Source organism: Thamnophis elegans, chromosome 2 (assembly GCF_009769535.1).
Source record: "Thamnophis elegans isolate rThaEle1 chromosome 2, rThaEle1.pri, whole genome shotgun sequence".
Classification (NCBI taxonomy): Eukaryota; Metazoa; Chordata; class Lepidosauria; order Squamata; family Colubridae; genus Thamnophis; species Thamnophis elegans.
The window spans coordinates 105448219-105520307 of record NC_045542.1 but is presented as its reverse complement, the minus strand read 5'-3'; the positions used below and the strand labels follow the sequence as shown (position 1 = coordinate 105520307).

Here is a 72089-nt window from a genome sequence, read left to right as displayed (position 1 = left end):
ATTAAAAGGAGAAGAAAACAAGTTAGCAGTGACATTCTCTTCATACCTATTTCGAAATAAAACCTATTAAGTTTGATAGTATTTAGCTTCAGTTAAAGCTTTTTTAAAGGCCTTCAGAAAAAGCATATTATACAATACAATACAATAGCAGAGTTGGAAGGGAACTTGGAGGTCTTCTAGTCCAACCCCCTGCCTATGCAGGAAACCCTATACCGTTCTATACAAATGGCTATCCAACATCTTCTTAAAGACTTCAGTGTTGGGGCATTCACAACTTCTTGAGGCAACCTGTTCCACTGATTAATTGTTCTAACTGTCAGGAAGTTGCTTCTCTCCTTGATCAGTTTCCACCCATTGCTTCTTGTTCTACCCTCAGGTGCTTTGCAGAATAGCTTGACTACCTCTTCTTTGTGGCAACCCTTGAGATATTGAAACACTGCTATCATGTCTCCCCTAGTCCTTCTTTTCACTAAACTAGACATACCCAGTTTCTGCAACCGTTCTTCATATGTTTTAGTCTCCAGTCCCCTGATCATCTTTGTTGATTTTCTCTGCACTCTTTCTAGAGTCTCCACATCTTTTCTACATTGTGGTGACCAAAACTGAATGCAGTATTCCAAGTGTGGCCTTACCAAGGCATTATAAAGTGGTATTAACACTTCACGTGATCTTGATTCTATCCCTCTATTTATGCAGCCTATGTTGGCTTTTTTAGCAGCAGCTGCACACTGCTGGCTCATATTTAAATGGTTGTCCACTAGGACTCCAAGATCCCTCTCACAGCTACTACTATTGAGCAAGGTACCACCTATACTGTACCTGTACATTTTGTTTTTCTTGCCTAAATGTAGAACCTTACTCCTTTCACCATTGAATTTCATTTTGTTAAATAGTGTCCAATGTTCAAGTCTGTCAAGATTCTGCTGTATCTTAAGCCTGTTATTATTACACCTGTTATATTACACAAATGGATACATGCTATTTCTTCTAAAAATGTAATTTTTTCTTTAGCTGAAAAAGTGAGTGAAACTTCTCCCTTTTTCCATCCATACCATATAAAACAGCTGATTTTATTCTACATTATTCTCATTTAATCTAAAGTAGTAATTATCCCTTCCAATAAGATAGACATGTATAGAAAGAAGATCTGCAATATGAAATGTGGCTAGTTCCTAAAGTATATAGGTAAACATGAAAGTACATTTTCTTCACAGATCTTATTTGAGAACACCCTAGTCTAAATCTTTTTCTGTTTCTGCAAATAGCATTGCATAAAGAAAAACAGAGGGTCAGCCTATCCTGCCCTCACATCTTTTCTGTCTCCCCTTAGTCTATATATTAGAGGAAAATCTAAATCCTCAGCAACTTGAACACAGCTGTTGTCATATACCCTATACATCAGGGATGTCAAACTCGCATCATCACAGCAGTATGACATGACATACCGCGACCTTTTTCCAATGTGCTAACTGGCCATGGGTATGGCCAGCACATGATACATCTGGCCCGTGGATCATGAGTTTGACAGCCTACTATACATGATCACAAAATCATTTTTTTTAAAAGACTTACTTAGCACAACGAACCCAGTTTATGTGCTGATTCAGGGAAAATAAGAATTTTTGTCTGTGGACAGCCCATACTTTGATTGTTTTGTCATCAGAGGCTGTAACCAATGACTGGCCGTCGTTAGAAAAGTGAACGCTTCTGACGGTTGCTGTATGAGCCTTGAATGAAGTCGATTCTCCCTTGCTTAGTTTAGGGAAACAAACACACACAAAATTATGCTAACTTCTAAATCATTCAGTATTTGTACACATTTGTTTTAATGTACACATTTGCATTAACAGAAATTTGTTGAATTTAGATTTATCCAGTACAGCAAAGCAAATATGGATGGATGGGTGGATGGATGGATGGGTGGATGGATGGCTGGATGGATGGATGGATGGAAGGAGAGGGAGGGAGGGAGGAAGGAAGGAAGGAGAAGGAGGGAGGGAGAGAGAAAGTAAGTTCTTTTTCAATAAGTAGAATAAGGGATTAGTTTAATGGTTGTGCAAAATAATCAATTAATTCTTGGAGTAATAAAACAGAGACATATTAAAACTGAAGCAACAAAGAAAAGTAGAACATCATGTTAAGCATTTTCATATAAAAAGAAAAAAGACATATGTACAAGAGCAAACTGAAAACTGACAGACTCTGTATTCAAATGAGAAAAAATCACAATCAGGAACATATAATTTCATCTCAGAAAAATAAATATTTTTGGTATTTATTGTGCGTCCTATAGCCAACTTCTTTTTTATTTATTTATTTATTCCAAACACAGGTACCAAGTTGCCAGCTCAGTGTACACTGAAGTAGATTTTCATGTAATAAGTAATGTATTTATCTTCTTACCATAGAGTTACAAACAGCAAACAACACATAAAAATTTCTAGTTCAGCATACACTTGAAAAAGTGACAGCTGTAGATCTTTTTTTTAAAAATCTTAAAAATTCATCCTATCTTTCCAGGTTGCATCATGGATTAGAGGACATAAATGAATATTTTTCTATTTAAGTAAGGATGGGAATCTAGAAAAAAAAGGTAACCAGTATAATTTATTATACTTACACACTTGGAACCCATAAACGAACTGTTTTATCTCTAGAACCGGAAGCAATCAGATGGCCAGATGGTGAAAAATTAACAGACATTACTGCATCTTTGTGACCTACAAAGCGATAGGCCCTCATCTGAGGTTTCATACTCCAGATCATCAAACAAGAATCCATAGATCCACTTACTAAATGGAATTAAAAAAAATATGTTCATTATATTTTTAAATGACTAGAAATAAATCACCTATTTTACAAAGACAGTGGAAAAAATGAGTGGTCAGTTTTATCAAACTACCGTATATACTCGAGTATAGGCCGACCCGAATATAAGCCGAGGCACCTAATTTTACCACAAAAAACTGGAGAAGTTATTGACTCGAGTATAAGCCTAGGGTGGGAAATGCAGCAGCTACCGGTAAATTTCAAAAATAAAAATAGATACCAATAATGTTTTTGAATATTTATTTCAAAGAAAAACAGTAAACTAGCGGTGTATTCAATGAAATACTTCACTCATCTCATGATGCTGATGTCCCGCTGTGATGATGATGTCCCGTGCAGCCGCGGGAGCGATGTCCCGCCTCCTATGACACACGGCACAGTGATTCCTATCATTGGATCACTGTACCAGAGGAGGTGGGACATCGCTATGTGGCTGCTTGCCATAACAAGGAGGAGGTGGGACATCGTTGCAGAGCGGCAGGAGGGGGAGGAAGGGGAATCGTAAGACAGCCCTGCATTACATTAGAACGTGAGGAGGGGGGATGGTGCGGTGCGCGCTGCGCGGCAAACTGACACAGAGGGAGGGGAAACTCACAGGGGCACTGGGCCATTCACGAGTGTCACCCAGCGGCATGGCCCCGCCCCTTTTTCTCCTCCATTTCGGGCAAATTTTTCACTGACTCGAGTATAAGCCGAGGCGGCTTTTTTCAGCCCAAAAAGTGGGCTGAAAAACTAGGCTTATACTCGAGTATATACAGTATCCATTCAAGAGATTTTCCTAATGTACTTCTGGAGGTTCTTCTTAAAAGTAGACAAAGAACAGAATGAAGAATGAAAAGCCACTGTGTTATTCCAAGTGAAACTATTACTACAATTAAGACAGAGGTCTCCAAACCTTCTGGCTTTGAGGATAGGCAGGGGGATAAGATGGTTCTGCACAAGTGGCAGGCGGGCGCAGCTCCATTTGCGCAAACGGCACATGTGCGGCACCTGCTGCTTCTGCTGCCCGATTCTGAATGGGCTGCAGCCCAGTAGTGGGCCATGGCCTGGAGGTTGGGGACCCCTGAACTAGGAGGCACCTCCAATTTATCCTTTATTAAAATCAGAATAATCTGTAATATCGTTTCAGTTTTCTGAAACATGACTTTGTGCCTAAGCTTAACATATTTGCAGACTGCTCTCCTCCTTAAAGTTAAATGAAATGTGTGTGTGTGTGTGTGTGTGTGTGTTTGTGTGTGTTTAAGTAATCTGGAGACATCATAATGCTTATTTTAGAAATTAAATCTGAATAAAATGGTGCTCAGAGAGTAACTTACCTAGCTGTTTCTTATTTAGACTGAAATCCACACTAGTTATTGCATCCCGGTGGCCTTTGAAATTCCTCTCCAAAGTTGGGTCTTCCTATATAAATGTTATATTGAAACAAATGTTATTTAACAAGAATGCAAACATATTCATAGATATTCATGTATTTTATGATGGGAAATGCAGGGCGGGGGGGGGAGGGGGACAAATGCCAAGAATCAAATTCTGTATTCTGAAATAGTAAACTGTTTTGTATTCTTAATTTAATAAGTTATGTTCACTGAGTTTTAACCTAATCTGGCTCTGATGAAAATTAAATCAACTACTTCAGATTCAGGTTTAGAAAACAATTTTGATTTTGCCCCACAGCTTATGGAGCAGAGCATTAAATACTTGACAACCCTTCTTTAGGAAACGACAGAGATGCTATAATTTAGAATTTTAGAAAATACAGAGACAATGCTCTAAATATATAGTACAAAACATTGTGGTCTCTTCATGGCTCAAAAAAACCCAACCTACCATATTTAAATATTTGTTTAATGTGATTAATTAACCCAATTCAGAATTTAGCTTTCCTTCCACAGAATCAATATCAGATATTTATTGATGGATGCTGTTAAAATCATTGTCTGAATATAAGAGAGAAAAATAACAAATATCTGTTAGTTTTGAAGTTCATTTGGATTCTCCAATCATTCTAGTCTGTTGAATAAATTACAATGTTTGAGTTCAGATTCTGACGCCAAGCATAATATGGGCACAACGATAACTAGGATTGTATACTACATTAAGCAAAAACCAAAGAAGTCATATTTTGGCTTAGAATAATAGACCAGCCTAGGATTTTGTTGCTGCAAGACAAATGAAGCTCAGCTTGATATTTATTATGTCAAGATTTGAGCTAATTTTATCTCACCTTTAATAGTAATATTTTATGAAATACAGATACATGAAATCATAAACATTACATTTTCACACAATACTTCCAGGAAAGATATATTCTAATAGCAACTATTACAGTACTCTCTTATGTATAGGATTTTTTTAAAATAAAAAAATACTTGGAATCACAATATTTCGCAATCCATTTCTTATCACTGTAATAGTAAATTGAGTGATCAGAGATTACAATTAAACTGGCAAGCCAAGAAGCCCCAGTACAATGTCCAAATACTAATAATAGAGCAACAGGAAAAACATTTCTGAACTAATTTTTCCCCTAAATTTCTATTTATGCACTTCAACAGTTAAAATGAATAGTTTCTATGAAGATCTTTGTCATCATATATAAAGTAGTTATATTTCGGTTTCCAGGTAGCTTGTTCTTTAACCATTTTGAGAATGGTTCAGCATCAAAGAACAGAAACTCTTTGAAGCTTAAAGCAGTGTAAATAAGGTGTCTTAGCAATTATGATCATGATTTATTGTAAATAAATCTACAATAAAATCTACAATAAAATCTGAAGCAAATTGATAGGGATAATTTATGATTCAGGTATAGATAATTGTCCAACATTGGAAAAAACTAGATGCCCTAACAATTGACATGAGAATTAAGAAGATATCTTCAACTGCCACTTTAGAAAAAAAAATCACAATAAAAATATGGAGACATCAGAGGCAGGAATCACAATTTTATCAAATTTGGATGTATTTACAATTTACCTCAATAACAATAGACTATAATATGGCAATACTTTACATACAGGTAGTCCTTGACTACCACAGTTCATTTAGTGTCCTTTCAAAGTTACAGCACTGAAAAAAATGACTTATGACTGTTTTTCACACTTATGACCATTGTAACATCCCCATAGTCATGTGATCAAAATTCAGACACTGGCAACTGACTCATATTTATGACGCTTGCAGTGTCCCAGGGTCATATGGTCCCCTTTTGCAACTTTCTGTCAGGTAATGTCAACAGGGAATGCAGATTCACTTAACAACCATGTTACTAACTTAATAAATGCAACGATTCACTTAACAACTGTGGCTAAAAACAGCCATAAAATGGGACAAATTCACATAACAAATGTTTTACAAACAGAAATTTGTGACCATAACTTGAGGATTACCTATATATGGTAAATGTGTATGTACCCATCCTGCCGCTTTGTTTTACATTTTAGTTTTGGTTTTTGTTGGGTGTTTTTTTTTGCATTTTTGCATATCATTTTTCTTTATACATCTTGGAGTTATGTTAATTTAATTACTTGATAATGTTTATCATACTTCAATAGAAAAAGAAAAAAAATCTATGATTCAGAAAATATTTTTTCATATAATCTACATCCATTTTTTGACAACTGTCACTATTCTACCTGAGTATCCTCCAGATACTTATTCCTCCTTCCAGGGATGTAGGAGAAAAGAAGGGAAGGGCTTGTTACATTTTTAATATTGATAAAGATGCATAGAAATAGAGGAAGACAAATCTAGCAGAGGGATTTGTTAAAGACAAAATCTTCACTCCCAGCACCCACATAGTTGTTACTAATAAAAAGAAGGGTGGGGGAGCATTCTTCCAGGCATACAAGGACAGGTGGGCTCAACAAGAGGATGGGCTAGAAGACCTCCAAAGGTACTTTCCAACTCTGTTATTCTGGTATTTGGCAAGCAAGCACAGCTAAGCTACTTAAATCCTCCAGAGCCTTAGAAGATGGTAAAACAAAGGGGGGGGGAGCATTTCCGCCCAGAGCCTTTTCCTCTCTTCCTAGGCTGAGTATCCCCTAGTTTGGAGGATTTTTAGTCGTAACACTCAGCGGGATCCAGATTGATGTGGCGCAACTTCAGGATCGCCCCCTCTTTCTGCGCGGAGGCAGCAGCCCACAATTAGGGGCTGAGACGGCCAAAATTGGCTCCAAATTAGCTGCCCAAGCCCGAGTTCTGCTTCTGGCAGTCGGCGGGCCTGGCTCTCTCTGCGGATTTGCTGCCTCGGGCCGGCCCCGCTTCGATTTTTTCCACCGGCTCTCCCCCATATATCAGTGCAGCCCCGCTTTCTCCCTGCCAACGCGGTGGAGCCAACTCCGACATCGCACCCTCAGCGTTGCCCTTACCAGGCAAGGGAAGGCCATGGCGCCCCGAGAGCCGCAGCGGAACCAAGGGCCGCCCCGACTGTTGCCGCCGGAGGAATTCAGTTTGCCCGCTCCTCCGACCGCCTTAGTAACGGCGTTCCTGCCTTAAAGGGGAAGGCGGCGTGGAAACGGGGTGGGGGGGGGGGGTGGGAGGAAACTCTCCGCCGACGCAAAAGCGACCAACTCGGAAGCGGCGCTTTAATATTGGTGAGAACCAGGGGGAAATTAATTCCCTCTCGGTTTCCAGAACAGGAAGGAAGGGAGACATTTCTCGGAAATAGAAAGATATATAAAAAGATATAGAAAGAGCATCAAATATGATTAGGGGACTGGAGGCTAAAACATATGAAGAACGGTTGCAGGCACCAGAGAGGACAGGACAAGAAGCAATGGGTGGAAACTAATCAAGGAGAGAAGCAACAGCTAGGGGATTCTGGGAGTTGAGGTCCATCCACTGTAAAGTTGGCAAGTTGAGAAATGCTGGCCTAGATACATTTAGTGAAAGGAACTCCATCATCTCTTTGAGATATCTGGTTCCGCTATAGAACCGCTTTTCCTCAGTACATTTTTGTAACTTTCTGGTGGAAACCTCTTGCAGCTTATTAAGCAGAGGCTTAATAAAGTAAGCATTCCATAAGAACACAGCAACAAGGCTGCATTTCATAGTATTACATTGTCTTTTAAATATCCTCCACCTATTTTGTTTACTGCTAGTCTCCATTTGAAAGGAGTCAGTAAACTCTTCCTTAAACTGAAAGCAACCAATAAATTGACACCAACAAATGAGCTGAGTGCTTCCTGACCTCTTTGGGTTACTGCGGGCACACCCTCCGCATATAAATCTTAATTTCCTCCACTACTAGTCTTTGTTCCCTCCCTGTAGAAAAATATTGGCATAGCTGTGAGGCTACTACTGTGTTTTATGGCTAGCATAGGTGCTGGGGTTTGAAAGACTACTGAGAATGAAATAAATCAGAAAGGTTATATATTTATCTGTTCCCTGGGCTTGTAGCAGTGTGGAGTTTTGAAAGCACTAAATCTGTATTCTAAGAGTAAAAGTAGAATGCAGTTTAAGCCATCTTTCAAAATTCACCACACCTGCAACCTTGCTAAATTTGGGAGCAGATTCATCCTTTCTTGTTTTGCTGTGTGAGTTAAAGCAGGAAGACATAGGTCAAAACTTGTGTTCACATCGCTGTCAAGATTGACTATGATTCTTTTTATAATTCATATATTATCCCCATAATATAATAACATATGTTTATCAATATATTTACTGATAAATATATTAAACAATAATTACTTCCTCTCCTTGCAAATCAGGCCCAAAATATATAAACTTCTACATCTATTTGCATCCAAGTTGACCGCTTGTACATCTTTCTATTACATACTGTAAAAACATCCCCCACACCTCAATTAAAATATTATTTATTCTTAATATTAAAAAGAGGCAGGATAGAATATTTTCCCTGAAGGAAAAATGGAGACAAATCATTTAAAAGGCAGAAAGCAGCCACAGTCTTCCTGTCATAGGAAAACAGCCTCAAGCAGAATATATATAACAGGTAACCCAACAACAAAGTTAAACTTTAAAGCCTTCTATTAACAATCTATTGTAATTATCTCATAGAAATTCTACAATGGCTTTTAATCAACTCCATCATTATCTCTGATCAGTCCAGGATAAAATGTCCTCATTGGTTTAATAATAATAAACTTTTCCTTAAGATTTACTGATAAATATATTACATATTGAGAACCTCTCAAAAATTACTTTTGATTCTCCTGAATAATAAACCTCTGTTGTAAATATTTCTGCAGCACCATTGTTCAGAATGTTTCTCTGTAGGCAAAAACACAGCTGCTCTTGTCAGGTTTTGTGTGGTTAAATATAATAAATCCATTCTCCAAAGTCGATCCATCTGGCCAAGAAAGTTCAGTCCATCACTCATCAATTTAATTATCTCCGAGTTGCTTGTATTCACGCCTTTTCCTGCTTTTTCCATCAAAACTGCCATAATCAGACTAGACTCTTTTTCTTCACATCTGACAGCATCAAATCAAATTCCAGTCCCTCAGACTCCAAATTGGGAGTCCAAGATTGGCTAATGGTCATGATTCTTCATAAGCTAATGACATTTGGAAAAGGGAAGAGTAAGAAAGCAAGAAGATTTAACCCAGTGTGTCTCAATCATAGCAGTTTTAAAATATCAGCTCTGAGAATTCCCCAGCCAGTTTGTATTGTAGATGCATCCTGCATAATCTGGGAAGTAAAACAGAAGCAATAGGAGTAGCAAATATTATGCTGATTTAGATAAATATAATTGGAACATGGCAGTGATAACGGCCCCTAATTATTCATAATGAGTATGTTATATCTATAGATTTCTTCAGCAGGTGGCAGCACCTGACTGCCTGATTGGAATCAGAAGCAATGCAGTCAGACCAGGTTAGAATTTGAAGTGAAAAATAGGTTCATAAACTACACAGAGAAATTAAAAAATATCCCAGAAGGAGGCAGTGGGGAATCATTTATGCATGATTGCCCCCCCCAAAAAAAAACCATAGATGTCCCTGTGAAGGCATTGACAGTTAAGGAGATTTATCAATATATTTATAATTTATTTTTCTTGTGAATAATGCTTCTAGCCTTATTCTAAAAGGCACAATCAAAAATGATACATATCTATAAGTCGTGTATGAAATGTGAAAAAATAAGCAGGTATTACTTTATCACAAGTACCTTCAGATTAAATACAAATAACGTAAGAGGGGAACATTGCAATTAAGAAATTCTCAATATTTATTCTGTTGGTTAGGGCATTTTGACTTTTTAAATAAAAACTTTTTAAAGAAAGTTGGGAGGTGGTACATCTCCATTTTTTTAGTCATTAATATAAGAACCTTGCATACTAATGTTTTTTTTTAAACTCCTAAATGAATGGAGTTATTGATATGTGTCACTTTTGTCTATATATATATTTTATTTTATCCTCTACATACCTGGACACCTGATGAGGCAAAAACGGTTCTAATTTTTCATGAGAACTAGTTTGAGCAATGTTCGGCTTAACCAAACTTTGTAAGTACAATACTGACAAAGCAACATTCTATACGAACTGTTTTTTCCTGGTACTGTGCAAAAAGCAGTATTACATAGAAAGGATAAATTATTATCATTGTTCAATAGTTACAACATGGCAAAGTACATGAAGGTATAATTTATCAGTTCCTACGTAAGAAAAATGGAGGAAAGGGTGAAAATAAGTGAGGTAGAAGTACATTTTGAAATGAAAGCTAAAAATCATGAGCTGTTTGAGAAAGAAAATCATAAGAAAATAAAGTCAACCTGACAGATGATCTTATAGTGTTTTTTCTTCTTAAAAAAACTGAAATTTGGTTTTTGGGAATATTGCCATTTAAATAGTTCTCCACTTAACTATCGGATCCATATTTGAATAAATCAGATATGTCTAACTAGTGGTGGGTTACAGGCGATACACCCCGGTACGAGCGTACCGGAGCCTGCCCGAATCAAATTACTCCTGTCTGGGATAGAGTATTCTGTTAACTTTGAAGAGAGAAATATGATGAATACCAAAAATAATATTATTGGAACTGTAGGGGAACAGGTGCTTTCTTCCTCAAGCCTTAGGCATAGAATTTTGTGGCATTTCTTACAGCTGAGGTCTTTATACTACACTTTCACAAAGTACGTTACTTTCATTGAGTTATACAAGAGAGATATTTATTCATTCATTCATTTCTACAGCTGCCCATCTCAAGCAACCTCTGTACATGAATGTATTTTACTGCACGTGATACGTGCTGAATTCAATAAGTAAATGTATTAGGATTAGATATATTAGATTGAAAAGGAATCTGAATCTCTCTGTTACAGCAATATTTTCAAAATATAAGTAACTTTATTATTCCTTTCTGCTATTATTTTAAATTTGTTAGACTCAAGAAAATTCAGTGGTTTTTGAGTAAATTAATCCACCAAAAATTGAAGCTCAGAAGCTTGCTAGAGGTAGACCAGCAATTGGAAAAAGGTCATTAGAAATCTCTAGACTTTCTGCTTAGTAATGACATTAGTGTTTGTTTGTTTTTTTAAAGATTGCTGGAATTACACAGAATGTGAACAAAGAATGTCCTCCAATATTTCACTGTGAAGCTCCAGGGGCATTAGAATCATTGAAAGGGACAGGGACAGATTAGCTGAACCGGTAAAGCTATTACTAAGAAAACAATGATTTTGCAAAGTCTGGCCATGGTCTGTGCTATTGGTTTCAAGTGTTTTCCTTTCCTCCCTCCCTTCAACCAAGCTGGAACTTTGCACAAGGTCAGAAAAGTTCATAGCCTTCAGGGACACATGGACGCAAATAGCTTGGATGTCAAGATAAGATCACATGAACCCATTAGAGGTGGTAGAAGTTCACATGCAGCTCTTCATAACATACCATGTCACTTTTCCTGGTTTTTAGCTATAAATTGTCCATGATAATAGTTGAACAACTATAATGTGATCCAACTGCATTAAATATCCTTGCACAAACATTTATGGTTATACTTTTGATGGCAGGTTTTTTTGCAATCTGTTGTGCCCTTCGGCTCTACTTGGAAACAACTCCAGTCCCTTACTAATATTGAATAAGAGATACATTGTGTTGTTCCATGAAGTGGAGTCATCCAAAAATATTCTTGGATTTGTACAGATTAGATAGTTCTTATAATTGTTGCATAATTGTTGCATATATATATATATATATATATATATATATATATATATATATATATATATATATATATATATATATATATATATCAAAGATATGTGTGAATGTGGGCACAAAGTGAAGCTGTGCTAGCAGCTTTTATGTGCTTTTGAGATGGGAATATAATAAAGGATACATTGTTTCTTTATATAGTAGTACTTCCATTTCCAACTCATTACATAAAATGGAGAAATGTATATATCTGCTCATATTGTGATATTAAAGTTTGAGTAAGCTTAAATTAAAATTTTCTTTATTATACGTGATGCTATCTTTAAATAATCCTGTGTGAACCAGCCTGTTTTGATTGGAATTGGAGATCAGATCTAACTACAAATTCAATTTCAATTTGTAGTTAGAAATTCACAGCCAACATGTTAAATAACTTTGCCCACAGTCTGTAATGAAAAACCATCAAAACTCTTCCCTTTGCTTCAATTTTTGGCAGAACGAGACGAATATAGCAAGGTTGGTACTGTAAACTGTTTCAGTGAGGTTCAGTTTCCCAAGTTTCAGTCCAGTAAATTTGAGTGCTATGTCAGAATAAAGTTTTGAAATATTCCCTTTGCACATTTAAATTGGACAGCAGACAAGAACAGTCAACACAGCTATGAAAGAATCATCACAGCAGAAAACAATTGAATTTTCCTCATCTTCTTCGAAATGAATCCAAAAGAATCCCCTCTTCTACCTTTTCTCATTAGTTGCTTGAAAATAATTAGGTTAGATGAATTAGTTGTTCTCTAAGTGCTCCTAGAAATGTAATTATATAATAATAGCAGCCAGAATGACTAACACTGGACAAGACCACAGTATATTTCCAAACCAAGGAAATGGGGAGAAAATTAAAGGAAACATAATAGGAATAAGGATGTTAGGAATAACTATGAACTTTTTAATATAATCTTGTATGCTACAGGAACTCACTTGAAAGGCATGGCTGTAAATGTGCCTGTTTTACTAATATCTCAAACCAAGTATTTTGCAGCCACTTTGGCTGCAATCCAACAGGGAAAACTTTCCAAATCATCTATTTGACTCCACCCACAAACATATGCTGTTTAATGATTCAGCTAAAGTAAAATACTGAACAACAATCTAACAACAACAATCTAAAGTAAAATACTGAACAAAAATCTTGGATTAATTATATTAAATCTGAATTAGTTGCAAGGTGGCGCAGTGGTTAAATGCAGCACTGCAGGCTACTGCTAGATCAGCAGGTCAGCGGTTCAAATCTCACCGGCTCAGGGTTGACTCAGCCTTCCATCCTTCCGAGGTGGGTAAAATGAGGACCCAGATTGTTGGGGGCAATATGCTGACTCTGTAAACCGCTTAGAGAGGCCTGAAAGGCCTATGAAGCGGTATATAAGTCTACTGCTATTGCTATTGCTATTGCACTGCGTGTGTTTTAATATTGTAAATTTACAGATTTATTATTTAGTCTTGCTTACAAAATACATGGTATCTTATAAGATCGTGCCAGTGCAACATGTCTATATAAATAAAAGAACCTTTGAAGGTAATTTCCAAACTGAAATTAACTTAGAACAGCATAGCCATTAGCTAGGACACCTAGAAATTAATATATTTCCCCTAACTTCCCGTTAGTTTACAGGCACACCAAAAGAATCCATTAGGTTTGAAAATCAGGATATATCCATAAAAAGCCACATGCAATAAAAACATAGATTGCCTGATTGGAGCAGGAGATGAGCTAACAAACTGATCCTTTTCAATTATGGCCCCTTAGGGGTGAAATTCAGCAGGTCCTGTGGAACCGGTAGCGGAAATTTTGAGTAGTTCAGAGAACCGGCAAATACCACCTCTGCCTGGCTCCAGAGTGGGGTGGGAATGGAGATTTTGCAGTATCCTTCCCCCAGGAGTGGGGAAAGAATGGGGATTTTGCAATATCCTTCCCCTGCCAAGCCCACAGAACTGGTAGTAAAAAAAATTGAATTTCACCACTACCCCTTCGGTGTGAATCTCTTTCCATCTTCTATTTAACTGACATTCAAACTGATGCAATGTGTTGGATATACCATTTTGTTTTTGTTTTTGTTTTTACTATAGCTTTCAAGAGTGCAATATGTTTAGGACTTTTAAATGGCTTTTAGAGTTCTATTGCTGTTGAGCATTGTTTGTACTTTGTTCCACTATGGTCTGATATTACTTTATATTTCAACTTTATAGTAGTATTATAACCTATTTATTGAAAGCTGCTTATGGTGTATGTTGTGTTCTTCCGATGCAGCCAGTAGGCGGGGCCAGAGCCTCAGGCTCCTGATTGGCTTAGGCGCGCCTGCCGGCCGGCGGGAAAAATGCTAGCCACCAATTGGCCAACCGCCTGACAGCTGTCAAATATAAATAGCTGTCAGGCGGACTTCGTTTCGTCCGTGTTCTGATTCTGTTGTAACCTGTTGCTTGTTGAATAAACCGTTCTGTTTACCTCAGCGCCTCGTTTTTAAAAGTGTAGTCATGTTATAGCACATAATCATGTTTTTAATTTTTGGTGCATGTATCCTAGGCAAAGGATGACATTTTTTTAGAAAAAAATAATGAAATGTATTTAATATTTATGTATATAAATTCTAATTTAATTAAGAAAAGACTTTAACCACATATATGCATACAGACTGTGATGATTAATGCTACACTTAGACTATTGTGAAATACAGATGTTATTTTGCCACACAGCACCTATTCACAAGAGGAGAAAAACTTGCTTAATAGCTTGTTTCTAAAATATTACTTTGCCCAAAAGACAGAAAAGAACCTCTTAGAGGTAGATACCAAATAATGACACCAAAGTTCCAGAAAGATTTTTGTGCAAGAGGAAAATAAATGAAGCATATGGATTCTTTTAAACGAAATGCTTCAGGGCAGTTTGTGTGTCACTGATCACTGTCAATGCTGGACTTTAGAAAAAGCAGCATGAATTGAAACAAAGTGTAACAAACATCTTAAGCAACCTCCCTGATTGAATATTTGTATAGAGTACCAATAACTTTATTAATTTAATTATCAGGTACATAATTCAGAACACAGGATCCTAAATAAGGGAAGTGGTAAATATCGATTGTTGGAAAGATACTGCACCCTGTTCTTACAAAACAACTTTTGGATTTCCAATTACAGCACTCACAAAATGGCTGTCATGGAAACATGCCAGTAAGAAAGCAAAGGGTTAACCAGAATGCCATTTGCCACTCCCTCTAGTCCATTCTTTGCAGGCATATTTACTACTCCACCCTATTTCTGTCCTTTTTCTTAGCGGATAGTAGATATGCTGCCAAATTGAGGGACCCTTGGGACGCAAGAGCATTCTTTGAAATAAAAGTTTACACTAGAGCTTCTTGCTTTGTTTTGCAATATGCCACAGAAGCGAGGAATTAGACATTTTGAAAGTTTAGTTGCATTTGAGTCTGTGAGATCCATCATGTTCTGCCTTTTATTTTACCTTCCAAATGATGCCCTCTCACTTGTCTGTCTTTGATAACCTGCGTGTAATAACTTTGAAAATAGCATTCCAGTTTTATACTAAAAACAATGCAACATCTTGTGGTAAGCTGAAAGGACAATAATGGCAATTGCAATGTTCTCCAATCTCATATATCTTGGGTCCTCAATGGTAATCGGGGTTCTATTGGATTTGCTGTATATATTTGTATAAAAATTAAATGGGCAACTAACATGGAGCTAATTTCTAGCCCCTTTGCGTACTCCAGAAAAATAGAAAATAAAATTACTAGGAGACTGGTGCTTGATGTGTTTGGAAACATGCCATGTTGCCCTTCCCCCTCACCCCCAGTTTGGAGGATGGAGAAACTTTATCAGATTGTTTTTATTTTACACAAACAGGGCTCTTTTATTCCAGTTCCTGGATGTCATCATGTATGTATATAAGAGATAGAGATATCAAATAGAGATAGAGACAGAGACAGATCGATAAGTCTATCTGTCTAGAAGAAGACATCTAGGAACTGGGGTTAAAGAGCCTGGTTTGTGAAAATTCAAAATCTTGACCCAATTTACATTGAAGCAAATTATTCTTCCTCCCCCGCCCCCACCTGGTTCTTTTCGGAGATTGGCTGAAATAAAAAGCTGTAAGGAAGTAATTCCCTACGCACATGTGATACATCTATTTAACTAAAACTCTTGTCATGGCTGTTAACTGGACAAAAAAAAATGCTTCATAGGGCAACCATTTTTGAACCAAAGTACCTCATATGGGCTAACTTACAGAATGTGTCCAAAATCTGGAACCCATGACTCCCAAGGGAATGATTTTGGGGGGGGGGGGGATTGGGGCTGCTTCAGTGTTATTGGCTGCTGCTGTGCTGCTGGGATGCTGTTTTGGTCACATTATCTTCATATTCAATATCCTGTAACAGTTTCCTCGCCAACGTGGCAATCTCACATCCTCTCTCACCCAACAACATCCCCAGCCAGGCAGGCAGGCATAAGATTTCTAATGCTTCCTGGCAGAGTCCCACTGAAGCTGGTAGAAGCTCCTGCTCCCACTACTTTTTTGCCCATTCATGGTCATTCTGTCTGTTTAGGTAAGGAAATATCGCTGACATAATAACCCAATGGAGCATGGGTTGTCTAGTTTGTTCTACAAATAGAACTATCCATTATGATATAATAGGGATTTGATGCAATCGTGCCTTGTTTGGTGCTAAAGTTTATTATTTAAAAGACACAATGCATTATCTAATCAACTACTGCTCCAGATTTTGTGGCCATTTGAGGCTTAGTGGGTGGTAATGGGAGAATGGCCTTTTTGGTAGCCATACTCATACAGATTATCTTGTTGATTCAATCTTAAAATAGGCTTAAGAGTGTTTTCTTTCTTCTGTTTCTATACTTTCGGGGCTTGGCGATGCTTGGCCTTTGAAAGGTTTTTATATTTTTTCAGTTATTTTGTATATTTTGGGATTAGAATATTAACTACTTCAATTAATTGTACAAGGAAAGATTCAAGGGAAATATATTGCTGGCAGGTAATACATATCCTGAATGGAAAAGTGACATACATGGTTTGATAAAAAAATACAGAATCTTTGTTTATACAATACCTTCAGAAGAGCACTGATAGTAGCCATTTTCCCCTAGGACAGTGGTAGTCAACCTGGTCCCTACTGCCCACTAGTGGGCATTCCAGCTTTCATGGTGGGTGGTAGGGGTGTGCTGTAACTCTGCTTTATAAATTTTATAAAGTAAAGTTACTTCCCTACTTTATAAATCACCATTGGTGGAACCGGTGGGCGGTTAGAACATTTTACTACTAACAGAGACACAAAAGTGGGTGGTAGGTATAAAAAGGTTCACTACCCCTGCCCTAGGAGTTAGTGCTAAAATGTGTGAGCCACACTGATAGTTTTTTTAAAAAATAAAAGATATTTGATTTAATATAAAGTATTTGATTACTAAAATGTTTCATATTTCCAAATATAAAATAGCTTATAACCTACTTTATCTTGTTGGTCTTATTTTCTTCCTGCAGTAAGATTTGCATGATTATAAGAAGAAAAGTAAATTATGCCTTCATACACATTGCAAAAGTCCAGATTCAGATTCAACTTTTTTTTTTAAAAAAAAAAACCTGATATGTTCACTTTATCACAAAGAAGGAATTAAAAATTAATTTAATATATTCTAGAATCTCATTTCAAACTGCAGGGTTTAATTTTTCCATTATGTCAAATGATCAAAGTGAAATGCACTTTATCTTCATACAAGGTCCTAAAACTGACTTTCCCACGCCTTTCCTAAGCCTTTCCTCCAGATCTTTGTTCTTTTTTAAATCACTTTCAATCACTTCAGTATTCTCTAAAAAATTTCACTGTACGTTTGTGGACACATATGTGCCCTCTGCTCCCAGTTCAACACCATTTCTCAGCTAGGATGAGGAAAATAAAAATAAGCATCTTTGGAATACAATAATGGCATTTCTGCTTATCACTGTGCCTTAATCCCCTGAGGAATGACTACAGAAAGCTATAGACGAAAGTGAAGCCTCCAGCTTTGGTAAATGGAAGACAATAAGCTGCTTTTCTGGACTATTGGTATGTGTTGTTTGCTAACATCTTTCTTCAACAAAGGGGAGCAAGGAAAAAGATGATTGAGGATATGGGGTACAGAACATGGCAACAAAAAAGAATGTAATCAACATTTTGGATTTTTTTTTTAAATAACGTATTTCCAATCATTCTTTATCCTCCTCTCTCCCTTTTTTGTATTTATGCTTATCAATTTTGAGCTTATGCTATCTCTTCAATGCTCTTTTCTTGATTATCTGTACTTTTTGCACTACAAGATGTTCCAGATCATAAGACGCACCTAACTTTTGGGGAGAAAAACAAGAAAAATAAAAATCTACCTCTGCCTCCCAGCAGTTTGCCTCCTTGCAGCAAAGAGCAAACAGCCTGGTCAGCCTCAGCACAGCCAGATTTAGCATGAGCAACTGATTGGCGGTTGGATCAGCATCCCAGAATACTGTTGATCATCTGTTCCAGGCTGCAGGGATCACTGCTGCCCATTGCTGCCATCACTGCCCATTGCTGCCACTATCTATCACCACCTCCGTGCGCCCCATTTTTGGCCTCTGCACACTTCATTTCAGCCCATTCCAGGCGGCAGGAATCCCCATCACTGTCGATCGCCAGTGCCGCCTTTCAGCGGCTATAAGCAGCAGTGGCAATCCCCACTGCCTGGAATGGGCCAAAAACAGTGCACATGATGGTAAAAAAATGGGGCACACGGAGGCCAAAAATGGGATGTGCAGAAGCGGCGAGGGGCTGTGACTGCAGCAATGGGCAGCAGTGATCCCTGCATCTTGGAACAGCTGATCAATGGTATTCTGGGATGCCAAGTAAGGTAATCAGATGAGGCTGACCAGGCTGGTGGGTGGGGCTTCAGCAATATTCGCTCTATAAGATGCACAGGCATTTCCACTCAGTTTGGGGGGGGTGCGCCTTATAGATCGAAAAATATGGTACTTTAGCATAACAAGGTAATAATTACATAACCATACATAATCATAACCTATTTCAATTTTTTAATCTCTACATGAGACCAATGGCTTCAGGGGCTAGCAACATTGATGATGAAAACCAACATTTTAAAGAAAAAAATTATTTCAATTTATAAACAGTAGACAAATTTCTCTATCCATCTTTTGGCTTGTTAAGGAAACATAATAGAGCAACTAGCATATTTGCTCTTTAAAAATCATTCCACTTCCAAGTAATTATGCAACAAATGAGTTAAATCCATTTTCTTTTTTTTACTTGATATTGCAATGAAGAAAGTTACTTGCCCCTGATCAATAAGACCTATAACAAAACACTTTATAAGGAAATCAGTTTTTATACTTCCAGTCATCCATGCCTTTCTTCAAGAAACTTAGTTTCATTTCATGTACAGTGTAGGTTTCTGTCCCTTCTCTAACAGTCAGCCAGTATTCATGGCCTCCATGCATACACAGCATCAATAAACTTTGCTTGCAGTCTTTTTCAATGAAAAGCTTTTTTCTCCTACCAAAGGATCTTTGTAGCTTCATAACCTTGGAATGCCTGTAATCTTGTTGATATTTCCTTCCCTATGCATAGATTGTGCGCTCTTGGATGGAGAAGCAGCCTTTCCACCTGAACAAAAGAAAGAAAAAGCGAAATGATTAATTCACCTTCACATATTTAGTATCCTCCAGATGTTTAGGATTAACTGTCAATGTTTTTCAGCCCAAATTCATGCTTTCTGGGTGTTAGGGGAATTAAAGTATTATGCACCTGAATAGCATTAGAAGCCTGGATTAAGTATTCTGGTTTTCATGCCTCTTGTTGTAAACTATTATCACTATGTTATATAAGTAAACATTATACCTGTTACCTAATATAAGCAAATCACAAAATTCATCATTCCCAAGCAACTACTTTCATGTTGATAATTATGACATATCACAGTAGAGTCTAGTAATTAAAATATGTCCTCAGTTTACTTCTTCATACTCATATAGAAGTTTGACCTAAAAAGAAGAAAGGCATTTTACACTGTCAATGGGTTACCCTGGATTCAAAGTAAGAATCCTTACCCCACCCGCAGGCTTTATATTATCCATCTGCTGCTGCCATACCAAGATTTTAGCTATGGTTGCTTAACCTTTGCTTCAGTTTGATGGGCACTTGGAAGTAAAATCCTGGAGTGTGACAGAATAAATGTCAAAACCACCTGCTGGCACAAGCGAAGAATATGAAAAGAACACAACAACAAAGCTTCCTTGTCAAAAACAGCAAGCTACAACTTAATAGGAGAATCTTTTCACAGTATGAGCCGGATGTGTCGTGCAGCAACCATGCTCAACAAAACCATTTTGTAAATAATAAATTGCAGTAGGCCGACATGAACTGTTGTGTACTATGCTTTGTTCTCTTGAACAAAGCCATTTCTAGGAAGCAGTAGAAAAGAGTCCACTGCCATATGTGTATCTCCAGTAAAGGTGGATTTTATGAAGTTAATATTTCTCTTGCCTTCTATTTTTCTACTGAATAATTCCAGCATTAATCCTTCCCTCATGTACAAACCCTGTTTCCATGTTTACCGGCAGCTTCTTGAAAACTGGAATCCCTAAAGAGTTTTTAGGTACTTTAAAACTGAAAGGTTTGATTGTGGCATAAACAAATATGGACTAGAATCTACTTCCTCAAATGCACAAAAATCTTACATCATATACATTCATATAGTATTTGCATATGAAGGCCTTGATATATGTTTGCCCTGAATTTTATCACCAATCTACCATGTGTCAAGGATGGCAAATGTCATCACAGTACTGTAGTGGCTAAAGTTTTCATTAACATAGCCCAACTTTATTCCCTCTCAAGGCTTCACTTCCACCTTGAAACAGACCATCTCTGATAGATTGTCCCTGACCTGACAAGGGTTTAAGAGATGGTTGGGAAAGCATATTCTTCAGTTGTCTGAGAAATACAGAGGTAACCTAAAGTTTCAGAGAAATCACAGTTGAAGGAAACAAAAGTCATCTCTGCTCTAAAGGAAATGAAATTCAAAAATAAAAATAATCCAGTTACTGTAACAATACCCTTCCGTAACAATACCCTTTATCCCTTCAATCAGCAAGAATGCAGGTTTTGGTTTTGGCTGTCAAGATCAACCTGTTCGATCCAACAGGTTTTTCAGGTGATTTACCAACTATATGATTTTCAACAGAGGTCTAGAATTCACAATATGCTTCTGGAGAGCTCAGCTTTCAGCTATTGATTATTAAGCTCTACATGAATGGAGAAACTAAGAAGAGAAATTGGAATAATAACTGTTATTATAAGAACCTGGTTTCAGGTTCTTTGCTTTTAACTGGTTGTACAATAAAACTAATGAGCTGTCAGCAATTCTAACACAGATAAATAAGGCAACTTGGCCCAGTATAGAGGAGCAATGGACAGTTTGATGACCAAGGAGAGAAGTGTAGAAACAGATGTTTCTATTGCCTCACAACCTCTAAGATGGAAAAAAAACTGTGGGAGAAATATCTGAAATTGAGGCTGACTGGCCAGCTATTACCAAAAAGAGGAGGAAGAGGAAGTAGAGGGAAGGGTCCCAATCAGCAGGATTATAGAGCAAGGAGGAGAAAAGTCCCTTTTGTGTCATAATGTTGGGTCAAAAAGGAGCAGGGATTCTTGCTTCTTCCAGACACACACCAATGGGAAGCATTGTAGAATGCAGAACAGGATAGTTGAAAACCTAACTGCTTTTTAGACCAGAGATGACAGTTTTGTCAACCACAATGAGTCAATCACCTTCAAGGCCACAAAATGTCCATCAAACTGTGGAAGGCTAGGAGAAAGAACTGCTATTATTAAATTGTAAGGAGAGATTACATGGTCATGTTGACAAACGCAGCTCAAGTCTTTCAGGGGCTTCATCTTAGCCCTCAATTTAAAAAAAGTCTACATTTAGCCTTCATCTCAGTTTGAGCCTAAAAGTCTAGTCAAGCATTGCCAAACTTGTTTGGGAACTAGCCAACAAAACTTACCTGTTGGAATGTATCATTTTATTTTATTTTAATGTGATAATTTTGACATTGAGAAATCTATCTTTTATAGTACTTAGTACATTTCTTTTATTTATTCAATTTCCACCTGCCAAGTGATTCTAGGTAGTCTACAAAAAGATGAAAAAAAAATAACAAAGTAGAAACAGACAAAAGAATCACAATAAAGCAACCATGCCAGGGCACACTGACAACCATACACACCATATTCCAGCCCACTATCTGTAGGAAAGGTAAGGCCTTCAGGAACCTCCTAAGGGACAGCAGAGTTTGGACCATACTAATATCAGAGTTGCTATTGAAAAGAGGAGGCACACCAACAGAGATGAGATTGATTCATTGATGGGACCTGGATGGCCAACCCACACCTATCTATACCAAAAATGGACTGCTTGGTATTAAAGCTGTTTCTACTACAAATGCCCAAGGAGATACCTTCTCGGCTGAGTTTCAACCTGAAAGCAGAAATACAAAGTAGAAGTTACTTTGGATTTTGTAAGTTTTGGGATTGTAATTCTCAGAAATACAACCACTCTGGGTAACAGCCTCTCCAGCTTGGAAACAGAATCATAATCCGATTCTATATGGAAGTACCTCAGTATGAGAAATGCCAAACAACCATTATTTCCTTAACTGGAATCCCCACCCCACCCCCCACCATGCATGACAGATTTGGTTCTTTGTTATATCTTCCTATGTGGCTAACCTAACAAAGACAGAAGTTAAACAAATACCGTAAGTGACAAAAGCAAAAATATCAGTGAACAATGTATAAAGGAAGTAAACTCAAAAAAGAAAGTCAATTTATTTTCATAATGTTTTATTTCTCAAAAATATTAATAAAAAGGAATGTAGCATTTTAGATTTCTCTCAACTGACACTAACCCTCCAACTATTTTAAACTTTTAAACTCTTGGGCTTTGCCCCTTTTGCTGGACTCCATAGAGGAGAAGTTCAAAAACATTAAGTTTCTCCTCTCTTGCACAGTACGCAAAAAAAACCAAAAACTTTTAGGAATGTAGTGTGACTGGTATGTTTGATTGATGATTGTACCCACTTTTTAAAATTTCATTACTGTTGTATTTTCTGTGTTTTTTAACTGACCTATGTGGGGAATGCATGGACGAGTGACTGTGTTTATGTGAGAGGATGACTGATTCGAAGGGCTTGTCGGGGAACGCAGGGGCTATAGGGGTGGTTGGTGGGACTACGGACACGGGAGTGGGATGGAGCATTACGGTCTTAACAGGGAGGGGCAGATATGGCGGGGACTTTAGGGCAGGCCATTACCGGGGAAGGAGGGTTCGCTACGTCACAGAGATCCCTCCTTCCGGCCCTATGAGTCCCACTCCAAGGCCAGGTGGTGTGAGCAATCAGGACCCTGGCCTCAGGCTGCTGGCACTAAATGCCAGGTCTGTAGTTCATAAAGCTCCTCTCGTTCGGGACTTGATTTTAGACGAGAGGGCAGACCTGGCATGTATTACTGAGACCCGACTGGGCCCGGAGGGAGGAGTCCCCCTCGTAGAAATGTGCCCAGAGGGTTTTCAGGTGCACCATCAGCCGAGAGCTCAGGGAAGGGGTGGGGGTGTGGCTATTGTTATCCGAGAGTCTCTAGCACCTCGTAGAATCCCTGCTCCGGAGCTTGTCGGGTGTGAGTCCCTGCTGGTGAGGTTGGACCTCAAGGGTCAAGTGGGTCTGCTGCTAATGTACCTGCCTCCTAACTGCGTTGCAACAGCCCTCCCCTCGCTCCTCGAGTCGATAGCCGAGCTGGCAGTTGAGTTCCCCAGACTTATGGTTCTGGGGGATTTCAATCTGCCTTCGCTCGGTGAACACTCTGATGGAGCGCAGGAGTTCATGGCTTCCATGACAACCATGGGCTTGACCCAAGTAATCCGAGGACCAACCCACTCAGCGGGTCACACGCTTGACCTCGTATTCCTCTCGGAGCAGTGGAATTGTGATCTTGGTCTGAGGGGTAGAGAGATCTTGCCCCTGTCATGGTCAGACCACTACCTATTGAGGCTTGACTTTCGGAGACCAAACCCCCACTGTAAGTAGGAGGAACCGACCAGGTGGTTCCGCCCAAGGCGACTTATGGACCCTTCGGGGTTCCAGACGGAGCTTGGGGTTATTCCTGATACTCTCGCCCGCAGTTCGGCGGAGACTCTGGTTGCTGCCTGGGATCTGGCAGCGGCGGAGTCTCTTAACCGGATTGCGCCTCTACGGCCGCTCCGAGGCAGTGGATCCCGGAAGGCTCCTTGGTTCACTGAGGAACTCCGGGAGATGAAGCGCCGAAGGAGACGCCTAGAGCACCTATGGAGGTCCAGTAAATCCGAATCGAGCCGAGCATTTTTGACAACCTGCACCAGAGATTACGCTCGGGCACTCAGGACGGCTAAGAAAACACACATTGCCTCTCTGATTGCGTCTGCTGAGTCGCGCCCAGCCGCCCTGTTTAGGGTAACCCGTTCCCTCCTAAATAGGAGGGATACGGGCGATCCGCTGCAGGGCAGGGCTGAGGACTACGTCCAATTTCTCGCAGACAAGGTTGCTCGGCTCCGGGCGGACCTGGACTCCAATCCTGCAGTACCAGCCGAGGCACTAAGGGATGATCTGGTAAGTCATTGCTGGACTGAGTTTCAGGCTGTTGCCCCTGAGGATGTGGACAAGGCCATGAGAGCTGTAGGTGCCTCCACTTGTGTGCTGGACCCGTGCCCTTCCTGGCTGGTTGTAAACAGCAGGGAGGTGACACGAGGCTGGATCCAGGCGGTTGTTACCGCCTCACTTCGGGAGGGGATCTTTCCCCCCGCTTTAAAGACGGCGGTGGTGAGACCCCCTCCTGAAGAAACCATCCTTGGATCCAGCTGTTTTAAATAACTATCGTCCAGTCTCCAACCTCCCCTTTGTGGGGAAGGTTGTTGAGAAGGTGGTGGCCTTTCAGCTCCAGCGGTCCTTGGAGGAAGCCAACTATCTCGATCCGTTCCAGTCTGACTTCAGACCTGGCTGCAGCACAGAAACCGCTTTGGTCGCGTTGACCGATGATCTCTGGAGAGCCAGGGATGGAGGCCACGCCTCCATCCTAGTGCTCCTTGACCTCTCAGCGGCTTTCGATACCATCAACCATGGTATCCTTCTGCGACGACTGCGGGAGGTGGGGGTGGGAGACGCTGTTTTACAGTGGTTCTCCTCTTATCTCTCGGACAGGTCGCAGTCGGTGTTAGTTGGGGAGCAGAGATCGACCCCTAGGCCCCTAACGTGTGGGGTGCCACAGGGTTCGGTCCTGTCCCCCCTTCTTTTCAACATCTACATGAAACCTCTGGGTGAGATCATTCGACGGCACGGGATAAAGTACCATCAATATGCGGACGATACTCAATTGTATCTGTCCGCCCCGTGCCAACTCAACGAAGCGATGGATGTGATGAGCCAGGGGCTGGATGCTGTTAAAGACTGGATGGGGGTCAACAACAAGCTTGTGCTCAATCCAGAAAAGACCGAGTGGCTGTTGTGTTTCCCTCCCAAGAATTGGCCAAGTACTCCATCTCTCAGGCTGGGGGGTCAAACTATACGCCCCTCAGACAGGGTTCGCAACTTGGGAGTCCTCCTGGACCCACAGCTGACCTTTGAACATCATTTGTCAGCTGTGACCAGGGGGGCATTTGCCCAGGTTCGCCTGGTACACCAGTTGCGTCCCTACCTGAACCGGGAGGCCCTCACAACAGTCACTCGTGCCCTTGTGACCTCTAGGCTGGAATACTGCAATGTGTTCTACATGGGGCTGTCCTTGAAGAGCATTCGGCGACTCCAGCTAGTCCAGAACGCGGCCGCGCGAGCGATAGTGGGTGCACCTCGGTTCACCCACGTAACACCTATCCTCCGCGAGCTGCGCTGGCTACCTGTTGATCTCCGGGTGCACTTCAAGGTGCTACTTATCACCTATAAAGCCCTTCATGGTAGTGGGCCTGGGTACTTGAGAGACCGCCTACTGCCAATTACCTCCACCAGACCGATTCGATCGCATCGATTAGGCCTCCTCCGAATCCCATCGTCTAGCCAGTGCAAACTGGCAACTACCCGGAGGAGGGCCTTCTCGGTGGCTGCTCCGTCCCTTTGGAACAAACTCCCCGTGGAGATTCGGACCCTCACCACCCTCCAATCCTTACGCGCTGCTGTAAAGATCTGGCTGTCCCGGCTGGCCTGGGGCTAAGATTATAGCCACACTCGAATGGTATGATTGTTGCATTTTTTCTCTTTTAATATGTTGTATTGTTTATTGTTTGTTGTTTCCCCCTCCCTTTTGAATTGTGAGCCGCCCTGAGTCCCCTTAGGGAAAAGGGCGGCATACAAATAAAGGCAAACTAAAGGCAAACTAAACTAAATATGTAAAACAATATAGTGCTCTATGAAATTATGAAAATGTATGCAGGAAGATAACAAGATGTTGATTAATTTAAATGTTATCTTTGCATTTTAGTATAAGGTACTTTCCAGCAGGAGGACATTCTATAAGTAGAGAAATGGGTAAAGCACACCCCTGATTTTCAGCATCTGTACTAGGAGAGATTTCCAAAAATAGAACTTGGGGTATCACCTGCTATACCAGAACAAAGGCAGGATTTGGATAAAGGTGGGTGACTAGTTCCAAATTCATATGGAGGAAAAAAATGTGATCTTTACAGAAACATGCCATATTTCAAGTAAGAAATTAAAGCTTCTGACTTTTCAATATGGAGTTTGGGAGCTTTGGAAGATTTTTTTTAAAAACGCAGCTTAGGTTTTACATATCACAAATAACAAAACAACTCCAGAGGCGTAGCCTTACAAATCAGACCAAGAAACCACCTGCCTTAGGTTTGGTTTGGTTTTTTTGCAGAAGACAGTTCTCTAAAGGGGCAGTCAGAGAACCACCCTCTGTGGAAAGACAATCAGGAAGAGCTGCCTGGTCCAGGTGTGGTTTTAAAGATCTTTAAACAGTAACAGGCAGATCACTAAACAGGCTCAAAGATCATTGGACTACCCCATTCTAGTGACACGCACTGTATTCAAACTGTAATTACTCATTGATTCATAGGAATATTTTTGTAGATCTGTTTCCTCTCTGGTTACTTTCCCTGAAGTCAAACCATTTTTTCAAGTTCTTGTTCTAGAAATAAAGGGAAATCCCATGTTGATTTCCTGGGGAAAAGGCAGGATACCGTATATGCCTCTAATGCAGGGGTGTCAAACTCAATTTCACTGAGGGCCGCATCAGGGTTGTATTTGACCTCAGGAGCACAGGGTGGGCATGGCTAGCTCGACATCAGGGGTGCCTGAGCCTTCTGTCAGCAAAAATGGTTTCCCAAGCTCCATTTTCAGCTGCGACAGCCTCCTGCAATCCTCTGCCAGCTAAAATGAACCTCATGAGGGCTGCCTGTGGCACTCCTGACCTCCGTTTTGGCTGGCAGATGCACTGTGGACCAGTCATTCACTGTTTCCAGGATGGCCCTGCAGGCCAGATCTAAGCACCCCACGGGTCACATCCGCTCCTCCTGGACCTTGAGTTTGACACCCCGATCTAATGTATACCTACATGAACAGATAATGAAAATACAAAACAAAATATAATGTAGAGGTCTCAGGTATCAAACTACTGTCACATGTATGAATTCCAGTCTAGCTGGAATTGTAACATAACACAGATACCATGCAATGTGGATATCAATCTGCTATGTCATTGCTTTGAGACTCAACTGCTTTATGTCTGAATCCCCAATATTCTAGCATCATACAGATGCTGCAATGCTACTATTTTGCATTTTTTATTTATTTTATAATATTTTAATAGCTGTATATTGCTTAACAATTTGGTTTGGGTTTAGGTTTGTTTTTTCTTTTAGCTGCTTTAATTCAGCATACTAGTTGCCATGGGAATTTCACCTGGCCAATACTGAAAAAGCATTATAGCTACCATGACCACAAATATTTTATTATAAAGGACAGTCATTTATTTCAGAAAGCTGTCTTTTAGATTGATCAAAATCCCACTTTTATCCTTTATTTTGATAATTTACCATACAAATAGTACCACAATACTAATATTTCACATTAATGTGAAAAATATGGAAACTGAATTTCCTTGGTTTTGCTCTTGAATTTTCTGTTGTAAAGCAGAGTTATAATAATAAAGAACACTTTTTTATCCTTATAAACTTCCTTCATGTTTGCCCTTTTATCAGGTTTGTCCTTTATTTTTTTCAAGAAAATATGTAATCACAGCTCATCTAATGACTATTTTGTAAATTACCTCCACAGTAGGTAAATATTTAATTGCTACATCAAATAAATGGGACCTTTGTCCTATGTACAATTTTAAAATATTCAGGAATGGGTTAAATTTATTGGGTGTTTCTTTCTGAGAAATGCCAAGCATCAGGTAATTTTGGCATATATATTTTATTTCCGTGTGCTAAGGCAGTAAGTACAGAAACACATATGCTCAGTGAATAAAATTATTTTACTAGAGGTGGAGGCCAGACAGAAACTTCACTGCAGCATGTGGAATGCTACAGTACAATGGGTGATTAGTAACAAAGTTTAGACAAGGAAGTGCATTTGTTAAAACAGATGGACTGTTTTAGTAATAGGATCATTCCAGGTATTTCAAAGTAGCAAAGCAAATCTGCCCATTTCAGTTTCATTCACATTCATAAGCTCATATTCCTATTTATTTTTATCAGTTTGCAAATTCAACCTAGAAAGGCAAAAAATGTGCTGTATATACAGTACATTATCATATACATATGTGCCTCCTGATAGCTGTGAGAATTTTACCTATATGCACTCTTTCCCAAGCTAATTGTATATATTGCGGTATTATGGTTGACTGCAGAGTCGGCCAAATCCTTATTTGGCATTCTTGTGGTCCTATTGAGTCCCTCCCAAGAATTTAGGATAGGCAGATGTTGATGTTTGATTGTGTTAAAGTATGTAAGGCTGTAAGCTAATCCAAATAGAGCTCCCTTTTGCAATTGACAAATGGTGACAGTTAAATCTGGTGTGTTGTGAGCCAAGACTTTGTTTGTATTCAGAAATTCCACAATATGTTAACCTGCTCATTTTCTACTACAGCTAGACCTTGATTTACAACAGTTCATTTATTACTGTTTGAAGTTACAACAGCACTGATAAGTGACTTACGACCGTTTTCACACTTATGACCATTGTAGTGTCCCCAGGGTCATGTGATCAAAATTCAGATGCTTATGACCATTGCATTATCCTGGAATCATGTGATCACTTTTTGTGACCTTCTGACAAGCAAAGTCAATGGGGAAGTCAGATTCATTTAACAACTGTGTTACTAACTTAACTACAGTGATTTGTTTAACAACTGTGGTGACAAAGGTTATAAAATCAGCAAAAGTCACTTAACAAATGTCTCACTTAACAACAGAAATTTGGGGCTCAATTGTGGTCGTAAATTGAGGACTACCTGGACTTTTCAACTCTAGGTTCCCACCAATTTTTCATTACTGGCACATGATATTTTTTGTAGATGTTCCAGTGAATTGGCAACTGTGGTTTATAATCAGCTTGTGCCATCTTGCATGAGCTGAGTATGAGACATACTGCTTTTTTCTGCTTCTTTGCACAGTCTGTACTTGAATTATTAGACAATTTCTCAATTCAGGCCTTGATTTCATTCGTTGAAATAGCTTGGTCTTGCGCAGCCAAAATCAAACTTTCAGGTTTTTTTTTTAATGTTCCAGTTGCCAGGTTTTTATCTTTATCTACTGTCACCCTGATCTTTTGTAGAAACTGACCATGTAATGCTTTTCAAAATAACATCACTTTTTGTTTCCTGTACCTTCAGTAAATTCCAATTTTGTGCTTGGCTTTCTTTTACATCCAATGCATATTTTTCTTCTTCAACAAGTTGCTTAACTCAAAGTAAACCTCTGCCTCCATTTCTGTGAAGCATATACAATCCATATCTTAATATCACTATGAGGATGTCGTGCACAGTGAATAGTCATGAGTTTTCTTATTTTTTAGTCCAAACTGTCCAGTTCAATTTGTGCCCAGTTAATAATTCCAACAGTGTATTAATTATAGGTATGACACCAGTATTGACGGTGCTTTGGCTTTAGCAATTTTCTCACTATTTGGATGAATCCTTTATTAGTCACATTTTTAACTTGTCCATGGTTGATGCTATCCAACTGTTAAAATGCCCAGATTTATTTATTTATCAAAAAGTAAATACTGCCCATTTCGCTCTCAGATTGACTCAGAGAGATCACGTGTGGGCTTTATCCTGATGGTGCCTGATGGTTTTGCCATTCAATATTTTAATTTCATTTGTTTATGATTTTATTCCAACTTATTACCCCTGTAGCATATTTCTCTAGGCCTAAATTCCATTGCTGTGTCTGTGCTAAAAATTCTCAGTGTTTTGTCAATGACAGGATTTTGATCTCTGACTTTCCAGAAAACTTCAGATCATCCACATAAAGCAAATGATTATTTAATTAAATTTTTTTTTGCTGTTTCATAGCTAAGATTTGTTTTCGGTTGACCTAGGTGTCATATTTCAGATGAACTACAGCTAATCTTTAAGACCACCATCAGTTTTATTTAAGATCTTAAAGGTGAGTTGTCTCATTGTCTGAAATATTATGCCTTACATCTCTTGATCATAGCTCAGAAGTTGCAGTATTTGTCATGGACCAGCCTACCTTGCCACCTGCACAGTATATGAACAGTAAAACTGAACAAGAGGCTCAAAGTATTAAGCACACCATACTGATCATCTGCAAGGATGGTCTGTGTGTTTGTGTCTGAACAGCATAACCAAACGATGGGATTGGTCTTGGTGGCAGGCCTGAAAAGCCCATGTAAAGATGTGGCGAATTTCCTGGTTACCCAGTCCTTTGTTGGGGCACGTGATTTTGCAGAGAATTCTGGGGATCTTGTGAGAAATAATGATTTTCTACCTGGTGTTCCAATGTGGGAAGCATTTGTGTTTAAGGCTTTTGCAGTAAGGAGGAAACAGGAACATTGACGGAAGAGTTTGGCAGAATGTGCTGTATATCACAGAGAAGACCTTGTATCTAAGACCAAGGCACAAGACATTCTGAGGTCCAAAGTGTGGGAGGAGGAATGGCTGCAGTTAGTCAGAGCAAGGCCATGAATCTCCCTTCCCTTTCCCTGGTCTCCTTCCAAGGGCAGCTGTAGTTGCTCACTCGGGGGGGGGGGGGGCTGTAGCTGGGCCAGAGAGAAAAGCAAGGACAAGTGATAAGGAAGCATGAAGAACTATAGCATACTGTAGTTAAAATTTATTGTTGCTTATTCAAACAGGATGCAAAAACAAAGGAGGTTTAACCATAGCTATGTTTCCACATGCATGTAAGACTTCAGCAAAAAGAATCCAACTTTATCTCAATGTAATTGAAAATTATTTGGGGGGTTCCTTTCTTGCTCCGAGAACACAGTTTTCTTTGAAAGCCACAACCAAGATGGTCTGTAAGCAGCACTGCTGGCTCAGCTCAGATACTACAAAGATTGCTGATCTTCAGCGACAAAGACAGGCAGGATGCCCTAAGCAAAGTTTCTAACAAAAAAGAGGACAAATTCTAGTTCAAGAAGTCTTAGCTCCACATTAGAATCATTTTACACATGTTTACACAGGGTCCTGCATGGCTGATAGCCTGTTTCAATAGTGCCTAACCAGTGTATTTCTGACTTTCCAACTCGTACTTCCTCTTTCTCACTAGCAAGACTCATTGGGTCACTTGAGGTTGCATTTAAATGCTTCGAGGTTTTCTTTAAATTTCAAAATATTCTTTAAAAATAAAAATAGCTACGAGGAGGAGTAACTTTTACTTGCTGTTAAATAGTAGGCTTGTGACTGGGCATGCCTGTCAAATCAAATGTTTTGTGAGATAGAAAATGTCAACCTCTGTCTGGAGTGACTACAATATGCAATCAAATTGAGGAAAGGTTCAAACCCTTCTGCAATGGGGCTCATCAAATGTTGTTTTCTTGTAGTTTCTAGAGCAACAATGTTATATAGAACATTACTTGGTCCAGTTGCTTTATTTAGAAAACTGAAGAATTCAGACATGTGTTAGTAATTTACTCAATGTTTGAATAATGTTCTTTTCCTGAATTAATATTTATCTAAACAAAATGTGTAGCCTAATTGATTTAGCATTATTGCTCAGTCACAAAGTATTGCTGAGCACAACAGAATTCTTGTCTATCTTCTTAACTGTTCAGCCCTATTAAAAAACAGAGTGCTACAACTAAAACGAGATTTCTTCTTCTGGCTGATGGCTTTGATTTCACAGACCCAAAGCAACTGGAGAAACTTTTTTTTTTTTTTTTTGGCAGGACAGAAGAGGAAAGTCCCTTGCAGTTCTTCTCCTCTGGAGGCTTATCTGGTCTTCTCCTTTCTGGCAAGCAAGGGATTTAATTAGTCCCTTAGTTATGTAGGAAGTTATCACCCAGCTCTCTCCCAGAAAAATGAAATATCCTAGGAAATATTGAAAAGGCAGAATATTTCTCTGGATGTGAAAAGAAAGAAACATGTTTTAAAAGACAGAATAGCTCCCTGTAGCTTCCTGCCCATCCCCACATTATCAATTACCATTAAGGCGGCCATGTGTATGCACTTCAGGTTTCATTTCAGATTGAAATGTTGGCATTAGACTTAAGAAACCAAGATCCAAGTCCATAATGGGCCACGTTAAGTCCACTGGATAATTTTGAAACAGTTAAGAGTTGGTATCTCAGTCTTTCTCACACAGTTATTGCTTTGGGGATAAAATTAGGGGAGAATTCTTAATTTGTCCTGTTCTTTCAGAGGAAAAGTGAACTATAAATGCAGTCAATAAATCAAAGGCTCAGAATTACATACAACTACCCTGGAGTTTCCTGTTCTCACATACGTCTTTTAGCTAAGAGAAGTCATAAACTGAAAAATTTAATAGAGAAATATAGTGTGTCATCTACACTCCAGGAACAGCAAAGTTGAGTTGTTTTGATTCAAAACTTTTGATCCAGCTCTATCTAACCACAGGCAGTGCCTTCATTCCGGCAGCAGACATATCTAAGGGATCTTTCCCTTGCATTTAAGAGGGATTTTAAGCATTAATAAGGACTTCAACCATTTCTTGCAAGGCTGAGAAACTGTAATTATGGTCAACACATAACGCCTTAGAGAAATGACTTCTAATTAAAAAAAACTAAGTATGAAAACAAGTAAGAAACATTAGTAAGAAAAACAATGAAGTCAGTGCAATTATTTGAACACAGGAACTTAGAAAATCCTTCATGGAACTTCGTAAAAATGAATTATGCCATATTCAAAATAAATATCCTGGGAAGAAATTGTTTTGTTTGAATCCATGCGTCACCAGGAATTTGAAAGAACCTTTCAGGGCACTTAAAGGTTATGGTCTATGTGAAATGCGTCAAAGGTGAGGGCACTGAAGCATATATATACATTTGTACTGTGAATTAACAAAACAGCTGATTATTGGTACGGGCTAACCTGGTTCTCTTGACAAAAATATCAGCATTCTTAAGCGAATGGCATTCCTGAAAGTTTAAAAAGTGCAGATACTACCATTTCACTAGCAACTTAGGGATATCATGCATGGACTAAAAGGGAGTAGCTGGAGGATTGTGCGCTAATGCAATTACAATAACTGCAATGGGACAATTTCTTAATAGGACAATTTTAAATCATGTGTCCTTATTTTAAACTCTGCTAGCATATCCATTATCTTGTGTTGCTTTGATCTGCCTGTTCTCCTGGCAATAGCTAAGTAAATAAAGTTGATGATGAAATAGCAGATTTAATTTCCTCATCATAGAACTTCATCTATTTACCTGCTTACTTAATTAAATACTATAAGCATTTAAAAATGATAAGGGGAGCTTGCAGATAATGATTTTGGAATTATTTCTAGCCCTTTGAGAGCAATACCCAATATCCAATACTTCTTTTTTTTTCTCCTGTTTTTTTACAAAACAACTCTGTGAAGTGAGTTGGCCTGCGGCAGAGTGACTAGACAAAATTCACACAGCTGAATAAGGGTTGAAATTGTGAAGAACTTTTTACTAGGGACTAATTATCAATACTATAGTATTGAGAGATAGGCATTGATGATTTATTATTACTTTATGGTTGCTTACTTATTGCTTAGAATTCAGGGATGTTTAGCATCCAGCAAGACACATAATCCAAACAAATTTGTTGTTTGCCATGTTCCATTTGTTTCAGATACATATTTCTTCCTCTCAATATTTCAATACATTAGGTTATTTTGTCAAATAAAACATTTCCTCCACAATTCATATCAGCAATACAGTAGAAAAGAAAACCTTCCTTTTGGTCATTGACCAATGGAAGTACATTCAACAAAACGAACAAACAACACAAAACTATCCCCTAACAAGAACAATTGTGGGAGACACTTACATATAATTTAGTAAAATTTGGCTACTTTTAGAGAAATAAATTTGTCTTGATTGTTTAACAGACAGTGCAAATAAAATTCATAGACTGCACCAGAAATTTAAATAAAGAGGGGTAATCCACTGATGGCAAATGTCCCTGTAGAACTGGCAATACAGAAGAGTGTGAGCTGTGGTTTCTATGGTACCCGTATCACAGTGTCTTTCATATGGGGTTTTTACCTATATTTCCCTGCCAGGACAGCTGAGGGGAAATCATTGAATCCAGCTAAACATAAGGCTCTTCTGAATTTGGGGAGTATACTGTACAAAGTAAACTGGATTGTGCAAAACCAAAACCATAAATGTACCTATAAAAACAAAGATATCCTTAGTATTGTTGGGGAGATAAAATGTGCATGAAATTTGCACATTTCAAAAATAATTATGTATTGTATCATGAATACTGAGTTTAATTTTGCACTGCAGTATTTTAAAGGAAAGGTATTAAGAAAGAACTATTAATGAATGTGGAAACATTCCTTTTTAATAACTTTGACAGGGTTGTGTAGCACATTTTTTCCATAATAGCCATGCAATTCCAGGAAAGTCACAATTGGTTTAAAAAGTCACAGATCAATGCTATACTGTATGAGATGCCTCACATGCTGAATCTGCAGTGTTGCCCAGCCCCCGCCCCCCCCCAAAGGACAAGTAATAGCAATGACTGAGTCTGGATTAAAGGCCTTCTGTAATTTCTAATGCAGATCAAAAAATGGAGTAAGTGGATTCCAACTTGACAGCATCTTACAGCATCTTCAGTCAAAAGACAATGTAATTGATACTGCAGGCAAACCATCCAAACTGAGCAAACATGTCTAACCACTTTTCATTTGGGATCTGATGTGAAGGATGTAGTAACATTTGATTATTTTGCTGCTCAGGCATTAGTGCTCAAAGATGACTCAAGCCTGCTCTTTATGAATCCAGAGTGATAATTAAGCAGATAAAGGTCTGTGTTCTTCATCCAGAAAACCATAGCTTATTATATTAATTATATGTTGTTGTGTAACGATTGAGCTAGAAAATAAAATATGGTGGAGGTAGGCTGTCAAATACATTGCAAAATAGAGTCAGAAGCTATTTATTTCAATTAGCAATTTCAATGAGTAGTCAGTCCACGGCTTCAAGGCCCTCTTTTGCTTCAGAATCCTATTTCTGAGCTCCCTAAAGTTAAGGTATGATTGCATCATTACATTTCATTAGTACAAGCATCAAAAATCAATAGTGGCGTGATCTTCCAGCAAGCAGAAGTGAGGGTGTGCACAAATAGTGTATTTTAAATCACTCTTCCAAGTTCCATCCATATGTGCTATGCAATCTTGCCATCCTGCATGATTTCCCAATGACTACAAACCTCCTTTCCCCACACAAAATTACTATAAATTTAATCCCGGCCATCCAAAAGATGTCCATTTCTGGGAACAGAATAACTAATTAAACATCTAGTGTTATGATTCTATTTGCAATAGTGTCAACGGTTTTTCTTTTCAATGCTATTAGAAATCTCCAAGGCAAGGAATTTGTTTTGTAAGCAGCATTATGAAACAATTAGCACTTCCTTTAATTCACTAAAGAATTCACATGCGGATTATTATCATGGACCTTTGAGACAAGTAAACTATTTTCTGTTACAAAAATCACTAAAGTGACCGGAATCCTTTCAGAAATGCCTAGAAAAGTTGTGTATTTTAGGAACATTTAACTATGGGGTGAGTGTGATGGTAGAAAACAGGTGAGTCTCACCAATAATGCTATAATTACACCTTTGCTGCTTATTATGGTGTTAATACTTCAGTAACAAGATTTTTCATCATGGAATTTTACCTTATTTGAAACGTCTGTATTTTCTTTTCTTTTTTAATCTGGATGCTCTATCTATCTATCTATCTATCTATCTATCTATCTATCTATCTATCTATCTATCTAACTAACTAACTAACTAACTAACTAACTAACTAACTAACTAACTAACTAAATTATAATATAATAATATAACATAACATAACATAATATAATAAATATATTTATATTACTGTCACTTTGGATAAAATCTAAGGTAATTTAAATTCAGTGAAAATCTATTTTAGATTGTACTAAGCATATTATGGATGCCACAAAGAAATTTTTCTCCAGAGTCATCCCTTAAATTTTAGACACCTCCATTGCATCTGATGTAGCCTGGCTGAGGCAGTTCAACTTAATTTTATGTTGATATTACATCACTTGTGATCATTTATATAATTTTAAAAGGTAAAGGTTCCCCTCTCACATATGTGCTAGTTTGTTCCTGACTCTAGGGGGCAGTGCTCATCTCCGTTTCAAAACCAAACAGCCAGCACTGTCTGAAGACATCTCCGTGGTCATGTGGCTGGCATGACTAAACGCCAAAGGCGCACGAAACACTGTTACCTTCCCACCAAAGGTGGTTCCTATTTTTCTATTTGCATTTTTACAGGCTTTCAAACTGCTAGGTTTGGGACAAATAAGGGGAGCTCACTCTGTTATGTGGCGCTAAGGATTTGAACCACCAAACTGCTGACTTTCATGATCGACAAGCTCAATGTCTTAGCCACTGAGTCACCACGTCCCTGCATTATATAATTATATAACATAATTTATATGCATTATATAATTTAGGTTATGTTTAATAAATTCACTAAAGGAAGGAAAAAATTATATCTGCAAAAGAACTATACATAGTAGACCACTACATATACCTTGGCCAATGGATCTCAATGGAAGATGATACAATAAAGAAAATTGAACAGCGTTGTTAAAAGTGGTTGGTAGACATTCAACAAACTAAGCATAATTTTCAAGAATCTCCCCCTATGCCTGAAAAGTTTTTGATATGTGTGCTACCTGCTCTAACATATGCCCGAGAATCATGTTATGTTATGTTTATTACACTTGTATGCCACCCTATTCCCGAGGGACTCAGGGCGGCTAACAAACAAGATGGGGGGGGGGGGAAATACAACAACAAACAAAGACAAAAACAAATACAAGAAACACAGATTAAAAACAACACAACAGTCGCAACAATTCAAGTGGGGTTGGGAACTCATCAGCCCCAAGCCTGCCGGAACAGCCAGGTCTTGATAGCTTTGCGGAAAGCCTGAAGAGTGGTGAGGCTCCGAATCTCCATGGGGAGATCGTTCCAGAGGGCCGGAGCAGCCACAGAGAAGCCCCCCCCGAGGGGTCGACAGTCGACATTGACTAGCGGATGGTATTCAGAGGAGGCCTAATCTGTGGGATCTAATTGGTCGTAGGGAGGTAATTGGCAGGAGGCGGTCTCTCAAGTACCCAGGTCCAATACCATGTAGGGCTTTAAAAGTAACGACTAGCACCTTGAAGCGCACCCAGAGCCCAACAGGGAGCCAGTGCAGCTCACGGAGGATAGGTGTAACGTGGGTGTACCGAGGTGTACCCACAATTGCTCGCGCGGCTGCATTCTGGATAAGCTGAAGTCTCCGAATGCTCTTCAAGGGCTGCCCCATGTAGAGCGCATTACAGTAGTCCAGTCTTGAGGTCACAAGGGCATGAGTGACTGTTCTGAGGGCCTCCCGGTTCAGGTAGGGACGCAATTGGTGCACCAGGCGAACCTGGGCAAATGTCCCCCTGGTCACAGCCGACAGATGATGCTCTAAAGTCAGCTGTGGATCCAGGAGGACTCCCAAATTGCGAAACCTGTCTGAGGGGCGTAAAATTTCACCCCCCCAGCCTGAGAGATGGAATACAAGGCCAATCTTTGGGAGGGAAAAACACAAGCCATTCGGTCTTGTCGGGATTGAACACTAATCTCACAATCGATACAAAAGCTACAAGTGGTGCAACAAGCCATGGGAAGATACTTGCTTGGCAACATCAAGAGAGTAAAAGAATTGAAATGGAAATGGGCTGGTCACATAGCAAGATTTAGATTTTTAAATTTTAGATTTTTAATAAGACTTATAGGCCGCCCTTCTCCCTGAGGGGACTCAGGGCGGCTTACAATCACAAAGGAAAGGGTGTGCAATAACAAGGCAAACAATAAGTGACCAATAATAAAATAGTAAACCACAACATACATTCAACAATCAACATTCGGGCGGGTAATTTAAAACCTATCCCCAGGCCTGCTGGGAGAGCCAGGTCTTGAGGGCTGTGCGGAAGGTCTGGATGGTGGTGAGGGTACGAATCTCAACGGGGAGATCGTTCCACAGGGTCGGAGCTACAACAGAAAAGGCAAGAAGAACTGATGGCAGGTGGACCAAGGGAGTCACAGAATGGATCCCACTTGATAAAGAGTATCCATGAAAGAGACCTAAACAATATGGATAGACAACATCAGCCAGTCTTGCAGGCCCAATTGGCAAAAGAGAGCTCAGGACTGTATAGGTTGGAAATGTGCTGAAGAGGCCTTCATCCTACAGTGGATAGACAATGGCTAAAATGATGATGATGATGATGATGATGATGATGATGATGATGACGACATCATTTGTAAATTCAGCAAGTTTAATTCTCAAATGAATGTGCTTATGACTGCAAGTTTCCTAACATTGGTTCAATAATGTCCTAAATGTTTGTGCAATTTTAACCGTCAACCTCCAACCCTTAGAACATAGAAAAAGGGGAACAGGTAAAACTAGTTTTTAAAAAGTAAATAGGAATAATAAACTATTAAAATATTAAATTTTCTTTCAATAAAATATATGCTATATTAAATCTAATAAATAATAGTAGTAGCAACATACAAAGGTTTTTCTATAATTATGAGGTCCAATTTTATAATTCTGCTACCTTCAGATTATATCAACAGTAAAACTAAAATAGATTTTAAAAGACTTCCATTAAATGCAGAGCTAAGAATCTAGGGCACATAGCCAACCATGTCTGTCTTAAAGTATCTTAAATTAATTAGCCTTTTTTCTGCCTTTTTTCACTATTGGTCTTACATTAGCCTGGCTTCCTTGCCACAAAGTGCTGCCTCTATGCTTTGTTTCTGATTCAAACTAGTCATTCAACAAGATATGTCTCATTAAACCAATTAAGCTATACTGCACACCATCCTTTCATCACCGGAGCTCATAAAGAAGAAATGAAAGGCTATGCCTAGAGTTTGTTTCTTCATGAAGTAGCTCTGTGTATCTGATAAAATGAATAGTATATTTACTGAAAGAGAAGCTTAACTACAGAGCACTCTAACTGCCGCTACTCAATTACAGTACGCTAATAATATCCCATCTTGCTGATGTGATTACCTACCGTAGTGACAAAATAATCTATGAAATGAGATATTTAGTATTTTATATGGATTTGGAAGGCTAGGGAAGAAGGGGGAATGCATATAGTACATGTGCAATAACTACAATGCACTTTTATGTTTTAACAATGGAATAAAATTACTAATTGTGATTAATAGATATTATGACTATTGTTGAGAGGTACCATGTCCTTCAATACCATGGGAAACATGAGAGGATGGCTGGTAGGCCACTGAGCATGGCTATTCTATTAATTAATTGGCCTCTCTAGGAAAAGGGGCTTGCACAGGCCATTTATTTGAAACAGCATATTTTTCTTATCTTTGTGATTATATCCAAGAATTGTAAATAGCCATGTTGAAGTTTTAAGAGAAAAACAATCCAACCCTGACTTCTATAAAAAATAAATGCACAATGGTAAATCCAAACTTTCGGAGCCTCCAGAATGCAACATCAAGTTGGAGAAAAAGTGGGGATAGCAAGCTACCACCACCTCTGCAATTTGTAACCTTTAAAATGGAGCGCTCTAGCTGTGCAAACATAAATGAATTGCGTTTAGGAAGGATTGCTGAATATAATTGTGTCAAATGACCAACAATTAAATTTAGGACTTGCTTAGTTCTGGCCCTAGGGGAACACTCAAGCCATGTGAGCTGCCCACTCTCTTAGGATTGGATCAGCACAGAAATTGTATAAAACAAATTCATTAGAGAGCTCTACTGAACTCAGTACCGTTTAAAGCTGTATGATGTTGTATTTCCTTCTAATAAAAGCATGACCATGTTTCATGGTTTAGATTTCATATATCATTTTGTACAAAATATTCCTTATTTATTACATCTTGCCCTAGCAATGCTGGATAACAAACACCACATAAAACCACAATGCAAAATGAACACAATAGATAAAATCTATAACTGAGGCAGAATTCAATCCACAATAGAATAGCAACATCTTGTGCAAACTTTATCAAAAACATCCAAAATAACTCCCCCCTCCCTCAAAGTTTCAAGTGATATTGCTATGTGCTCTGCCTTGACCTCCAGGAAGGAAGGCAAACTATAAATTTCCATGCACGCCCTGTGATTAGATAGCCAGGCAGCATATGAAATGCAGGGTAAAATTGCTTGATGTGCTATAAAATGGTAGGAGAAAGTCTTGTAAATGATTGAGAAGCTTGAATAGAGAAATAAAATATCAGAAAAGTACATCATTCCTGGCTCTATCAAAGTTCATTAAATCTTTCTACAAACCTAACAAAGAACATAATCCACAGCCAAAATCTCAACATCCCTCCCCAAAAGCACTGTGACTGACAGAAGTCTACCTTTTATATACAAGGAATGCCATTGAGGGCTGTCAAACCACTCAACTCCTCTCCTCATTTGGGTAAGAAAAGTAAATGCAAGCAAATGAATTTGAGTTGTTGCTTTTTCATGTTTATGCAAACTTATCTGCCTTTTTGCAACACAAAAAAGTGTATTTCAACTCAGAATTAATTGAGTCCAGTGCACATTATTAATTAATACATAAAAACCAATTTAAAACTATTTTTAAATCATACTGGATGTAGCAAACTAAGGCACAAAGCTAGAAACCAGGAGACAATGAGTTCTATTTCCCGCCTTAGGCATGACAGCAGGGTGGCTGACTTGGGGCCAATCCCCCACTTTCAACTCAACTCTCCTCACAGTGTTTTGTTGTTGTGGGGGAAATAGGAAGAGGAAGAAGCATTAGATACACTCACCATCTTGAGTTATTTATAAAAATAATAAAGGCAGGATAAAGATAAACAATAATACTACAATACATATACCTCGGAATGTAGAAAAAAGCAATGTAGTAGCAGACAGTTTAAGAAACAGGAACTCTTCCAATATCCCGAGTCATTTTGTTTTCATTGGTTACATTATATATATATTTATTGTGAATGATTAAACTTCAGAATTGTTGAATCATAGCACTGAGGTCATGCATCTTTCACATGCAATAACCAGGAAATAAGCCACGCCTACTCCTGTTGGTTCCCTGCCCACTTTCTTTTACTAGAAGAAAGACAGCCACATTTTAACTCTGAACCAAATAGAGGAAGGGAAAGGCTACCACTATTAGCATAAAATAAAATATGACCATTGTTAGGAAGCGAATACCTTTCAGAGCTCGGACTTCTCAATATTGTCTTGCTTACCACAATAATTCAGAAATAATTATATATTATAGTTCCTTTTAAGGATTTCTCTTTGCTTTACAAAAATACCTTGTTATAAGGAATATTTGAAACTTGCTAGCTTTCAAGTTGTTTTGCCCCTCTTGCTTCTGAAAGGAAGTTCAACAGCTGCCAAAATAAATTTTTAGCTAAACCTTTAAATTACTTTACTATTCAGCTATTGAAAACCAAGACCAAAACATTCAGGCTCAAATTTTAAAATTGCTTTCCTTAAAACGAAGAGATAGCGCTTCCCAATACAGTATACTTTCACGTTTTAAACTTAAATTATAGATCATCAGGCCTACAAGAATAAAATGAAGTCTGCCTCTGCTGCCCTGGGGCAAACATTGATTAAGTTCCATTTGGTGATAAAAGGCTAATGTATAATGTAAAAATAGAAACAACACAACAAGAACATATAATTAATACATCTCACCACTGCCACTCACAAACTATCAGAGTTTTTGTGGATTGCTGCCCTATCATCTGTCAGGCTTGGAGATTTGACCACAGAGCCCTGCTTCTCAGCCCTGGAGATCACCTTTATTTGCACCCTGGCAAGCTGAGAAAACAGCTTTTCTGTAATTTTTCAGAGGTGCCTAAGATACAGAGATTGAGATACGAACCCATTCACAACAACCAATTCCTTTCTGAAAAGTTGAAACAATTAATGAAAGAGTACACACATTTGAATATGTGTAGGTTGGCTTTCTCTTATCTTAAGACAAGCTTCACTAAATATACAATTGGCTGGATTCACAAGTCATGTTAAATTATTTTAATGATCACTTTAATGATCACGGGGTTCATAGAGTATCTTAAGCCACAACCTTTCCTCCCCAGCAGGCATTGGTAGGAACGTAGATTTTCCCATGCAAACCACTGTGAAGTTGAGATTGCAGAACAGGTTTTCCAGAAAGACAGAGAAGAGTGGCAGCTCTGATCGCTTCTCATTCCCAACCTAGGATGAGTACAAACAGGTCAAACTCGATCCAGATCATCCTGACTATCTGCTGCGCTTTTCACCTCTTTCTCCGAGGCTGTTATCCTCATTAACAGAAAGGAGGAAGATTCTAGGGAAATATTTTGCGCTTTGGAAGGACAGAAACCCCGCCCCCACTTGGAAGATAACAGAACTCACACTCCTAGGAATAGAGGGGGGGGCGTTGATTTTTAATAGGGGCAATTTGAACCTTGTTTAAATCAAGTTAATGGTCTTTTAGGCTTCCTCCGTGTGAGTAGAGTTCATTTTTTGAGTAAAATAAGAATTATATGTCACAGAGGGAGCATCAGGGTTTTAGAGATGCTGAGGTGGGACATGGGCAAAAAAAGGTTGGGAACCACTGGAATAGAGGTTAAAATAAGCCTGTCTGCCTCCAAGCACGTTAGCTTGAATCCAACGGACTTTTTTTAATAAGAGAAATTATTGTTTAGAAAAGAAATACTACTCATGTGAACTTCCCAAGTTTCCTATATGGGCCTAAACTGCATCATTCCAAGATCTTCCTTTCTTCCCGCTGCCGACGCCGACAAGGAGGGGAAATTCCCCACGCAGAGCACACAACTCATCCCAGGAACTTGCATAACCTCTCGACGCAACCGGTCGGGGTTGCTCCGGGTCTTAGTTTGGCTTCAGCGCTACGTTTCGGTGCAGTCGCGTGACTACCCCTGCCTATTTGGGGAGCAACTTTCTGAAAAAGGGAGGGGGGGCGTAAAGAGGTCGCAAAGCGACCACTAAAGCAGCAACTTGTTTTATATGTACGAAATCCACATATTCTGAGCTTGGAAAAGAGGAGAGATAAGCAGACATAGAGCCTAATTGCCCTTCTCCCTTCAGAATCACTCTCTTGGAGAGATCAGAACCTCCGACTCTACATTATTTATTGGCTGCAGTAGTTCCGCCGATCCACGAAACGCGATGCGTTCCCTCTCCCTCATCGTCTCCTTCTTTCCCCCCGCGAAGCCACCCACGCACCACCATCTGGAACTAAGAAAGCGGTGGGACCCAAAGGTCTTTCTTTTTTTTACCGCCGCGGAGCGATACATTCACAGAGAGACGGATTACTTCCGTCTCTCTTGCGAGATTGCTCCAAGTTGCGCAGCTGCCAAGATCCAGCCGGGCGCATCTTCGCCCGCGCCTGCGCAATTCGCCCTTGCGCTCAACTTATATATAGATAAGCGTTCCGAGCGAGCCTCTCAGAACGGGAAAGGTTTGGCAGGTGAGGGCCGGCGGGGGCAGGGATGAGCGCGAGCGCGAACGCGCGCGACCGCCAAGCGGGAGGACAGCCTGGAGTTCGGGGAGGCTGGGGGGTCCGGTAGCCGCGGGAGGAGGAAACCGGCGGCTCGGGGGGCGGCTTCTCCCCGCTTTGACCTTGTGCGAGGCCGCCCAGCGGAGGCGCCGGAGGGGTTTAACCGGGAAAACGGGCGGCCAGCGTCTTTGAATCGCCGGGGCGGCGGCAGAAGGCGGCCGGAGAGTGCTTCGTCCCCGGGAGGGAACCTCGCCCTCCCCGCCCTTGTCTCGGTTGAAAGGAAAGAGGCGCCTCAGAGATCGGCGCTCTCTTCTTGGCCAGGAATCCCAAACGATCCGGCCTGGCTGCGTCCCAGGGAGAAAGGGCATCTCGGTGTCTGCTGGGTTGAAGCCTCTTTAGGGGTTTTCAAGCACTCATGGAGCAGTTGGGGACCAGCTTGGGGTCGTGGTTAAAGGCAGCAGGCGCTAGCTACAACCGGCTATAGTCCTGCCTTGAGGCAGCTTGCGTGACTTGGGCCGGTCACTTTCTCTCAGCGCTGGGAAGGAAGGAGGCAATTGCAGATGGCTTCTGACAACCTTGCCAAGATAACTGTAGGGAGTTGGACAGGCAGTCATCAGGAGTCAAGGATGACTTGAAGGCACTCACACAGTCAACTTAGGGTACCAGAGTTTAGTTTTGGATCATCCCCGCCTACAATTTTCTTTGCTTCCATTGTTTTATTTACCATAGGTTATGCTATTAAATAATCATAGGTTATGCTATAAGGGATGCGGTGGCTCAGTGGCTAAGACTTGTTGATCAAAAAAGTCGGCAGTCCAGTTATTCTGCAGATATATTTTTTTCCTTTAGTGAATTTATTAAACATAACCTAAATTATATAATGCATATACATTATGTAATTATATAATGCATATACATTATGTAATTATATAATGCATATACCTTATGTAATTATATAATGTATGGACGTGGTGGCTCAGTGGCTAAGACGTTGAGCTTGTGGATCAGGAAGGTCAGCAGTTTGGTGGGTCGAATCCCTAGCACTGCATAATGGAGTGAGCTCCCGTTACTTGTCCCAGCCAACCTAGCAGTTTGAAAGCCTGTAAAAATGCAAGTAGAAAAATAGGGACCATCTTTGGTGGGAAGGTAACAGTGTTCCGTGCGCCTTCAGCGTTTAGTCATGCCGGCAACATGACCATGGAGACGTCTTCGGACAGCGCTGGCTCTTCGGCTTTGAAAAGGAGATGAGCACCGCCCCCTAGAGTCGGGAATGACTAACACATTTGTGCGAGGGGAACTTTTACCTTTATCTTATGTTATAAATTAACCCCTTGCAATGTTTCATGATCTCAGAAACTCTGCTTCCAAGATCATATTAACACTTCAAAGGCTTATATTGTAGCGTAACTTTAGGTACACAAAGCCTGTCCCTGCCAATAGATGAAAGGTTATTTTCAAGGTTTATGTTGTAGCCCAATAACTTGGTGCAGGACAAACTACTTAGCAAAATCTTTATGTTGCAATGTATTTTCCAGTCTACCACATATTTGTATTTAGAGGAGTACAAGAGGTACATAATTCTGAATGTGTATATCAATATTTCCAGATATTCGTTTAGCTCAGTGTGGTCTAATTTTATGTGGTGATACTAAATTTGCTAACTTGCTGTAGTTGTGAAAAGATTGCTTCACACATAGACGTTATTGCAGAAGAAAGGCTTTTCCCCAAGACTTAGCTGTAGATATGTAGTGTAGGCTGTAATGTATCTCATGTATACATAAAAGCTTCAAATAGATCCAAAGCTCTGTGAGTGGATTATTTTGTTACAGTACCTTCTAAATATGATAAACTGCATATGAAAAAAACCAAGCATTTAACTTAAAAATAAACAATTGTGTACATTTTTGTTTGCATTTTAGGGTATATAAGGTGCAGATTTATTTTATGCTTTCAACCAAACCTCTGAAAATGGAAACCATTGTCCGTCGTTGCCCATTCCTGTCAAGAGTATCCCAGGCTTTCTTGCAGAAAGCTGGAAAATCCCTTCTATTCTATGCTCAAAGTTGCCCCAAAATGATGGAAGCTGCGACCAAGCCTGCTTCAAGAGCTATAAGCACTTCAGCAACTCACTGCCAGCAAACCGAAGAATCCTCTTCTGCCAAGGAGAGTAAGTCTAGACCTATTAAATTGACTAATTTGATCTGCCATGAACAAAAAAATTTTGATGAATGAAGGCAAATATACGTGTCCCAGGATAATATTGTAAGATCAAATCTGGGTCTGAAGAAGAGTAAGCCTCTGATCCCAGTAACCAACCCAGATTCAATCTTGCAAAAATCTTTTGCCTCATATGGGGAAAATGTGCTTGTATACATTGTTTAACAGATTATGCCATTTAGAAGTAATCTGGGGCTTAAGCACTGCATTGAAGCATGTTATACTTTATTTCTTAATCTATAAATTGATGATATTAATTCTGAAAATAACATTTCATATGTTAAGACTATCTGACAATTTTTGGGAAAGGTAACAGCCTATTTAAACTTTGGACATTATCCCATGAGTTAAAGGCCAAAGTATATTGTACTTTGCATCCAGCAGAAACTAGGAACAGAGGTGAAGAAAAGCATAAAGCTAGGAAAATAGTGTGTAAAGAAAGTTGACCTTGTGTACAGCAGTATGCTGTAGTTACCCCAAATGGAAAAAGACTTGTTTATAAGCTTTTGTTTTTATTGTAGAAAATATTTTCAATAACTGTTTTAAGCACTGCTACATTACACTTTTAGTGCATTAAGCAATGACCTAAACCTAATATAGGAAGGAAACTTTTACAAGCTATAAATTCAGAATTGCATTGTTTGAACTTCATAGTTCTCATAAGTTTTGGTAGATATAATTATCTAACAATTTTCTTTAGAGCAAACACACGCAAAGGATTCTGCGTATTTGTTGGCTACAATTATATGCATGCGTTGTCAAAACAGCTAATGGGAAGTATAGCTGATCTGAATTTTTCAAGTTATTAAAAGGCAAATAGTGAAATGAAGTTGTGTTTTCAATAAATGTGCTGTTAGACAATAAATATAAACATATTTTTGTAGGAAGCAAAATAGCGGACAACATAGTCTAAGATATAGTGTTTATCTGGATAACTTAAACCTGCTCTTTGGAAGGCTTTGAGTAGAAAATACCTTCAGTGCTAATAGTTTTGAAGGAAATCCATCTTTACTTTTTGATACTTAAGGGACCTTAAATAATGCAGTGCACACACGCTGTATTTAATGTTCCCATTAGAATGTTCTTCCTGATGGTAAGCAGTATTGCACAAAGTACAGAGGCATAAGAAATACCTGTTCAATGACTGTTTCACATATTTCTGTTCTGTAATGAATTTTTTTTTCATTCAGAGAATGGAAACTCTACAGATGTGACTAAGCAAAACCCAAGCAGACCCCAGATTTCTGTAAGTGAACCATCTGCTGTTAGCCCAAGTGCTAATCAAGCTCCTGTGAGTAAATGCCCATTCTTGGCAGCTCAGGTGAATGAAGGAAACAATGTTTTCTGTGAAGCCAGCCGGGAACTCCAGGAGGATGTGGAAGAAATGCAAGCTGTAAGAAAAGGTGTGTAGTGAAAGTCTAAGTGTTTGTTTGTTTATACAACATACAAAAAGATAGTTGTGGTAACCAGCTTTAAAGAGAAGAAATTATTAAACTTTTAAAATCAGATACAAATTTGCAACACTTTTCAAATAGTACTTCTGCTAATATCCCATGTTGTTCATCTATTGATTCTATATACCTTCCCTTGACTAATAATTGCAGCAAACTTTGATTTGACAAAGGGAGGGCTTTTAACTCAGATTTTAAAATATCATTGAGCTCTTTTTTCTGTTTGGCTTAGATTTTTTGTTAGCTGAAATTTAATACTCACCTGGATTAATTAATAAAGCTTCTGTATGGCACTTATTGAACAGCAATAACATATGCCGTAGGATATCATCTACCATATCCTAAATGAAAGGCATATAAAATAGTTGTTGCCCGTGAGAGACTCTGTAATAGCATATACTTATCAAACAGGCTTTACATATAGAAAATGTAACAGAATTATTCAGTAATACTGTATTTGAAATCTTTTTGAACAATTCAACTATTCTGGAATGGCTTCTTAAATTGTTAATGTTACTATATTTTATTGTATAGAATTTACCCAAACACCAGAAAGTACTGTTGAGGTTAATGCTCAGATGGATGGTGAAAAGAAAAATGGCTTGTTGAAGAAATTCCAGGACATAATGTTGAAGCAGAGGCCAGAAAGGGTATCTCATCTGCTGCAGGAAAACTTGCCAAAGTGTAAGGATTAGCTTTGTTGAACTGACTAATAGAAATCAAAACTTGCAGCTTTCAATGTTTTGCTAAATCTAAATAGAAATAATATTTCAGCTTAGTATTTTCATTTTTAGCTGTTTCGACTTTTCAATATGATCAGTTTTTTGAGAAGAAGATTGATGAGAAGAAAAAAGATCATACATATCGTGTGTTTAAAACTGTGAATCGAAGAGCCCAGATTTTTCCCCTGGCAGATGATTATTCAGAATCCTTAATCAACAAGAAAGAAGTGTCTGTCTGGTGTAGCAATGATTATCTTGGGATGAGTCGCCACCCTAGAGTTTGTGGAGCTGTTATGTAAGTATTTTAAGTAAAAAATAACATGTTTTTAATTGGGGGTGTGTAGAATATTGCACAATCATTTTTAAGAAGGTGACTAGATGACTTACTTTCTAGATCAGTGGTTCTCAACCTTCCTAATGCCGCGACCCTTTAATACAGTGCCTCATGTTATGGTGACCCCCAACTATAGGAACCAGTGTCTCAGTTCCTAAGGCCATCAAAAATATGTCTTTTCCAATGGTCTTAGGCCATGGGTCTGCAATCTTAAACACTCAAAAGAACCACTTGGGCCAGTTTCCCAGAGAAAACAAAACACCAGGAGCCACAAAACCTGAGTGGGCATGGCTAACTCAATGTTACTCACTCCCACCGAGTCACTTGACTCCCCTCTAGCCACAGCTTCTCAGGTTTTTGTGGCTGTTTTCTTTTCTATGGGAAATACACACACACATACACACATTTCTCCCTCTCCCCTTCAATCTTTCTCCCTCTCCCATCTCTTTCTCCCTCTCTCCCTCCCTAATCTCTTTATCTGTCTCTCCCTCTCCTCCATCTCTCTCATTCTCCCTCTCCCATCTCTTTTTCTCTCTCCCTCTCCCATCTCTCTCTCTCCTTCCCTCTCATCTCTTTCTCCCTCCCTCCATTTCTCTCTTTTTCCCTATCTCCCTTCCTCCCCCTCTCTCATTTCTCTCCCTCCCTCTCCCCATCTCTTTCTCCCTCTCTCCCTCTCTCCTATCTCTCCCTCTCTCTCTCTTTCTCCCTCTCTCCCCCTTCTCTCTCTCCCCCTTCTCTCTCTCTCTCTCTCTCTCCCCCTCCCTCCCCCCCTCTCTCTCTGCTGAGGAACAATCTCCAGCCATGGTGGAGGCCTCCCTTCAGGTGACCCTCCTCCCCCTCTCACAATCCCCTGGCCTTGCTGTATCATCCCTCCCCCTCACACGAGAGGAGAAGGAGAGGTAGAAGGAGGAGGGTCGCCAGAGCCTTAGTGCAGGAGCGAAGCAGCTCTGTACCTCCCTTTGCACCACATTCGCCCATTAGACAGCCTTTGTTTCCTGCCACTTCAAGTTTGAGCTTGTGCCTTCCGCAGTCGGCCAAAGACATGGAGGACACAGCAAGGTCATGGCTGGAGCCTTAGTGCAGGAGAGAAACCACATCCTTTTGTGCCCTGTTAAGGCTCTCCTTAAGCGAGCAGCCAGCCGCCCCGTGCACACCTTTGCTGCGCTTTGGTGCTCGCTTGTGGGTGGTCTCCCCATGTGTGCGCACCCTCCCAGCCCCACAGCTGGCCAGGAAGTTGCGAGAGGAGAAGGAGGAGGAGGGGGTCACCCGAAAGGAAGTCTTGGCCAGGAAATGGGGGACAGACGGGGAGCAAGAGCACTGCTTCCCGCCACCACCGCCTCAGACCAGGCGAGGAGGATCGGCAGGGCACCTGGGAAAGTGTGCAGGTGGCACAGGACAGGCACCAGAGTGAGCTGGTGGGTCACAGGGGAGCCCGAGACGCAGAGCAGCGCTGTGAGGTTTCGACGCTCCCGCTCCGACGGAAAGCAGAGTGCTGCGGCCAGGCAACCTGACACAATAGGCAGGGGCTGCTGGGTGGCTCCCCCCTGCCTATTCCCTGCAGCAGCCACTTCCCAAGCTCCACTGAACCGCCTCATCTGTACCACTCCAGGCCCCGCTCGTAGTGCCAGTCGAAGAATTGGGGCTCGGTGCCGAGGGCGCGCACGCCCTGGTGGCCGCAGATGAACTCCAGCACGGCGCAGGTGCTGTACTTCTTGACGTCCACAATCAGTGCATGAAGGAGCCACTTCACCACCACCGCCTTGGCCCGGTTGCTCCCGCCGCTCCTGTTGCCTGCCGGCCGGGCCGAGGGGGCGGGTGGGCGGAGGGCAATGGGGCAGGGACATCACTTCTGCAGAAGTTTCTTGTGGGCGGCGGGCAGGGCGGGTGGGGACGGTGCCAGGGCGTGGCTGGAGGGGTGCAGCAGGCTGTAGCAGAGGCAGGTGCCCGAGAGCGAGAGCAGTGTGCCCAGCAGAAGCGCCAGGCAGCGCCACATCTGCCACCTCCACCAGTCGAGCGCCATGGCTCCATTGCCGGCGGCGGCCATGACTCCCTGGTTGGCACCAGCGTGGGGTCGGGGCACACAGGTTGTGGAAGAGCCACACTCAAGACTCTTAGGCGACCCCTGTGAAAGGGTCGTTCAACCCCCAAAGTGGTCGCAGAGATCCTCTTTGATTATGAAGTACTGTATCAGATAAATCTTGAGGATCCTTCTTGTATCTAATAGTCTTATTTATTATTATTAAATTCATTGTCACCTATCTTGCCTCAAGGCAACCCTTTTTCCTCCTTGGTTTTCGAAGGTCCAGTGGAAAATAGAATAGCTATATTTATCTATGTCAGTGATGGGCAACCTTTTTGGCGTGGTGTGTCAAAAATCGGCAAAAAATCGAGCATAACTCACGTTGTGTGTCACTTCGACAAAAACATAATTTTGCGCAATTTATAGTTTAAACTACTTCCCTGCTGTGGTGCGGTCGTAACTGACAGTCCCAGGAGTAGACTCTCTGTGCCGGCCTGACTGGAGAGAGGCGCGCACTGTTCCTGCGCTCCTCTCCTGCGGGTCCTCTCTCGCCGCGCTGATGACGTGTGTGCGCACGGCACGCACGCCTTACCAGCAGCCACTGCGCTCAGAAAGGGGCAGCGGTGATACAGTAAGTGAGTGTGGGCGGGGGAGATCACACGTCCCCCCCCCCCCGTTCCTCCAGCACAGATTCTTTCATCCTCGGCGGCCGTGCAGGAGCCGAGGATGAATCGCATGAAATCCTGTGCGTGTCACCCCAAATGGCTACGCGTGTCAGCACTGACACACGTGTCATAGGTTCGCCATCACTGATCTATGTAAAAGTTTGGTATGACCAGTCATCTTAAACCCAAGTTTCTGTGGCTCCCAAAAGCAGTAAAAAAATTTTTTGAGACAGAACCTATTTTTGAGGCTTATTCATTAAATTCATCAAATTGATTACTTGTTCATTAATATTCTGGAATCTTGGATAAAATCTGATAATTAGGTACTCTAGAAATAATTATATGAAGTAGCATAAACCCAAATTGCAAGAATAATGTTACCCTAAGTGGTGCCACTGTTGGAATTTTCTCACAGGGAAACACTGAAACAACATGGTGCAGGAGCAGGAGGCACAAGAAATATTTCGGGAACCAGCAAATTTCATGTTGATCTTGAAAAAGAATTGGCTGATCTTCATGGAAAAGATGCTGCTCTTTTGTTCTCTTCATGCTTTGTAGCAAATGATTCAACACTCTTCACATTAGCTAAAATGCTACCAGGTAAGATCCCATTTTTCCTATTATTTTCCAAGGTAAATATTTTAACATAAGAATTCTATAGCATTTTCTTCTACAGGTAAGTTTTCACCTTAGGACCGCAATCAAACCCAAAATTTCCATTGCTAAGGGGGACAGTTGTTAAGTGAATTTTGGCCATTTTACAACCTTGAGTGCCACAGTTTGGTGAATCACTGCAGATATTAAGTTAGCAACACAGTTGTTAAGTGAATCAGGCTTCTGTATTGATTTTGCTTGTCAAAAGTCGCAAAGGATGATTGTATGACCCCAGGACATTGCAACCGTCATAAATACATGCAGTTGCTAAGCATCCAAATTTTGATCATATGACTACAAGGGATGTTACAATGGTGCTAAATGTGAAAAATAATCATAAGTCACTTTTTTCAATGCCATTGTAAGTTCTAACAAGTCACTAAATGAATGGTGGTAAGTCAAGGATTATCTGTATTGGTAATTGATATTGGTAATTGCATTGATTTCCTTTTAAATGCAGTTGTTGCAAATAAGAATAGTTGCTGGTTCAAAACCATAACTGGTAATTTTAGCAGTTCATCAAGGGTAAATGGTAATTCCTTATCTGTACTTTTTGCTAACTCTTCATAAGGAGCTACTTTTAAAAAACAAGATGTATAAAGATATATGCTTACCTGACTACATGCTTATGGCTACCTTTAATAAAATAGAATATTTTTCTTGCAAGATTCTCCTAAAATCCATACAATCAAGAAAAACTTAATTTTAATAGAATCCATCATGCTGAGTTAGATTTCTAAAACATTTCATAAAACAAGGAAACTTGTCATAGCAGGAGCAGTTTAACTCCAAAGCATTGTTATCACCTTACAAGAATCATAAGTTTTATCTTTTCATTGATACACCTACCTTAGCTATCAGCCTCCACCTTTTTTTTTAAATGACAACTTGGACTTGTGTAATTGTTGCCCAAAAACTTGAAATCCATGTTAGGTAAGAACAATTTACTAATATCTGCTTGTGGCTCCAATATTTGAGGGACTTGAAAGAGTTTTCTTGCCTCATGATTTTTATTTGATACCTAGCTAGAGGGATCCATGAAATTGCTGCTGTTACTGGGGATGAGGTATTAGTTGCCACTTGGAATCATCTGATTTCCAACTGGCTTAGTCAGTTGCCCCAGTTTTATTTTGTAAATTAATAAGTACCCAAGTTAAGAAGATCAGTATGTAATGTTTTACACTGTTGGGTTGCATTTATTCTTTTTTTCTTTCTTTCCTTTCCTCAGATTGTGAAATTTACTCTGATTCAGGAAACCATGCTTCTATGATTCAGGGGATTCGAAACAGTAGAGTGCCAAAGCATATATTTCGGCATAACGATGTTGGTCACCTTAGAGAACTCCTGAAAAAATCTAATCCGTCTATTCCAAAAATTGTTGCATTTGAAACTGTTCATTCAATGGATGGTATGTTTGATGTCTGAGGCACATGTTACTGAAAATTTGGAAATGATAATTATAAAAAACCAAAATATAAATATAACTTTGTTTTAGGTGCAGTTTGTCCATTGGAAGAGCTTTGTGATGTGGCTCATGAGTATGGAGCAATTACATTTGTAGATGAAGTGCATGCTGTTGGACTCTATGGAACACATGGTGGTGGCATTGGAGACAGAGATGGAATAATGCATAAAATGGATATTATTTCTGGAACACTTGGTAAGTATATTCATATGTGCTGAAATTTAGTTTGAAGGATAATTAAAATGAGTCAAAACAGTGATGGATAATCATTAAATCTTCAGAGGTAATTGCTTTTGGGGTTAAATCTAACAACCCTATCTTCAGATTAATGTTTTTGAAAATATAATTAACTTTACAAAAATCTCCTTTTGGTTTTAGATCTTTAAACACAGGTCTGGTCTTTATTTGATGAGGGAATTATGTAAGGGCACTTGATAGGAACAGAACTAGTAATTCCATATAGTAGAAAGCAGTATTTTCTACAGGTAAAATATAAAATGTTCTACAGATAAAATACATTATATTGCCAAAAGTATTTGCTCACAACTGCTTCTGATTATGTGGATGGGTGAGCGAATACTTTTGGCAGTATAGTGTATATTGAAAATCTTTAATCCAAACAAAGCATGATTTGAACTAAGGGAAACTAATTCGTTTAAATTTAAAGGAACTATGAATTGACAGTATTATGCAAGAGAGAGAGAGAGAACTGTAATCAACTCCCATCTGCTCTTATTTTGCAATTGAGAGATATTGGTTTACCCAAAGTATGCTTTCCCAGTAGATTGCTTTACAAGTAGAGTTTCGTATGTTTGCATTCTTGGGATCTTGCACAAAAGGCAATAAGCAAATGAGAACATGTATTAGAGATGACAAAACGTTATACAACAATTTCCTAATTTTGGTTATAGATGACAAAATCTAAGATTCCATGTAATTTACTTAGTGAACAATTGCTATCTTAGTATGGAGAGTTCATTCTGTACCAAAACTTCAAGTGAAAGCTTCAGATTATTTTATTTTGAATATAGTAAAGTTTATTTAAGGTGTTACTTTATGGTATAGAAAATAAGTTCAGAAATACTTGATGGCAGTATTATGATAAAGGTACCTCCTGCAAGAAGATTTGATACTAGAAGAGTACTACTTAAAATATCAATTTTTGTATTATTTGTGTTGATTGAGAGATGCCAAGAACTGAGACTTTTACTTTTTTTCCCTTCCAGGTAAAGCCTTTGGTTGTGTGGGAGGCTATATTGCCAGTACGAGTTCTTTAATAGATACTGTCCGTTCCTATGCTGCTGGCTTCATTTTTACCACTTCCTTACCACCCATGCTTTTAGCTGGTGCATTAGAGTCTGTGAGAACACTCAAAAGTACAGAGGGGCAAGTCCTCCGCCGACAACACCAACGTAATGTTAAACTCATGAGACAAATGCTGATGGATGCTGGGCTTCCTGTAGTGCATTGTCCCAGTCATATCATTCCTATCAGGGTAAATATTTAGCATACTATCATTTTACAATAAAGTTTGGAAGCATCAGCAATTTGTAGCATAGAGGAAAGACATGTCTTTAAAGATCATAACTTTTTGCTTTTTGTTAAACTTTGTGTATTAAACCTAATACATCTATAGCTAGTTCTGTTGCAAAAATAAATAGTACATAGACAGTGAGAGGTGGGAGATGCCCAGACATATATAGGATATGTATGGATACATACATAGGAGATGTGTGTGTATTTGTGCGTAACTATTTATTGATATATATATGGGAGACAGACAGGTATATCGAGGAAGAAATGGGTAGAGGGATGGGGGAGGATTCATTAAATAGCTGATGGTGACTGGATAAATAAACCTTTTCAAGAATCATTAGGTGTTAACAGTTTTTGATGGAAGTTTATTTGATTTCCAAACTGTTTTTGGTAATGAACAATCATTTAGTTTCCAGAGCAAATGAATTGCTTCATTAACAGAGCTTGGGGAAAATGCCTAGAATGGTGAAGATTAACTGACATTTTGAGAGAATAGAAAACTTTTGTTGGTAGTTGCATCTTTGTCCACTTGAACATGGGGAGATGAGAGCTGTACTTTGTAAAAACAACAACAACAACACATCACTTTGTCATCTGAGGCTCAATAGCATGCCAAAATGATACCAAAATAGAATGGGGCCACTTTTTTCTCCTGTCATTTTGGGGCATACCCTTTTTCCCCACCAAAAATCATGCATCTAATATTTAGCAGTTTGCCACAAAATATTTTTTCCCAAGAGTTTATACCACAAAAATACAGGGAGTGCATCAAGGCTATAAATTTCCTTGCAGTGAATTATATATTGGGGCTGCATAACTGAAAGAACTCCCTCTATGATGATGGCAAGAAAAGTTCCATTCTCTTATTCCAATTTCCTCTGTCTCTTGCCTTCTTTGTCATATTTCCATAACCACTTTTCTTTTGTCTCTATATAGTTTATATCTCATTAGCAAAGATTAGACACGGTTATGAGAAGTAAGCTTGTTCCATGTTGACTTTTTTTCAGGAACCATTATAGTTAGTCAAAAGAAATTGTGCCTTCAGCCTAGAAACTCATCTGATCTTTTATTAATTTCAGGTTTCAAATGCTGCTAAAAATACTGAGATCTGTGATAAAATGATGAACAAACATAGCATCTATGTCCAGGCAATAAATTATCCCACTGTGCCACGTGGAGAAGAGTTACTACGTATTGCCCCCACACCACATCATACTCCACAAATGATGAATTATTTTATAGGTGAGTGAAAAAACCCAGCTTTAAGGTGTTATTCTTGACCAGAATATGCATTTCTGAAGACATCTTCATATAGAAAAAGGAAGTGCTATGTTGCCGGCCTGTATATGCAATTTCTCAGCTGTAAAAAGAGATCAGATCAACCATTCAATTTCTAAACTGAGTTTATTTATTCATTCCATTTATATAGTTGTGGGTCTCAAATGTCATACTCTAGCAAGTTAAAAGTACTGAAAAACAAGAAAAAACACATAAAATTATAAATAACATGTACAGCAACAAGGAAAATCAACCAATGATTTTGTTAACCAAGTATTTTTTATGACTGGTAGTAAGGATCTAGCTTAGCTACACTTGTTTAAATAATTTCCTCTCTCTGTAATTAAGACAAATTATCATCAATATTGCTTGGTTTCATTTTAGAAGGGCCTTCAATCAAATATGCCTCCTTGTTGGCAACTTGCTCTTGAATTGAGCCTTCAGATGGTAGGCTATGGATCTCTTGCCTCTGTATAGTAAGCCACAAGTGTCCAAAGCACATATTTGTGTTTTAGGGCTGTATAAAGCATTTGAAGGGGGCAAAACGTTAGCATGTTTTAATCTTTCAATTTCTAGAGAAAGAGTTTGGTAAAGAGATGATAGATTTTGAAATTATTTTAAGATTTTACTAGGAGAAATATAAGACACACACACACAAACATACATGCTTAAATGGTAATAGTACTTAACTCTTTAAAAGTAATCTTTATGTGCAAATAACTCATTCAGTATTAAGACAATAGTGAATCTATTACTGAAAGAACAAAACCAGTGTTTTAGGTTTTGCTGGATTTTTGTCATTAATATGTTTTCACAAATTAAAGCTTACAATTGAGGAAGAAAGTAAACTTCTTTACATTATCAACTATGTTTTTCTTTTCTTGTAGACAACCTGCTAAATACCTGGAAGGAAGTGGGCCTAGAATTAAAACCCCACTCCACAGCGGAGTGTAACTTCTGTAGTCAACCCTTGCACTTTGAAGTTATGAGTGAAAGAGAAAGATCCTACTTCAGTGGAATGAGTAAACTTGTGTCGGCCACTGCTTGAAACAAATTGCAGCTTCATCTATGTTTAGAAGTCAGATATTCAAGATATATGTTACAGGTTATTATGTGCATCTTACTCTATGGTCTGAACAAATTTCTGGAAAATAAAGTTTAAGATGATGTTTGCCAGTTCTTTATTTTATAATCACATTTCCCATTGTCATGTCTAAATAGATATAAAATATGTTTGTACTAATTTTGAAATATATAACAGATCCATGTTAATTGATACATTCGTCCTTTCATTTTTTAGTAACATGGTGCCATGACGTAAAGTAAATGAGATGAGAGAACTTGTTCATTTTCATTGTACATTATAGCTATATGCAGCCACACTTTGAGGGGGATATGTGCCAACTTACAGCAAGAGGTAAAGCAGAGTGCAGAAGAAATACCACATATTTGAAAGGAGAAAAACAAAAGAGAAACATTGGCTAGTTATTAAGGACTAGAGGAGTTTTCTTCGTACTTCAAGTCCAAAACACTACAAATATATGTATGATCTGACAGAGAAGGCATACCGCTGATCCTGGTCTGTCAGGGAATTACATTTGGCAGGTCCCAGGAGGTAGGCTTTCTCTGCCAGGGTGCCCCTCCACTTGTGGAATTTTCTCCCACTGGACATCAGGTTAGCTCCATCCCTCTTAACATTCCACAGGTTCCTCAAGATCTTGTTTTGTCTCTAACTAGATGCAGCTAATTAGTCCTTTAATCAAGACATGGATAGAGTGAAGTCTGTACATAACAGTCTTACTTTACACATGAAGTAAGATAATGAAGCCATAGTTAGACTCCAAGAGGGCTCTATCTTGGTTGCTAAGCCAGGCTTATGGCTTGGCATGCTGTGCTTGCTTCTATTTGGCAAAAACATTCACACCTTGTTTATTTTATCTGTGCATATTTATTGCAATTCCAAAATCTATATTTGGACAATGCCTTTATTACAAGCCATCAAAAGTGTACAAACTTGGTATTTCTAAGGGAAAAAGTTTGAAGAAAAAGGAAATAGAGATGAAAGGTATAAAGGTATTTAAATAAGAATAGTAAAGGAGCAAACTTAAGTTAGGTGTTAGGTTGTTAGAACATAGGGTAGACTCTTGTTCCTTTCAGTAATACCTACTTGGTTTTCTCACCAGTTAGATCCTTATTAAAATCTAGTAAAATGCCCAAACTTCATATACTTGAACAAGGCGGAAGAAGCATATTATCTGATATCCTGTAGGTTGCCTGTTAGACAAAGTTAGATTACCAGTCACCCAAGGAAAATTGATGGACTTCCATATCTATTTAAATATAAGGTACAATGAGTTCAATGGAATTACATCCATATAAGTAAAGTATGTGAATGTGCGTGAGCTTGTGCAAATGACTGCAAACTTAAGTATGTTGTGATACATCCATAATAGCTATTAATCTAATCTGGCAACTCTTAGGACCTTGAACTTTATTTTGAACTACTAGAGTACATATTAACAGATGTTTTGTATGCTTATACAATCCTTTTTTAAATTCTTTCTTCAGCCTTTTTGGAACATGCTTCTGCAGCTAAACAAAAGGAAAAATAGCTGGCACATACAGCTTTCACCTGCAGCTGAAATAGTTTGGCCCGCTGCCCTTGGCAGAATTGAGTAGAAAAAGAAGCCATTATTGGCATGGCACTTCATCTTTTTTACAGTACACTGAGGACATATTTTCTTGCTAGCATTTTTTTGGGCAAATGGGACTAACCTTGTGATTTGAAACATCCCTATTATATCCTTTCATTAGTGTCTGCTTCCATAGCAGCCCTGGAATGCAAATGTCATATCTGTCTCACCTGTTGATGTCCAATTACCAATTATCAAAGAACTTCAATGTTATCCAATTTTTGTGGATTCAATTTTTTTCAAACAAGGGGAGAGGGGATCCAAAGTTAACTTTGTTCTTGCTCCCCTTCCCCCTCATCAACAGCACCATAACTCAATTCTGAGGAAGAAATGGTAATGGTAAAAGTCAGGGAATCCAGTATGTTCCGCTATTGATAGTTTTATAACAATTAAACCTTTATTTTTCAAACTTAGCAATTTTAAGAGGTGTGGACTTGAATTTCAGCATTCCCCAGCCATCATGCCAGGTTATAGGAATGCCCTATAGCTGTGCTTCTGAATTTTTCAGAACTCTATAAATTATCTGTAGCTTTAATTTTATATAAAAGTTCCCCCTAGTGGAAACTGTGACAATAGGCTTTTCTTTACAGTACTTTTTATACACTTTGCAAGGAATTTATGTTTTGAGCACTAACAGCATCTACGACATAATACATGTACTTTCTAAATAATGATTAATAGTTTATCTCTCTTCCACACAAAAGCTTACCTGTTCAAAATTCTAATAAAGTGAATCAGATGCCTTTTATCACCACTAATTCTGTCAAAGTCCAGAAAAAATGGTAAAGTTTTTTGAGGAATTATTGCAATTTTTTAAAAAAAGAAACAAAAACATAAAAACACAAAATATGAGTAATATTTACATATTCATTAGTTATAAAATTGTAATCTAAAACAAAAAATAAAAATAAACTTGTTTTAAATACTTTTTAAAATGTGGTTTATTCTTACTTAATATGAAATATATGCCAAGGGGGTGATGGTTATTTTTTTATTAGCAGAAATAGTAATCTTTTAAAGAATGAATAAATTATACATTTTTGGAATCCAATTTTTGGAATAGTAACATTATTTCCCCCTCAATATAATTATTCTATATTCCATAAAACTAAAGCTTCTCAAAAAACAGGTTCCACTTTTGGAATATAATTCAATATAACATAATTATAACTTGAAAATAATTATCCAGACTTCTATTTATATATATTACAACATTCTTCTAAAATAAACCAAAACCAAACATAACCAATTATATATGTTAATGTACCTTCAAGTTTCTTACGCCAACAATAGAAAAAGAACCCTTCTGATAAATTCCATGAGGAATCCAATAGGTTGAAAATAAAAGTCTTTTCATGGATTAGCTTCAAAGAAGTAACATTAAAAAGAACTTGTATCTATTGATTATCTATTGTTCCATTAACAGCTATTTCAATTCTTTATTCTCCAATTCATAAAGATCATTAATTTAAATTTAAAAAATATATAATTTCTAATATAGTTTGGAAGTCAGTTTAATTTCAGAGAGAGTCTTGATCAGAAATAATAGTACCGCATTTTTTAAATCAACAGCCCTTCTTCTAGAAATTTTCTAGATTCAAAGGTAGACCCAGCTTATCCAGTCTCCAGAACGAACTGGGATAGATTGAATCATTTGCAGAGCTCTGGATCCAGCCCTTCAATTCAAGAGATTAAATTCACTCCACATCCTAGTAAGTCTACAGAGATCTAAGTGATGAGGAATGGGATTCTGCAAATTGCCTATTGTTGAATTTTTATCCTTCCATTTCTCATTCAAGTATTGTATGGGGAGACTGTATGTCAGGGCAGAGGCAGGAATTTCACTTCATCTTTTCTTCAAAACAGCAATCCAGTAAAACAAATTAGGCTTAGCCTGAGTGGTTCATAATTACCAATAAAACCTGTGCCTGAATCTTTTATTCCTGGTTTAAATGCATCACTTTAACCATTAGCGCAATGGGCACAATATAGAAGCGTCTATGCAAATATAGCAATATATACAGGCATATTTGCAAATACTAATAGCAATAACACTTAGATTTACCGTATATACCTCTTCATAGTGCATTACAGTACTATGAGTCAGCCTACTGCCCCCAACAATCTGGTCCTCATTTTACAGACCTCGGAAGGATGGAAGGCTGAGTCAACCTTGAGCTGGTTAGGATCGAACTCCTGGCAGTCAGCAGAGTTAGCCTGTAATGCTGCATTCTAACCACTGCACCATCACGGCTCTTTAAATCCATTAAATTAAATCCATTAAATTAATGGCTTCTTAAAAGCAGGCTGGAAGCACTGTTTGCTGACTGCACTTACAGGCACCCCTGCCCAGTCAGACGTCCTTTCCCTGAGCAATAGGTAGATGTGCCCTACAATAAAGGTCCATAAGCTTCTATGATAAGCACATCCTGCCTAATGATAGCAGGGGAATTCCCCCTCCATTCTCTGCATGCTTATCCTCCTATTGTTATTCCTTGTTTTGACTTCCTGAAAAGAAGCATTGGTTTGCAAAATATGGCTCCTGCCTTGAGGCCCATTAAAGCCCTTCTTTAAGGGAGATGAATTGTGGGGTGTATGTGTGTGTGGGGGGGGAGGTGTACAAGGAAATTCAGTAAAGAATTATTTATTTGCCTAACTGTTCTCTTGAGGTTTTTTTTGGGGGGGGGAGATTCTTGGGAGATTCTCTTTGCCAGGCACTAAAAAGACGGAATTGATCAGAGAAACCATGCCCTTTGACAGTAAAGGTGTGGGTGCTGCCTTACCTGCTTAGTTCCCTGCAGCTTCCTGCTCCTCCCCTCTTTCTCAATGAGCCATTAAAGCCTGAGCTAGTCTACCCTACATAACAAAGGTATGATTGGCCTTTTACAGAAACTCACCACAAGGCACCTGGGAAAATTGCATCAGCCAACAAGGTAACCAAACTTGGACTCAAAGCACAGCCTACAGAGTTGCCCCCGCATGGCCCCATGGGAGTCTGACAACCAATCAGAATACAAGCTCAAGATCAAAAGCCAGAGAGGGCATAAAACCAGGGACTTTCAGCATCTCGGCCTTTTTCTCTTCTTCACCCAACATCTGGAAGCATGCGATCCCCCTTTTGTGTTCAGGAGTTCAAGCCATGAGGTTCTGTCCACCATTAAACCATCTTTCCAAGCAGCCTCCATGTCTCCAGTGTCTTCTTCCCCACTTGGAGCTGAACCCAGAAGGACATTTCTTCCACCACTTTCTTGCCACAAAATATAGCACCTTATACCAGACCTGAAAAATAGTTAATATAGTTTATATACCTATATAGATGTTACTTTATTTATTCTTAATCAATGAATTGTTAAAACAGGCTATACAGGTAGCCCTCGCTCTACAACAGTTTGTTTAGTGGCAATTCAAAGTTACAACGGCACTGAAAATAGTGACTTATGACCTTTTTTCATACTTACGACCGTTGCAGCATCCCCATGGTCACGTGACCAGAATTCAGATGCTTGGCAACTGACTCATATTTATGACAGTGGCAGTGTCTTGGGGTCATGTGATCCTTTTTTGTGACCATCTGACAAGCAGTCAATGGGAAAACCAGATTCATTTAACAACTGTGTTACTAACTTAGCATCTGCAGTGATTCACTTAACAATTGTGGCAGGAAAGATTGTAAAACGGAGCAAAATTCACTTAACAAATGTCTTGCTTAATGACAGAAATTTTGGGTTCAGTTGAGGTTGTAAGTCAAGAACTATCTCTATGGCATTTGTGTAACCACGGCCCCAATATCGTTTGGCTTATGTCACATGAAATATAAGAACAACCAGGTACATTTGTGAGTTTATAAAGATTAATAGCTCTGATTGCCTATGAATTACATGTACTGCTTGAATTTAATTTACCCACAACACTAAGATATGGCTTGTTTTAACCTAAAGACACAATGCTGGATTTAAAGACTGCTAAACTGAAACTAGGAATGTTGCAATAAGGACCAATACAATGTACAAACCCAGAACAGGTAGTCCTTAACTTATAACCATTTGTTTAGCAACTGTTTGAAGTTACAAGTACGCTGACAAAAGTGACTTATTGGCCAGTTCTCACAGTTATAACTAAGGCAGCATCCCCACAGTCACATGATCAACATTTGGGCGCTTGACAACTTGCCTGTATTTACAACAGTTGCAGCATCCCGGGGTCAAGCGATTGCCATTCCAGCTGGCTTCTGACAAGCAAGGTCAACAGGGAAGCCAAATTCACTTAATGGCCGCATGATTCATTTAACAACTGCCTTGCTTAGCAATGAAAATTCTTGTCCCAAATTGGGATTGTAAATTGAGGAGTGCCTGCATTGTGTTGGATACATAAGAAACCACCGGTTACATTCCTACAGTGTGTTGCCTAGAACAGGTGTCTCCAACCTTGGCAACTTGTGGACATCAACTCCCAGAGTTCCCTGGCTGAGGAATTCTGGGAGTTGAAGTTAAAGTTGCCAAGGTTGGAGACTAGAATCTTTTTAGATCCAATGCATTCTACAAACCAAGGGTGGGCTGCTGGGAGTTTGCATGGCTTCGGGCAATCCTTTAGCTAGGATTCTGCCCAGTTTGGCGAACCCCCAAATGCCATCCCTGACTGGCCATGCCCACCCTACCTTTCCCATCCTGCCCCACCGATCCCAGGTATCTCTATGCAGCCTGTTCATCATGCCAGGTAAGTGCAAGGCTCGCACGGAGGCTCGGGGAGGGGAGAAACAGGCCTACTGGAGGTACCGGAAGTCCAGAAACGGGCCTGATTCCAGCCTCCCGAGAGTCTCCAGAACCTGGGGGAAGTAGTTTTCGCCCTTCCAGAGGCTCGAGGAAAGCCTTTGGAGCCTGGGGAGGGCAACCCCCCCCTACTGTGGTGCAGGAGGCCAACTAGGCCATGCCCACCATGGCCACACCCATCCATTGCTGCAATTTTTGAAGCCCACCCCTGCTACAAACCCAGAAATCTGATCATTCGGAGTCCAAAGAGGGAACAGTTTAGCCTCAATATACATTGGGCCAACCTTCCTCTAGCCAGACTGTATTGTGTGAATACAGATACCATTTCTGCAGTATTGGGCTGCGCTGCCTAATCAATTCTACCAAGGAAACGAGATTGAGAGGAAGAGCAGCTGAAAATACAAGTGATTACATTACAAAATCCACTGGCAGTCACAGATTTTGCAATTCAAGTGCTGATTGGCAAACAGCCCACAAAGTATGGCTGGTCTCCTTTGCTGTACCTTAGCAGGAGGTCTATTGAGATTCTCAGTCATCCAGGTCATGGTTGTCCCAAAGGTGCTTTTTCAAGATGGAACTGGACTTTCTGGTTTTTCTTTGAAGACTTTTCGCTTCTCATCCAAGAAGTTTCTTCAGCTCTTAGCAGTAGGTGTGCCCAAGGCAAGGCTTGTATGAATGCATGGAGTTCTTGGCCAATCAAGGCTACTAATCTCTGTAAGAGGAAGGGCTATTGATGCAACAAAGTCTTATCAATACTCACCTTGCCAAGAAGGACTTCTGGCTTGTATGAATGCATGGAGTTCTTGGCCAATCAAGGCTACTAATCTCTGTAAGAGGAAGGGCTATTGATGCAACAAAGTCTTATCAATACTCACCTTGCCAAGAAGGACTTCTGGAGTACTGAAGATACTGAGAAGCAATTCAGGAAGTGATCAGGGACTCTGTATTCATCCCTAAGACAATCAGACTCATTTTCTTGGTAAATTTGCCACATTGCTCATCTAATGGCACCTTCTGGGCTAGTTATGAGAAAAGTTATGGAAAATGAACAAAAGAAAGTTCAAGAAAATTAACTTTGTTTACTGGTCTCATCAAATGTTTATTCAGAGTAGTGAATTATTATTATTTTTTAAAAAAAACCCATTAGCAGAACAGTTGCAGTTAATATTATAGTGGATTGTTCAATTTGTTTTTTCCCCCCAACCTATTCCAATATTTTAGTCAGCAGATGGCAGTGAAGGGTTATCACTGAAAATAGCAAACTTGGGTCACAGTAGTTGAGAGAATCTAAACTCACAAATGAAGGCGAATTGTCCCAAGACAATGTTGCAGGATCCAATTTGGGTGGGTCACCAGGACCAGAGGTTTAGTTTTCTGACCTTTTGGAGTCTGGAATGGATAGGATCAGATCCTGCGGAATTTAAACTGCTCGTCCCTGTTGATTAAGTGGAAAAACTTCATGGAATTTCACCAATGGCTCTTTCCAGAATGCCTATCAATACAGGAGAATTGTTAGAAAGACTATACGCCTTGGGCACTAACCTCACAAGTGATAAAAAAGCTAGGAAGTGGTGCAAAGAGCTACGGAAAGATACATGCTTGGCATTACAAGACAATATAGAAAGACCTGCACAAGGATTAGAGAACAAACAAAAGTATACAATATCATCAAGAGAGTAAAAGAAGTGAAATGGAAATGGGCTGGTCACGTAGCAAAAAGAACTGATGGGAGGTGGACCAAGGCAGTCATAGAATGGATCCCACGTGATAAAAAGTGTCCACCAAAGAGACCTAAAAGAAAATGGATCAATAATATCAGCAAGTATTGGGGCCCAATTGGCAAAAGAAAGCTCAGGACCATATAGGTTGGAAACATATCTAAACGCCCTTCATCCTGCTGTGGATATACAATGGGTAAAATGATGATGATAATTGATGTAGATAGTGGCTAACTGCTGGTAATTTGGAAGGAAGGAAGGAGGAAGGGAGGGAGGGAAGGAAGGAAGGACTTTATTACAAGTCATAGGCCCCTTAAGCACATCAAAACAACAATGAAATGCAATACAAAGAAGTAAGAACAAAACAGCACAACTTAACCAAATCAGCAACACATGAATATCTACCAGTTACAAATGCAGACTTAACAACAGCTTGTCTTGTTTTACTATTTTTCATTCTGAAATCCAATCTTGGTAGTTTGAGTTTTATAGTCAAGATAGGCTCCAAACAACAGATTGAAACAAAAGCAAAACAGCCATTAAACTTGCTGAGAGTTTGATTCCTTTCCTTTTTAAAGCAAATGAATAGAAACTGGCTGTTATACCAATGGCTAATCCCTATCTTCATTCCCTTTTAAAGCATCTTGCTCTGGTGATCAGCTTCTTACGCATAGCAAGGCATTTGGGGAGAACTACAGCAATCTTTTCCACTTCAATGATGGTCAGTTCCTGTCATTTGTCATCCAACATGAGACCGCAGGACTGGAAAAATTGGATTGTTCCTACAGATTAGGCAAGACAGAGCTAGAATGTTACAAGCTTTGCTATTGAAATGTCACATGACGTTAGTTTCTCTGCTCAAAAATACGCTATTTCTAATATAGGCAAGGTTTCAAAAGGTCCAAGACGCACACCTAAAGATAAAATCGCTTGGTTTGTTCACCAAGGTTAAATTGCTTATTTTCTGAATCTACGTTAGGCAATGAATCATAAATTGAACAAACAATCTGAGTTGGCCCAATAAAGCAGTGGGGGAGGTGGAAGGTGGAAATCAAGTTTCAAATTAATCAAATGTTGGCGTATTGTACTAATTTCCTATTAAGGTTTTAACTGGGACCTAAGCTTGTTGTGCAAAGAAGCCCAAAATCTTTTGAAAGTTTCACTGAGAGATCTTGTGCCTTCTTTACTAACTGCAGCTTTTGATAATCAGCCACAATAATAATGCCATGTTTCAACTACTCGTGTATATGATAAAAAAAATGTAAAGGACTTAATAGTATATTTACCCAACTCCTAGATTGCTAAACTAACCCTCCCAGCCATCCTGTCTTCTGACACCGAGGGAGGCAGGAAAGGGTAGCCCAACAACCCATGGAAAGTTCCCCCTCAGAGAAAGTAAATAAGCAAGGGCAACAACAGGAGAAAGGAGAGGGGATGGGGAGGCAAAGGAAGAAAGGGTGAAGCAGAGAAAGTAAGGATGGGGAATTAAGAGTAGGAGAGAGGGTAAGAAAGAGGAGAAGGGAGGAGGGGAGGGGAAAGAGAGGGGAAGAAGAAAGGAGGAAGGAGAGGAGGAAAGGAGAAGGCAGAGAAAGGAGGTTGAGAAGATGGAAGGAGTAAGGTTGTTGCAAAATAAGATAGAGGCACAGGGTGGCAAAATGTATTATACGTGTGTGTAAAAATAATTATAGAGACTAATGATGAATAGACAAATATTAAATAGCAATGATAAGAATGTATATTTGTGAATGTACTTGAAAGGGAAAAATAACAAAAAACTTTTATTTAAAAAAGTTCACACGCGTCTTATTCATGAGCTCTGAAAACTCTCCGGAGCTGGTCTACTTCTTGGGGAGTTTGGAAAACTGCTCCCAAAAGAGAAGCCCTGGCTGGAAGGCTTTCTCGTCTCCCTCTTTGCCCCCCATCCCTCCCCTACTTCGATGCGCGAGTCCTGGGACATCTCGGGGCCGCCACACCTGACGAGGCCAGGCGTGCAGTATCTGCACCCATCGAAGCCTCATTCCCTGCTACATCAGAGCTGAATCAGCGAGGGCGTCGTTGAGGGAGGTTTCGGGGCCAGGAGGTCGGGGCGATGGGGCGTGGCCTGCAATGGCAGGGCGTGGCCAGCAGGTGAAGGGGTGGTCGAAGGTAAGTCGCCTCGGCATGCCTGGGTTGCCTTTGGCAAGCAAAGCGGTGGTGCGAGCGGAATGCCGGCATCAGGAGGGATGAACGGGCGGCAAAGGTAACTCGGCTACCCTGAGGGCGCGCGGGACGGCCGTCTCCTCCTCCTTCTCCTCCTTCTTCTTCTTTCCGTTCGGTCGGGAACTCTCTCGTTCCGGCTGATCAGCCCCCAGCCCGGCTTTTCTCCTCCGAAGTGGTCAATGACTTCTTTGTTAGCAAAAATGTTTCCACCGTGCCCTCGTTTATCCTCCTGGGGGTAGCTGGATCTGTTTGCAGGGGGATTTCGGCTCGCAGCCGACTCTTTTACACAGGCTCGCTTTTGTGATGCTAGTTGTTCAGGCGGGCGATCCTCCACTCCTAGGTCGGACTACAGTTCCCATCGTTGCCCTCGGCCAATTCATCTAGTGGGCAGTGAGTAGAGGAAGCCGAGCCATCGCATCCTCCTAAAGAACATAGACCGGGGTTCCCAGTCGGGTTTCTCTCCCCCCCCCCCAAGGACACCTCCCCCTCCTCTCTTTTGCTCTATGCATATCCTCCCCCTCCATTTCTATCAAGGCTTGGGTGTGATTGTATGTTATGTTGATGGTCAGGTTTTGCTTTTACCCAACTCATGATTCTCACTTCCCCCTCCCTTTCCAAGTGCTTTGCTCTGTTGTTGGGGTTCTTATTCCATCCATCCATCCATCCATCCATCCATCCATCCATCCATCCATCCATCCATCCATCCAAACCCTCTTCCAGCTGTCCCAAGAAGTCATGGCATGCTTGAGCCTAGGCAGTTGTGGAACCAACTTTGACCGCCTTGGTGAAATGGTGGTGGTGGTGGTTTCTGTTGCTTCTGAGGTTTAGCAGGATAAGCATCTTATTGAGGTAGGGAAAGATTAAAAATGGTGACCGATCCAGATTGGATCCTCCAAGATTAAAAATATATGTGAGATGAACATCTGAATGTGGGCTTGGAGAACTCCTGATGCAGTGGTGAAATTCGTTTTTTTTATTACTGGTTCTGTGGGCATGGCTTAGTGGCGTGGCAAGGAAAGAATACTGCAAAGTCCCCACTCCAGGGGAAGGATATTGCAAAATCTCCAGTCCCTCCACACTCCAGGGGAAGGATACTGCAAAATATCCATTCCCACCCCACTCTGGGGCCAGCCAGAGGTGGTATTTGCTGGTTCTCTGAACTACTCAATTTTTTTGCTACCAGTTCTCCAGAACCTGTCAGAACCTGCTGAATTTCACCCCTGCCCTGATGAAGTTTTGGGGAAAAAAGAGATGATTGGGTGCTGCAATGAATAGCCGCGGCCTCCTTGAGTTTTTCAACTGCTGTTACTAAGCCTCTTCCTTGTCTTTTGTCTTTTGAGGGCTCTCTAGCTTTGAACTTCTCCAAGTCCAGGGTGTGTTAACATTCCAGCTTTTCATCTTGCATGAAGTTCTTGTGAAGAGACCTTAAGTGCAGGAGAGTCAGAGAAAAAGTTGGAAGTTTGCCGAAAGGGAGAGGGATTGAGTGAATGGTGATGAAGCACCACTGCAAACACAAAGAAGGCAAAAGGGAATCCCATGTGCTGCGCATTTCCAAAAGGAGTTAGTAGATTGGTGGTGTGAAAAACTAAGAGGTAGCCTTCCATGTGGTCAATCATTGCAACATTCGGTGCACAGTATTTCCACCCCATATCTCCTGAACGTGAAGGGTTTCCTTTCCTGTAATTATTGGTGATGGTTTCCCTCTTGCTTAAGCCAACTCAATCCGGTCTGTTGGCGTACAACCTCCATGATTCCTACCCAACTTGAAAAGGAGAGTTTTGGTTGGGAATGGTGACAATTATTATAACACATGTGGAGGACATCTGGTTTGAGAAAGCTGCCCTGAAATTGTTCTACAATACAGTACCTGGGATATTAGATCATGTGTTTATTTGTTTTTAAATTAACTGATGATGCTATGTGGACGACACATGGCCCCACTGAAATATACTGGTAATTACCAGATATTTGTAATAAGGCCTTGTTTGCTAAAAACAATGGGCCACAATGATGCTGTGAAGTATAATGTCTTTAGACAATGTCTTTTTTTCCTGTTTTTCTCTTGCTTAAACCCTGTCCTTGTTCAGAAGCCCTTTGTTAAAACATTACAAATATGTGTGGGAATATTACCATGCAATAAGTGAATAGTCAGACAAAGAAGGGAAGCTAGTTCAACATTACTTACCTTTTGGTAAAACTCAGGCATATAGTATATTGATCTGGTCACAGAATGTTTATTGTGGTACAAACCACAAAATGGGCTTTTTAAAAAAGGGCTGAAGAAATTGAGTGTAGCTTGATTTTTAATGAATCTTTGAGTCCTCATTTGAATAGTTCTTTTTCCAGATGTGTCAAAGTAGTTGGCTCCTTATAGTGGGGGACAAGGTGGTGGTTTTCATGTACAGCAGCAGCTGTAGTTTCCTCCACTGGTGGCTCAGTGTTGTTTCCACACAAGTGATGGGATTGCATCCTCACAGTTAGCAGAAAGATTGGTCGTATGTTTAATAATGCACCAGTTAGCAAAAGGATTGAGTAAATATTTAATAACAATTGTTTAGCTTGGGGATCATAGGAACTGTGTACCCCACAACTCTGTCCACCTACTTTGCTGTTGCCACCCTAATCCAGCATGTATTGCAATTGCCACCCTAGGGCCACCCTGAAATATGAGATGGCTTTGTTATTGGATTCGGAGTGGAATTGATTGGCAGGTCATTGATTAACTTTCTCACTTTGCTTTAATACTATGTTGCTCAAATTTATCTGCATGCAACATTAGGAAACAAAATCGCATCAAATATGACTAGCAGATTGTTTCAGCTAACTTCAAAGTGCTATTCCTGGGAGCACAAAGGTCTTGATCTAAAAGAGATGGACTGGGGATGCTGGTTGTGGATTCCAACATGTGCTGGACTTGCTCAGACAATAATTCTATGCTGGACTTGTTCAGACAAGAGGAGCTCCCTCCCACTGTCACATCTTGATCCCTAAAGCGAGATGTGGTGACAGGGCTGGGAGTTCCTGTCGTAGGTAAATATGTTTTCTGAATTCTGCGTGGGGGGGAATCAACTGGTAGTGGATCCGGATACTTGAGAGACCGCCTTCTGCCAATTACCTCCCTGCGACCAATTAGATCTCACAGGTTGGGCCTCCTCCGTATTCCATCGGCCAGCCAGTGCCGGCTGGCAACCACAAGGAGGAGGGCCTTCTCAGTAGTAGCCCCGACCCTTTGGAACGAACTCCCCGTGGAGATTCGTACCCTCGCCACCGTCCAGGCCTTCCGCACAGCCCTTAAGAACTGGCTAGCCCGTCAGGCCTGGGGACAAGGATAGCCGCCCCTCCCGAATGATGAATGTATGTTGCTTATTACTTTTATTATATGTGTCTTTGTCATTGTTTTGTTATTCCCCCTCCCTGATTTTATGTGAGCCGCCCTGAGTCCCCTCAGGGAAAAGGGCGGCCTACAAATATTAATAAAATCATAAATCATAAATCATAAACTTTTGTTTTCAGCATAAGCAGACAACACACTGTCACTTTGGAAAGTGGCTACTGATTGTTCAAATTCTGTTTTTGGATCTGTTGACTTCCACAACTCCGTGTCCCCTTTCACTATTATTTTGTTGTACTTTGTGAAGGGTGCAGTAGTTATGAGTGTATCTTGGACTGAATAGATCCATTTGGTTCAGCACTGTCTACTGAAACTGATGGTAGCTCTAGAACACAGGGGTCAAACTCGATCGCATCCCGTGGTGACTATTTTTTGGCTTTGTGGATCCGGGGTGGGCATGGCCTGCGTGTGACGCATTCAGCCCCATGGCCACCACTTTGACAGGTTTGCTCTAGAATGGCCTTCCCTAGAATCACTGTCTACTACAGGGAGGCCAATGTGTAAAGTGTTGAAAGGGATTCTGGAGTAAAAGGCAAGACTTCTAAAGGGACCTGCTACAAAGATCCCTACCTTGAGCCCAAAGGTTGCAGACTGAAACTTGCTATTATGTAGACCTAACAATATCATGTTCAAAAAGCGTCCAGAATTGCAATTAATCAGAACAGAGCTGGAAGAAACCTTGGAGGTCCTCTGGCCCAA

The 72089-nt window shown here is 39.8% G+C and overlaps 2 protein-coding genes across 2 annotated transcripts in view; one reads left to right on the top strand and one right to left on the bottom strand.

Annotated features, from left to right (window-relative positions):
- Window positions 1-7302, bottom strand: part of POC1A (POC1 centriolar protein A) — a 25048-nt gene extending 17746 nt beyond the window's left edge. The window contains exons 1-4 of the mRNA XM_032211918.1: window positions 7197-7302; window positions 4146-4230; window positions 2621-2792; window positions 1573-1752 (exon numbers count right to left, since the gene is read on the bottom strand). Coding sequence (XP_032067809.1) covers window positions 1573-1752; window positions 2621-2792; window positions 4146-4230; window positions 7197-7214 — 455 coding nt within the window. The 5' untranslated portion in view covers window positions 7215-7302. The remainder of the gene's footprint in view (window positions 1-1572; window positions 1753-2620; window positions 2793-4145; window positions 4231-7196) is intronic.
- Window positions 7303-44152: 36850 nt separating this feature from the next.
- On the top strand, window positions 44153-57899 carry ALAS1 (5'-aminolevulinate synthase 1). The gene is made up of 11 exons (XM_032209458.1): window positions 44153-44251; window positions 46201-46448; window positions 47689-47901; window positions 48484-48633; window positions 48744-48966; window positions 52106-52290; window positions 53573-53752; window positions 53840-54004; window positions 55036-55304; window positions 56425-56587; window positions 57511-57899. The coding sequence occupies exons 2-11, from the start codon at window positions 46226-46228 to the stop codon at window positions 57669-57671; spliced, it is 1932 nt and encodes a 643-aa protein (XP_032065349.1). The 5' UTR covers window positions 44153-44251; window positions 46201-46225; the 3' UTR covers window positions 57672-57899.
- The last annotated feature ends 14190 nt before the right edge of the window (window positions 57900-72089 follow it).

Excerpts from the sequence above, each read along its gene's own strand:
- ALAS1 (XM_032209458.1), top strand. The coding sequence starts at position 46,226 with ATGCTTTCAACCAAACCTCTGAAAATGGAAACCATTGTCCGTCGTTGC. Across the intron at positions 52,291-53,572 it reads ATTAGCTAAAATGCTACCAG|ATTGTGAAATTTACTCTGAT; the intron begins GTAAGATCCCAT and ends TCCTTTCCTCAG. Across the intron at positions 53,753-53,839 it reads AACTGTTCATTCAATGGATG|GTGCAGTTTGTCCATTGGAA; the intron begins GTATGTTTGATG and ends ACTTTGTTTTAG.